Below are 70,335 nucleotides of genomic sequence, written 5' to 3' on the forward strand. Positions count from 1 at the left end.
CCGGTTACTCATGGCTTGTTGTTTTAATAACAGTAGACAGTCTTTGTCGGGACAATGGAGTCCACACAGAAATTTATATAAAAAGTTATACACTCCGTAAGCCAATCAATGTCCTCTCCATGTGGCTCACTGAGTGCACTCCAGTCCGTTAGTTCAAAACAGTCCTGCAGTGAGTGGTATGCCTCCTCTGGCCACCTTTTCACTGTTTTGGTGATGACTGGTTGTCTCTTAACCAGGAGCACATAGCAGGATTTTAGGTTATGGTTCTTTACTTTCTTAAATGGGCTAGGGTTAGGTTTGGGGACAAGGAAATAACCTTACTCCTAAAGAGAAGGCTACTTATGCGCAGGCACAGGCTAGGGTTAACCCTAACCCTAACTTTCTCTTTTTCCCCAACCTAACCCTATGCAGGCAGGAATAATTGCACCACGACAGACAACTGGTGTCTTCACATTAAAACACTTTGTTTCCTTTCTATTTAAACAGGTCCTACTTTAATTAAATCCAGGTTTTCATGTATTTTTTGAAATACATTTTTTTTTTTCACGTGTGAGCATACGTAGAAATTAATATGATTATTAATTAATACTCAACATTATCTGCAGATTCTGGCTTCTCTGTGGTATGTAGAGGCTCTGCAGCCTCTTATCTAACCAGTTGCTTGAGGCAGGTCTACCCGTCTCTTTTTTTTTTTTTTTTTGCTCAACCCCTTTGAAACCACTCCCCAACACTGTGTATAAATATAAATGCTGAGAGGATCTGAAGGACTGAAAGAAGAAGAAGAAAAGCCCAAGAAGGTTTGAAACTTCAGCTTCAAGAATGATGGAAACAGGTAATTTTAACTGCTGATTGCTTGCTCTGGTACATTATACTATAAATGTAATCATCCATTTATATTGCTTTTTGTCTTGAGCACGGAAAATGTCATTTGTCTGGACATTTTTTTTAAGGGTAACTAAAATAGATCAAGTAGCAAGGGAATAACCAAATTTCGTGCTTTTCATTTGGTTTTGAAAAGCAGCATAGCATTCAATGAAATGTGGAAAAACTGCACTTTGAACCAGAGAAGCCAAAACTGCACCTCTAATGAAATCCATGCCTTTTTCTTTACAGTCAAAGACACGATTCTGGAGGTGTTCAGCAGGTAGGTTACTTGTTGCTTTGTGACTTTACTTGTCTTATTTGCAGTCTCTTGACCTAAAAGTGCAATCGTTTTCTTTTCCTTTCAGCAATGAAAACACAAAAGGGGGCCTCAAAATGAATGCAACAGAGGTAACATTACCAGTGACACCGCACCCATCAAAATACAGAGAGGGATTTAAGTGCAGTTTGAAAAGATTTGCATGTGTGCTGGAGCACTTTCAACACTGACAGCTATTAAACAATCATTTATTCAAACACACATCCCATTGAGAGTCAGTCTGAACAGGGACAGACAATTTACAACAGGAATAAGCTATGCTACGCAAGCATTTCCATAGTATGGTGCACTGATCCTTTTAGGGCCGAAGGATTGTGCTGTTAGTGCCCAGCTATCTGTATCTCTACCTCTCTCTATCTCTTTATGAAACTGACTTTTCCTGACAGGTGTTGAAAGTGAGTCTAGTATACAGACACACTGGTAGGTTTCAGTTTACATGAGATTCCAAATGTGGGACATGGGATGCAGTTATTTTATTTTTTTTCTCTTTTATCAGAACCGCTGATAAAAATCAAAAAAGGCAGAGTTGCATATATCATATATAAATAAGGGCAGATGAAATGACAAACACCAAACACAGCGGAAAGTAACGAGGGTGGCATAGACGATTACAAGGCTATACAAGCAACGTAGGTGATGTTTAAAAGGAAAACTTTTGCAGTTTAATTATGATCCTCTACCTTCTTATATGCCCTTTCTGTGTGCACAGACAAGTTTAGGGGGGAAAAAAAGAGAAATGTGCTTTTTGGGAGAATATGGAGCCACATGAGTTAAAAACTGGATTCCCTGTTTTGGTTTATTCAGCATAAGCAACTGGTCTCCTACTGGATCCTGAAGGTCACCGTTGTGAGGGCAAAACTCTCTAAGAGCTATGACTGGGGTAAGAATGGCTTTGACTTTCCAAACTATTTAAAAAAACACACATGTGTTTTATGTACAGACAAAACAGTTCTGACTGATCAGAGAATGGACATGGGCCTTCTGAGGGTGTCCTGTGGTGGATGTGGTTGAACGGGATGTTGTTAGTTTGTGTGCCTGTGTGTGAACAACTGAACACTGCATTGTCACAAGATGGTCAATGTTGTTTACGTCTCCTGTCAATGGTTTTAATGATGTGGCTGATCGGTGTGTGTTCATTGTTTATCTTACTAGAATTTATTGTAAGCGTTGATGAATGTTCATCTAAAACCTTTAAAACAAATTATGGTGTCCCTCAAGGCTCGGTTTTAGGTCCTGCACCTTTCAACCTTCATATGCTGCCATTCGGAAAAGTCATCACAAGGCCAGCAATCAATTTGAAACAAAACAGACCATAAGTGAAGAAAGTGCTGAATAAAAACAACTTACTCATGGTTTGTTACTAGCACGCCCAAAAAGGAGGAACAAAGCGACAGAACAAGATGGACCAAGCTACAACTTGAAGAAGCCTGTTTAGCAGCCATTCAGAGCTGGTGGCAAGCAAAGCTTTTCAATGTTTTTCTGTCTTTGTGTTTCAGTTGGTGCCTCTGACTGCTACGTCATTCTTTCCCTTCCCACGGCGGTGGCGCGTACCTGGCGAACAAAGACTATCAACAACACCAACAACCCAGAGTGGAATGAAACTTTTACTCTCAGGATCCCCAGTCAATTGAAAGTGAGTCCATATCTTGTGGTGTTACTGATGGTTACTATTGGATGAATGAGGCTTGACAGGGTATGGAGAAACACGAGAGAGTAAAAATATAAAAATCCAGAAGCTAAAAAGCAAGTTATGGATGGTAGCAACATTTTCAATAGCCAATGTTCACATTCTTTAATGATCATAGGTTCATTGCACCTAATACTGCCAGCTTTCCTTAAACGTTGTGTCTCTTTCTTTTTTAATTCAGAATATTCTGGAGATCAGCCTGTACGATGACGACTACGATTACGATGACCTGATTAAAACATTTCACGTTGATGTCAGAAACCTCTCTTTTGGGAAGAAGGAGGCCATCGTCTTTACCTTAGACCCCGAGGTAAAAGCAACAGAAAACGACAATATGACAACTGGTGATCAGTCCACTCCTTGACATCCAGCGTACCACAGATGTACACTGTAGACACAGATGTATTTAAAGACCCACTGAACAAAACACATCCCTAAATGTCCTTAAAACTTGAAAGTTTTAAGGGGAGATTTAACGAGATGGGGAAGACAGGTCCAAGGTATAATATATGAGATGTATGCACATTATAAAACATATGACCAAAGAAATATAGTCCCAGTACAAGTGGCAAGTGTTGGTGTGTACAGTTGGGCTGTTGAAGCGGTTACAGAAGATGAATGAATGAATGAATGTATGTAACAAGGCAACAAAGTTAACTTTGTGTCTCTTCCTCACTTTCTTGCAGACAAAGGATACACTTGAATTGGAGTTTGAGCTACTCCAGAGGTATGTATTTGGCATTTTGTAAAATTTATTTATCTTCTATCCTGTCAAACATATAGAGTGATGTGCTCTGATATCAATGGCTGCATCTGATTTTGACCCTTTTTTCTTCTTTATTTATTTATTTTTTTTTGCAGTGAAGAGACGCCTCATGAATATGACACAAATGGCATCCTCATGGTAAGGTTTTAGAAATTACATCTAAATGCACAGCTATCAATACTCATTTAGGAACATTTAGGACATGAACAGTCACATTAGAAAATCCCCAATCTATATATTTTCCGATAATGTTGATGGTTCCACTTAGAAACGTAGGATGTGGTGGGGAACTGTATTATGACTTCATGACTTTCCATTAGTGATCAGCTGAGGGGGCATAAATCATCACGCGTCTGATCACATATTACATTTTTTTTTTGGAAGTGTGATTATTTGTTAACATTTGAACATTAGTACAATGCAAAAATTGAAATTGCAGCTGGTATTTCCATAACAGCCTGAACGGAGGCCGACTCCTTTAATCCATGGAGAAAAAAATAAAAATAAATACATGAATGTCTGCTAATTCATGCATAAAAGTTGTTATTTCATACACTTGGCCACTATAAATACTTTGGAGAGATGATTATAATAGAGAGATGCTTTATTTTAAATAGGTTGGACATAATGAGTGTCTTTCTTTTTCTCTTGGTGTCCCACAGGGTGGCCCATTCTCTGCCTTGGATATCAAAGTGGACAAGCCACCAAGCAGCAACTGTATGTTGCCACTGCTAAATGGAGGCAAATCATACGAATGGAAGTTTTCTCTTGGTCAGCCGATGTAACATGACATTATTTCTCCAGGGCTTAGAGGGAACATGCTGAAACTATGCGGCGCCTATCCAGAAAACCAGAGAATCGACTCAGAGGACCAGAAACTGTGCTTCTATATCAACAGAGACTTGGAGACTGAACTTGAACTGGCAGTGAGTTTTAACCGTTTGTGCTTTTGTTCTTATTTCAGTCAAAAATAAAGATAAACTGCAGGGATGCCAGGCAGTATATAAGAAGAAAGAGGGAAGAAACTGTTACGACCGGCCTCGGGGAAACCAGAACACAACACGAAGTATAACCCCCCCCCCCCCCACTCCCAAGAAGAACCAGTGCTCAAAGAGCCCATAATAATCTTTGTCCCAAGCATACAGGACGCCGAGAACAAGAAGAGAACAGAACAGTGACCCCTGCAGGCATAGAAGGAGCACAGCACCAAACAGGCAGACCACACAAACCATATGACTCCCAGTCGTAACAAAACAACCGAAGGAACAAATGAAATAAGTTGAGAGAAATTAGAATAATGAAGTCTTTGACATGTTTAACGTCAGAAATGTTGTCAGTGTTGCTATAACTCATCAAATAATTTGCATTTCATGACCTCGTATCTCTTGTGTTTGTCAGAGCTCTGACAATGGAAATCCTGTTGCTTCCATCAAGCTCCTGCCAAAACGAGCCAAGTATACAGACAAGGTGTCCCTCGTTGTTGATAAGGTAAGACCCAAACAGTTGCTTGTTGTCATTTGCAACTAGTTTGCATGTAGGATAATTAATGACATTACAGTGATCAGAAGTAGAGTAGAGCATTAACAGTGGAAGAAAACCTGGATTGAGACTTTATTAGCTCATGCGCCAAAAGGGAAATGTCTTATTTAAGTACGTTTGTGCCATGTTTGAGTCAGGTATGAAATTCTATTGGTTGGAAAACAATAGAATGCTTGTTTGTTTTTGTTCACAGGACACAGTGGATTTTGGCCTGGAAACACATGAAAGGTGAGACACTTCTTACACAGTAATATTTGAGGAACTATGACTTGCTGTGTGTATATTATCACCATCATTATTTTTATTTGTATTTACTTCATTGTTTCACGAATCTACAGCACAACAGATTTTCAATCTGTTCGCATTGGCTTCGACATCCCGGCACAAGAGAAAGAGTACCTGAAGAAGAGGAAGGCCGTTGTGGCAGCGGCTTTTGAGAAGCTTTTCGGCCTCAGCTCTCCACTAGAACCCAACAAGGTAGAGCCCTAACCATTCAGTACATTCCCAGTTGAAGGAAGGTTGCAAAAACAATGTGCGTCCCTTGCTGTGCTCTGTGTCCAGGTGCCAACAGTAGCAGTGGTGGCTTCAGGTGGTGGCTCTAGAGCAATGACGGGTACGTTTGGAGGCCTGAGGGGCCTGAAGGAACTCGGCGTCCTGGATGCTGTCACGTACATCACTGGAGTGTCTGGATCCACCTGGTCAGACAAATATCTGGGTCCTTACACCTGTAGATTTGTCACTTTTCAAACATGAAAAGGAGCCATGATTTGAGTATGAGTATTATCTTCCACTGTCAACAGGGCTATGTCTAGTTTGTATCAGGAAGCTAACTGGTCACAGCAGGACATCAACTCCGTCATCTCAGCAGTAAGGACACAGATCACCAAGAGCATCAAGAGCTTAATATCTCGTGAAAAACGCAGTTATTACCGCACAGAATCGGCAGAGAAAGGCAAGGACGGCTACTCTGTGTCCTACATTGATAAGTTCGGCCTGTTCTTCGAGCAACTTGTGTTTGGAAAGGTGAGTAGCTGAACACCTGTCTGTTACAACTTCATCAGTTACGCAAGTATTTTAGTCGTTTTGAAGTGTAAAATTAGGGAGCAAGACAATAATCATAATCATGCGTTTGGAATTACAGAAATTGACCAGTACCCTGTCAGACCAGCAGAAGACAGTGAATGAAGGTCAAAACCCTCTCCCTATATACACTGCTGTCAACATAAAGGACTTAAGGAACTGTGAAACAGAAGCAGGTAAATATCCTGGAGACATTCGGTTTGTTTTCATGTAGTCCATGAATGAACGATATTTGATGATTATCAGTGAAGTATTTTATATTAGTATATTAGTTTAGAAAGGTATTTCATGAAGGGCACTTTCAAAGTTTGTTAATGAAATCTTTAAGTTTGACTGAATCTGTCAGTCTCACCACTTACCTGGATATGGTTCAGCAATGATAAAAACCCTAGGAACCAGAATGTTCATAAACCCCACCATTACTGGACCCTGACTGAAAATTGTGATTGAATAATTGACCTTTTTCCTCTTTTAATTGATCCTGTTGACAGAGTGGTGTGAGTTCACCCCCTACGAGGTGGGTTTCCAAAAATATGGGGCTTTTGTCCGAACTGAGGACTTTGGTAGTCAGTTCTTCCTTGGTCGTAAGATCAAGAAACTGCCAGAACTCCGCCTCCCTTTCCTGATGGGTGAGAATGTGACCACTACCCCGGTCAATTTTCAGATAAATCTCAGTCCAGTAGGACAAAACCAAACTGAGGTAACTATATCTTTTTATTTCAACGTTCTCAGGAATATGGAGTAGCGCCTGTTCAGCATGCATGACCCAGGTGTGGGAGTTTCTTTTAGGACCTAGGAGCTCCAGCTCTGAACAAGATGACAAGACCACAGGTGCAGCTCCTTTATTTTGACACTGCGCTGGGACACTACTCCCACAATGTCAAGTCCAGTGTATACATCGCTCACATGCTCTATTCTTCTCATAGAAGCTGACCCGACATCTCCTCACACAAAGTCCATCAACCCAGGGAGCATGTTCAGTGGGTGGACTGAGTACCTAAAGAGTCGTCCAATCGTTTCTGAGGTGTACAACTTCATGCAAGGTTTCTTCCTGTGCTGGAACTACAATGAGAACTGCTACTTCAGGGCTGGCAAAGGTAGGCCCCAATAAAGCGTGAGAACAATGCAAAGATTTTCTTTTGATAAGAAAGAAAAGTAAAGGAATAACTAGATTACAGGTGTCCAAAGTAGTTGAAAAAGGGAATGTTGAGTTTGGTATTATTGCATGATAGGCCTCAGTCGTTCTCAACATTACTTCCTGTTAAATTGTTGTTTTGCATTAATGCTTCCTTTGGACCTTTTTGAATTTGATTTGGGAAGATGTCAAGCAACTTCCAAGCATTACAAAGCAGACAGTACTTGAGTACATATGATATCCTCACCCCCAGCCCAATGTTCCCTCTCCCTTTTCTGCACAGACTCTCACCCGGATTCCTTCCCAAACCAGCTGACCCCCAGAGACACCACTCTGCACCTGGTCGATTCTGGCCACTCTATCAACATCGGCTGTCCACCGGTGCTGCGTCCAGAGAGAGACGTGGACGTCATCATATGTCTCAACTACGCGTGGGATGGGCCACAGGTCTTTAAAGTAAGCATTTCTAAAGTTTTAAACTGAGTCCTAAATCTTTCTTTCACGGCAGAGATTACCTTCAGGCACTTTAAATATATTGGTATGATGCCACAATCTGATAAAATACTTTTAAATACTGTGACCTTAAACTCTCAGTTCAAATAAGGCCGTGACTTTAACTGGAAAAACCAGATGGAGTGAACCTCAGGAAGATCAAATGCGAATGAATCCCTCTTCAGTCAACAAATGCAGTTCAGCAGATTAACAATATCACCATTTGAGATGACACAATTATCAGATTTAAAGCTTAAGATGTCTAATTTAATCCTCTGGCATCTAGTGTCTGGTGTCCTCTTTGCTCTTGAAGCGTGTATTGTCATTGTGTCAAGATCCAAAAAGCTTGCAGAGTTTATAGAAGTCTATGAGTTTGGAAAGAAGTTTAAAGTGGTTTCGATTTCAAGTCGCTGCTAACTTGTGCAGGACTAGGGCGTTTGCATTTTTGTTGCATAGATGAGTGAAAAGCCTACTTTTCCTGGCTGAGGTTTTTAGGCAGTTTCCACTGGACGTACTTTTTCTTCATGGCTGTATATGATTTTGATCCAACAGGTCATAGAGGACACAGCTGCATACTGCAAAGACCGCAACATCCCCTTCCCCAATGCCGACGATAAAAGTCTGGAAAAGGAGCCACTAAAAGAGGTTTACATTTTGGAGGATAAGGAGAATCCCAAGGCCCCCATAGTGGTTTATTTCCCACTTGTCAACGTGACATACAGAGACTACAAAAGTCCTGGTAAGTTTCTGCACATTAGGTGCTGGGATTTTCAGTCAGATGTATTCTCTGTTAAATATGTGTTTTTCTTTATATATCTGCACATCATTTCTTGTTAAAACCAACTGATGTTCAGCCAAATCCCGACACAACGCAGGAACATTTTTTTTGTCCAGATCAAATGAACCAAGCCGCAGTTTTGAACTAACCGCTAGTAACCCCAGGCCTAACCCTTCTTTTTAGTTTCAGTTCAAGTTCTACAACCTTCATCTCTTTCAGGGTGATCCTGACTGATTCTCAGATCTGATGGGACAATGTCTTCCTTCTGACAATGTTGTAAAGAACTTATTGGTCTTGGCCACCATTGTGCCCCACGTAAGATACCCCTGGAAACATATTGATGACCCTTCTTCAAGTCTAAAAAATACTGGATGGGCTAGGTTGACAGTTTCACCACCAGAACAGAATACGCATCGGTCTCTGAGAATTGCATTCAAATTGTCCCCTCTACTAGCCTGACGCAGCCATACTCAATTCTCGTCAGAATGTGAGTCTGGTACCGCTCCATAGGGCTGTGATTATGGGGTGTGTTTCAACCGAACCAGGAAAAAAAATGCCTCTGCACTCAATTGGATAGACCTATAACCAATCAGAGCAACGGAGTGTGCGACGCATGTTGTGTCCCATCTTCTTAGCGACCATCGGAGCCAGCTTGTTTGACTGTCCGTTAAATAAAGTTTGAAAAAAAACAACAACAAAAAAAAAAAACATCGGAGCCAGCTGATAAATTAAACTTTTGCCGAATCCCGTAGGAAGGACGGCAAAAACATCTTTCCGATTAACAAATGCCTTGATCGCATTTATCTGTTCCTCTTTTAAAATGAATGCGATGTCGATATCTTCTAGAACAGAGTCGATGGCAGAATCTACACATCTCAGTTCTCCAGCGGCAGCCATCTTTGTTGTAAACAAATTCAACCCAAGCGCTCTTTGGTGACGTGGTTACGTTACTGTTGATCATCTGTCCATCATCGTATAAAGCCCGCCCTGAGAATCTGATTGGTACGAACAGCTTCTGTTCGAGCATAATTGCGCCTTCACGGAGCGACACCAGACCGAACTTCCAGACCAAAAAATGTTGTGGGCGGGACTAAGTTCGGCTGGCACCCAGGCTACCCCTCTACATCCATGACATAAAGTTTCTCCTGCATTATTGTTGTAAAACTTATACCCTAGGATGTCGGTCCTTGGGCGATGTCCCCAACTTCCACAACCATAACAACCCAACAACACCCAAAGTCTTAAAAAATATCATGCAAATCTTAGTCACCCCTGACCTCAAAGTCATCTTCCATCAGCCTCCATACTCAAAGCAAACCTTCTTGTCCTTGCCAAAATGTGGGTTTCCCCATGACCCTCCACTTTCACATCGATACATGTGTGTTTTTGATGTTTTTTTAACAGTAAACTGCACAGTTGATGAAAGTTTGTCATTAACTTGTGACTTTCCAGGTGTGAAACGAGTGACCAAGGAGGAAATAGAAGCTGGGAAGGTGGACGTGCGCAGCAAAAAATCTCCATACAGGACCACCAACATGAACTACACAGCAGAGGAGTATGACGCTCTGGTGGACCTCACCGCTTACAACGTCTTGAACAACAAGGAGAGTCTCAGAAAGGTCCTCCAGAAGGCCCTGCAGAGAAAGGAGTCTAAGATAACAGATTCCTGCTAATGTGGATAACCAACACATTGCATCTGAACATAGTGTGAATATGAGTCTTTTGTCGCAAATACATGTAATTTAAAGCAATGCAAAGAAATAATCTGTCCTCAGATGCAGTCCTAAAACAATCACATTTTGAATCAGTTTTACTCGACAACATAAATAAATCTAGTGCAAAGCTTGTTAGTTAGCGTTAAAGTTTGTTAGCTTCCATGTCAACAATGCAAAAAAGCTTGCCTTATAGTGAGCGTAATTCCTAACGTCTGTCCTCCATCTTAAAATTCAAACTTTGTTCAATGCAGCTGGGAGGAGCGAGCTGTTATTTAGGTATAACACAACACAGAGTAGTGAAAAGTTATGCATTTAATCTCTTTAATGTTATATGTTTAATGTAACTGCAAATCATTGCTTAATTACTGATGCAAACATATTATACTAACGTGCTTTATTTTGTGCCTTCCCAATGAAATGCTTCATTAATTTGCTAATGGTATTAATAAAGTACTGCGAAATGAAGGTCCTTTGTGTCCAGGTGGGTGATTTCTGAGTGGAGAGCAGTGGAGATTGTCTGACCATTTATCTTGATATGCAGACTGGAAATGGTCCAGGGAGGAAGAAAGGAAGGTGGTCATAATGTTATGCCTGATCGATGTATGTTTCAATCCATGGAAGTGATCCAGACTGCACTCCACGAGGATCCTGGAATGAACTCACCTGAAAGTCAATTTGAACAAGAAGTGTTGACAGAACATCTCTTCAAGTTCTTCAAGTCAAACATGCCAACAGTCATATTCATAATTCTATACCTGACTTACATATTCGCTCTTCATTTTGACCTTTAGCAGACTCAAGCTTCTTTAAATATTTGACCCACTATGAAAATATTGACTCGCGGGTGATACCATCTCTTGGCTCAATGGATCCTTTCATGTGTCATGAATTGTCGACATGCATTTGGCTCCGACACTTCTTCCTACTTCAGTAACAATAACAGCTGTATTCCATGTCCAGATCACTGTTACTGTGCAGCAGTTGCACTGCATAAACCACCAGAGTGCATTAATTGGACGTTCTTTCTTCAGTCTGTCCAAATTAGTTCAAACGTATTGAAATATTGTTTGCAGGATCAGATTCTCTCCATTTAATTTTCTACTTTCTCCTTTTCTGTGGGATGAATAGATGCTCTACAGTTCCTAGAGAGGGGGCAGGTTTAGCTGTCTTTTTTCCACACCCCCTGTCTGAAACCACTCCCACAGCAAATAACCTCTTGATACATCCTTCCTTTAGATTTAGATCAAGACAGAAATCACACTAGACAGAAAGCCGGGGTACGACACAGAAAGAAGATTTTGCGGGAATTAGAAGAGAAGAAAAAGCCTAAAGGAAGTGTTGGACTGGACTCATTTAAGCTGGAAGAATGCTGAAAGCAGGTGATTAGAACTGCTAATGTGATAAATGTGAAATATTTATTACAGGAAGTTGCACAAAGTGCTATGAGTGCAGACTCAAAATGTGATCTTAGCTGCTAATAATCTAAATGGAAACTAATAGCATTGCAGTTTATGTTGCGCCGTGTGTGAAGAACAAACTAATGGTTGTAGAAGTGAACACTATAAGCCTTGAAAAACGTACACAAATTATACCAAATTGCTGCGTCACTGCTCTAAATATGTACTTTCTATTTCAGATTAAAGCATGCATTTGGGCCACTGATATATTGGTATATCATTGGAATATTGGGTTATTCATGGGCCATATTTGCAGATGATCCACAGACAAACCTTGAAGAAGCAGTTATGCAAAGCACCTTCTCAAAGCCCGGGGAGAGATTGCCAGACGTGCATTTGCAAAAAACAAACATCTGCAAAACCAAACCTCTTGCATCCTAAACAAGGAAAAGCATTAATGATAAAGCATAAATGTCAGCTTTGTGTTTCCTGTCCAGTTTAGACGTTGAAAGCTGCATGGTATTGGATGAAAAACCAGAAAAACAAATACTCCTCTAATCAATTTCATGTCCTCTTCTTTCCAGTCCAACAGAAATTTCAGTTGCTATTCAAAAAGTAAGTTACGATCTTGCGTTTCGAAGGTTTTCACGTTAATTTGCACCCTTTGAAATAATTTATGATACTTTCTTTTCAGGGAGGATGGCAAAAAAGTTCCTCCCAAGGAAGTCGCATTTGGGGTAAAATATTAAAATTTCACAGTTTGACATTTGAGGCGTACAGGTCCTGGAGTGAGATTAGATTTCTTATCATTTATGACCTGACCTAAAATTAATCTATTTAAATGAATACCTGTTGAGATTGTTCCCCAAGCAAAAGATATACAGTACAGATTCACTCTGGACATCCATCCATCACCTATCAACAAGCCCTTAACTTTAGAGCTAACAATTAAACTCATGCCTTTGGACAGTGGGAGGAAGATAAAGCGCCTGGAGAAAACCCTGCGAGAACATGCAAACTCCAGGATCTATCTAAGATGTATATAAAAAAACCATAGTGCTGCATTTTCATGTCCAGTTTGGCTGCACAGTAGCCATATAGTGCTAACCACTGTACCACCATGCCACAGTGACAGTGAAATTTGAGAAAATGTGTCTGAAAAGGAAAATGTAAGGTAATATGCAGCCACATGAACGCAAACCAACCGATATTTCATCTTTTGGTTCATTCAGCAAAAAGAAACTGTCTCCTACTGGACGCTGAATGTCACTGTACTGAGGGCCAAGCTCTCCAAGTCTGAGGATTTATGTAAGTACAGCTTAGTCATTGCAAAACATTCACTCAACATTCCGTTTCTTTTTTTTGTTTGTTTTTGGAGGGAGGGGCGGGGCTGTCAAGTCACACAGAGAGAAGCTTTAAATAACAAATTAGTTTTTTTAAGCTCAGTATCTTCTCGGGAGTTTATACTTGCATTCATTTGAATTTGCATACTTATCACACCTTCAGTAAACAGGAAAGTTTGAGGAAGCCAGAGAACTGAGAGAAATCCGAGGCAGGTACGGGGAGGACATGCAAACTCCAGGATAAAGCACAGAAGAAGAAAAACCACCTGATCCACTCAGTATTTACGGACTGATTGGGCTCTTTGTTAAAGCTTTTTCACTGGTGTTCCACAAGGTACAATTTTAGGTCCTACACTTTTTGATCTTCACATGCCAGAAACATCAGTAACAACAGTAGCGTTCTGCTGTCGTGACTAATGGAAATGGTTAGATTGAATGCAGGCTCTGTAGTAGCAAACAAGTTCAGAGCTGCTGGCCTCAACAAGCATTTCAGTGTTTTTAACTTAGTTTTACCTGTATCTGTATCTTTCTCCAGTTTCTGAATCTGACTGCTATGTCATGCTCTCTCTTCCTACGGCGACTGCGAGGACGTGGCGCACAAAAACTATTTCCAACAGTAACAACCCAGAGTGGAATGAAACCCTTACCATCAGGGTCCCCAGTCAGTTGAAAGTGAGCGTTATTCATATATAGTATGAGTAGTAGTATATTGTAGAGCAGAGCATAGTAGAGCTGGCTGTCAAGGATAAAACCTAAAACCAGGAAACTAGTTGACAATTCTTTTCCCCCCAGAATATTCTGGAGATCAAGCTGTTGGATGAGGATGACATGAGTGCTGATGACCTGATTTCCACAATTTACTTTGATGTCAAAAGCCTCCCTGTGGGGAAGAAGGAGACGAAAGTCTTTACTTTAAACTGTGAGGTAAACAAAACCGTAAAGCTAAAGCTGAGCATCGGCTCCACGCAAGCAAAAGATGTACAGTACTTCCAGTGGCTGCTGACCATGTTCAACCTGTTAAAGATAGTATTAGAGAACAAAGGCATATCTGTAGCGTGCCGTTCACTGTCTTGTTCACTTTCTCATAGACAAAGGATGAGCTCCTGATAGAATTTGAGCTACTCCAGAGGTACGAGTCAATGCACTAAAGCACTGCCTCAACCATGATAATAACATGCTCTAATACTTTTCTTTTCTTTTTTTTTTTTTTTGCAGTGAGGACACCCCTCATGATTATGTCACTAATGGCATCCTGATGGTGAGGTTTTCAGCTACAGCATTCTGCATGCACAGCTGTAAATACTGAATGATCAGGTCATAAACAGCCATGAAAGCTACTCCATAATTTATACAACTGATCTGCCATTAATCAGAATATAATAAGTCATACTGTGAGAAATCCATTCTTATGTACAGTGCTTTGACGAATCAATATAATTTAATTTGATTTAAATGGGTTGTCCCCATTCTCTTGTTGTCCCCAGGCTGGCCCATTCTCTGCGTTGAATATCAAAGTCGATAAGCTACAGAGCAGTGACTGTATGTTGTCAGTTCTGTCTGGTTGGCAGCTTCTTCTTTCCAGCATGTTGAAGCTGAAGCAAAGTAGCTATGTAATGTGACATTTTCCGTTTTTTCCACCAGTGCTTAAAGGGAAGGTGCTGAAAGTAAAAGGCGCCTGTCCAGAAAACCTAACAATACAACCAAAGGACCAGAAACTGTGTTTCTTTATCAACAGAGACTTGGAGACTGAACTTGAAGTGACAGTGAGTTTGAATTGTTTTACTATGTGGAGAGCAGTCTAAACACCAAAAGAAACCAGAAAACAAAGGAATAAATTTGACAATTTACTCTTTGCCTAGTTTACATTCAGGAAAAGTGTTATCAGCAGCTACTGTAATTTCTGAACACTTATTTTAACCAATGCAAATCACTCATCAAACTCTAATGACATGTTATTTATCTCTTGTGTCTGTGAGCCTTCTGGCAATGCAAACCCGGTTGCTTCCATCAAGCTGCCTCCACTACAGGCCCAGCATACAGGAAAAGTCTCTCTTGTCATTGATGAGGTAAGAATGTAATGCCGTTTGGCCTTTGGGTTAGCTGCAGAATGTTTTGCATATGTCCCTGCCCAGTTAGTCATCACGTGGGGAAGTCATTTTTACTCTGAGCACATCTAATAGTTGTGAACAGGGCGTAGAGAGACACACACAAACACACACGACTTGAAGGACGACTTTCCAGCATTTATTTACCCCTTGGCAAGCGGCCAAAGACAAATGGGAGCATAAATTGATTTCAGTTGCAGACGATACTACAACCAGTCTCCCAACAGATGTGGTTCAGAAATGTTAAAATCATGCAGTGAATGGTTTGCGTGTTGCAGTCTACATACACTGCACAGTGACTGTGTAGCCTATACATGTAGATTGAAAATTTATTGACTCATGTGCAGGGTGAGGAATTTTCACCTCTGGCAATGGTTAACCCATGGACAGTTTGCATTTTAAGGACAGGTTTCTCACTCATCTTTTACAGGACGCAGTGGATTTAGACCTGGAAACAGATGAAAGGTGAGGCTCTTTCTATATCACAGGCTTTGACATGTGCATTCACGTTTTAATTTTACTTTGCAAACTGACAGTATGGAGGAAGATTATACCATTCGCATTGACTATGACATCCCGGCACAAGAGAAAGAGTTCCTGAAGAAGAGGACGCCCGTAGTGGCAGCGGCTTTTGAGAAGTTTTTTGGCCTCAGCTCTCGACTGAAATCCGACAAGGTAGAGTGTTCCAATTATACAAGTGTTTTCATCTCATCTTAAAATCATGCAACCGTTCATGCAGTGAAAATTCACAAAAGGACTTGAACTGATTTCTGTTGCTATGGAACCCCAGGAAGAGGTGACACTTGAAGTAAAAGTCGTCAAGTGTGGAAAAATGTGTGAAGGGTTGCCAGTTGCAAAGGGTCTCAACAGTAGACATTTGTTGCCACCTTTTTTAAATCAATGACGTATAAATCCGATCACCTTCTCGGTCGAACCTGTCTTTCTCCACCCTTTGCTTGTTAGGGTTTCATCTTGGAGCTGCTCAAAGTAGAAGAGGACATCAGATTATGTGATTTTCCACAGCTAAAAACTTGCAGTCTTAGATTCCTCTGTCAATCAGCCCCTTCAGAATTAGTTATAGTACCATGTTAGATGCATACAACATAACATGTAAAAAGTATGTGTATCTTTTGCTGTACTCTATGTCCAGGTGCCAACGGTAGCAGTGGTGGCTTCAGGTGGAGGCTCTAGAGCAATGACAGGCCTGTTTGGAGGCCTGAGGGGCCTGAAGGAACTCGGCGTCCTGGATGCTGTCACGTACATCACTGGAGTGTCTGGATCCACCTGGTCAGACAAATATCTGGGTCCTTAAACTTTTCAAACATGAAAAGGACCAATGATTTCCAAGTGAAATAACAGTATCATCTCCCATTGTCAACAGGGCTATGTCTACTTTGTATCAGGAAGCTAACTGGTCACAGCAGGACATCAACACCTTCATTTCAGCAGTGAGGGGACAGATCACCAAGAACACGATGAGCCTCTTCTCTCCTGAGAAACTCCATTATTACAACACAGAATCGGCAAAGAAAGGCAAGGAGGGCTACTCCATGTCCTTCATTGATATTTTCGGCCTGTTCTGCGAGCAACTTGTCTTTGGAAAGGTCTGTTTCGTCTTATCAGTTTTTTAGAGATTAAATATTTGACAACATGAAACAAGATAATAATCACAATATGCGTTTGGAATTACAGAAATTAACCAGTACCCTGACAGACCAGCAGATGACAGTGAATGAAGGTCAAAACCCTCTCCCTATATACACTGCTGTCAACATGAAGGACTGGATAAAGAGCTGTGAAAGTGAAGCAGGTAAATATTGATTGCTCGATGCTGGAAGGACCTGCAACACTGTTGTTTCATGTGATTCGTTCGGTGTTAATTTAGAAAAGTATATCATGAAGGACTCTGTAAGAGACTGACTTGTTGATGAACATAACTGCTGCTTGGATTGGTTTCAATTAACCAACCTGTTACTTCATCTATAACAGTGGATCATGAATGGCCATGAGAGTCTCTCTCTTTGCAGAATGTGGATCAATAATGTAAATGATAACCATACACTCAACAGTTTTTAAGTCAAAAGGTAGCAAGAAAGAAAGTAAGTATATGCAGACACGAGGAGACAGGAACAGGAAAACTAACAAACAAGAAAACATAGAAAGTAGAATAAATCTAAAGAAAATACTTGAGGTAAGGAAACAGAGCTTGGAAACGAAGACAAACCGCAAAGGCAGGAGTATATATAGACACACTGACTAATGAGGCGCAGGTGAGACTGAGGGTGGAGTACACAAGGTGAGACCAATTAAATCATCAGTGGAGGGAAAACAGAGGAAGTAAAGACACCAGGGAAGAAACATTGAAAACAGAAATAGGAAATGCAAGGAAAACCCAAATGGTATCAATACTATGATGACCAGCTTACATTCATACTTAATATGTTGGTGAAAACACCGATGTAGATCTAAAGTGGCCATGGACAACCCCACCCCTAATGAACCATGACATGTTTCACCTTTTTCCTCATTTCAACTGACCCTGTCGACAGAGTGGTGTGAGTTTACCCCCTACGAGGTAGGCCTCCAAAAATATGGAGCTTTTGTCCGGACTGAGGACTTTGGTAGTCAGTTCTTCCTCGGTCATAAGATCAAGAAACTCCCAGAACTCCGCCTCCCTTACCTGATTGGTGAGAACGTGACACTTCCCCAGTAAAATTTCAGATAAATCTCAGCCCAGAAGGACAAAACCGATCTGAGATATATGTCTATGTCAATGTTCTCAGGAATATGGAGCAGCGCCTGCTCAGTAACCATGACCCAGCTGTGGAAGTTCGTTACAGGGCGTGAAGCCCCTTGGTCCTCCACACTTGGGTCAGATGTCGAGAACAAAGGTACAATCGCTCCATGTTTCACTCTAGATGCAGACTGGAATTTCAACAATCTTTTTTGCCAGGGTCTCGTGTTAACCTCTGCTATGCCACACATAACACATTATTTTCTGTAATCAATTTAGGTATGTGTCACTCACATACTGCATACCTTTGTAGAAGCTGACTGTGATCCTTCAACTCTGGACACAAAGGTCATAAAAGCGAACGAAAGTAGTGGACTGACCGACTTCCTCAAGGATCGTCCAGTCCTTGCTGAGATGTACAATTTCATGCACGGTTTCTCCTTGTGCTGGAACTATGGTGAAAACAGCTACTTTAAGGCAAGCAAAGGTGGGCACCGAAAGCTGTGATCACATTGACACATTTTGTTTTTTAAACCTGCTGCTCAATCATTTCCTGATGCTCTAACTTTTAGATTAAATTTGAGTTAGATGCTCTAACTTTCTAACTTCCTCCTCTTTTTTCTTTTGTACAGACTACCACCCGGATGCCTACCCAAACCAAATGACGCCCAGTGACTCAACTCTACGCATGGTCGATTCTGGCCACGCCATCAACATCGGCTGTCCACCGGTCCTGCGGCCGGAGCGAGGCGTGGATGTCATCATATGTCTGAGTTACTCATGGGATCGAGAGCATGTTCTTAAAGTAATCAGGAAGTATCCTTTGACACGGTTATCCAAATGTGTCTGTGCATTTCTTTTTTCCTCATGAATCCGTATGATTCTGCACAGAAAAGATCAAACTTCCAAGAGAAGTCTTTAACATTACTCTGTTTGAAATTATCAGGTCATAAAGAAGACAGCTGCATACTGCAAAGAACACAACATCCCCTTCCCCAATGCAGACTTTGACAGTCTGGAAAAGGAGCCTCAGGAGGTCTATGTCTTTGAGGATGAGGAAAATCCCAAGGCGCCTATAGTGATTCACTTTCCACTTGTCAACTTGACTTACAGGGACTTCAAAAGTCCTGGTAAGCTTCTGCACATTAGGTGCTGGGATTTTACCCTAAAGAATACACATTAAAGAGGCTGCCGTATCTGTACTTAGCTTTCTCTGTGCTAAACAAAAGCTTAAACATAGGCAAATGGAATTCTTTGGGTTTCACCACTCTTCCAAGTGTCTTCGTCAGTCCTTGTTATTTGGAAGATCTGTGCGTAATGCCCATGCAAAAGACATTATATTCTGTCCCTTAATATCAGAAACAGAAGTGGGGATGCAGCCCAACACTGGCATGGACCAATACCCATTAAAAATGCACATCACTTCAAAAAAGTCAAGGCAGAAAAGCCTGATTGGACCAACTTCTGTAATTCCTTCAGTTTTTTTCCCAGGGTAAAGAACTGATCAGTTTTACCACCAGGACAGAACAGATTGCTATGTCCTACTTTTTGCAATCACAAGGAAATTGGTAACCGACCAAGCTTGCTAGTTCCTGGGCACTGCCCTCAACATCCAAATGTCACTGTAGTGGTGCGTTAACCAAGACATCTCAACAATATCCAAAGTCTTGGGCAATTCAGGCATATTGCACTTACTACCTTGCAAGTCCTCTTCTTGTTTTCCCTCCGCTATGGTGTATTGCTAACACCCATCTCCCTGTCTTGTTGTTTTCATTAATTGAGTTTTCTAATGCACAAATAATCAACCGTTGTCATTTTCAGGCGTGAAACGAGAGACCAAAGAGGAAATAGAAGCTGGGAAGGTGGACGTGAGCAGCAGCAAATCTCCATACACCACGAAAAACACAACCTACTCCAAAGAGGGTTTTGACGCTCTGGTGGACCTCGCCACTTATAACGTCTTGAACAACAAGGAGAGCATTCACAGGGTCCTCCAGAAGGCCCTGCAGAGGAAGGAGTCGAAGATAAAGCAATAGGAATGACATTTGCCCAACTCACTAAGTGGCCTAAGTTAATATCTGGTCTCTCTTGAACATATCAAGTTACCCCTAAGTAACTTGAAAAAGCCACTTGTAAAGGCTGAAAACCCTTATAGGATGGCACCCAGGCCCTGTGCAGACAATTGCAAACAGAAATGTAACAACAAAGAAATTTGTACATTTGGTAAATAGCAATAAACTGAATCAGGGCTCCTACATAAATCATGAATAAATGTTGATTTAATGGTTCATTTTCAACAATGTTATTTCTTTAGTTTACTGTAAATTGTATCTGTTTAACTATTATATTATCTTTATGAAGCACAAAGTTATATTGACACACTACCTTTCTTATTTGTTTTGCTGTGTGGATTCCTAGTTAAATTTCATGTATTGCCCATAATCTACACGGTACATCATGACTAATAATGCTCATTGGTTGTAGTTTGTTCAGTAATAACATATAGCATGGTGTGGTAAATTATTCTCAAGTATTTTAATGTAATAAATTAAATGAATGATAAGTATTATGGCTCATTTTCATTTGATTCCCTCAATCAGTTGTGTTACTGTCTCTCAAAGGTGTACATAGAAGCACTTTCCAAATATGTCTCTACAGGTTTCAGTCAAATTGAAGACAGGGTCGGCTTTGACTCCTATTCGAGAGCCCAGAATAGAAATCAGCCGGAGGTGGTGAATCCCACTTCAGACTCCTTATTACCAATCAATTGTGGTTTGAATGCCACAGCCTACTGAGTATTGCTATCGACCATACGAGTCCCTTTAGAGACACAGTCTTGCATCTTCTCACCAGTGGTCATGGTATATATATATATATATGATAGTAGTACAATCTGGGGACTGTAACACTAACGTCAAAAGCAGCTTTAGCCATTGCTTGGACAGGCTATGTAGCAACACAGCAGTTGAGTCCAATTGGACCGGCACATGCAAAGCTACGCAGTGAATACAACCGACACTTAAACTTTGACATTTCCAAGTAGATCTTAAGGATCCAGATATAAGGCTGTTTGCTTCATTAAAATGTGCACAGTAGTCAAAGTTTTATGCACTAGACTTATAACTAGCTGCGGTAAAGTCAAAAGAAGACAGATAGAAATACAGCACAGAATTTGTAAGGGATGCTAAACCGTCCAGTCCTGATAACAGTGCTCAGATTCTCAATCAAAGGGAGGGGTAGTCTGCATCCATTGCAAAGAGTTAGTGAATGAAACAGAGTACACCACAGATGACGCAAGATCTGTATGCCATAGTATCAGAGTACTTTAGACGTAACCTAGAAGGCAGACAAATGTAAAGTTGGCCTTCTTGAACAGATCTGACGTCCCCATAAAATCATTTGGACGGTTATATACAAAAGAATAACAGTGACCTAATAATACATGTTATCTGAGAATGGCTCTGGCTCCAATTGGTTGCAAGACTACCGTTGTATGCAGAGGTATTATTTTGGGTGCATTGGTGTTACGGAAATTCTTTTATCAAGAATGACAGAGTCACTGGAGTCCCGTTTAAAAGTTTTACTTGCAGCAAGGAGTTGAAACATGCACTGCAGCAAGTACAGAATCAACTGGCAATAATAAGATTACATTCACTTTTGTATAATAGTTGCTCCCGACCGAGTGATGGTTACAGAGAGACAGCCTTGCTAAATTTGTCATAGTAAAAGGAGTCATAATAAAAGTAGACTTGGCACATCGGTGCCCCACCCATGGGAAGAAGATGAAAGCAAACATTTTTGTGCAACAGTTTAATCTTGGCATTTTTCCAACATTCGGCCACCATTTGACTGATTCCCATGCATACAATGTGTCGATCCGCATGGCTGCTACCGTTTTCAAGAAGCATGTAACTGATTAATTGTCAGGGTTCAAATAGCAACATCTATGGGTGCAACCCATCAGAAACTGTCTTGACTTGTTTCTGTAAACCATTCCTTCCTTTACTACTCTTTCAAATCATCTGTCTAAAATTTGGACACTGTTGTCCTCAAAAGAGAGTCATTTGTCCTTCAGGTGTAGGTGGACCGCTCAGTCGTTTCCTGATGAGCTAGGTGTCCTGTGTCAGGACATGTGTTTGTGGATGAGTTGTTTCCCTAATGTGCAAGTCTGTATATTACTCACTGCACTGACCGACATAAACTACAGTTGCTTTCCATGGAATTACACAAGTGATTTATTTTCCTTGGAACTAATCACAGCCTCTTGATATATGGTTCATTGCTATTTTACAAAACCATATAAAACCATATAATTGATAAGATCACTAAAGGGGAACTACTGTTTTTTACAACCTGGACCTTATTTCCAGCATAAAATACCATTGTTTACTCACCAGTATCACTTTTGTTTCATTTACACTTGTTCATTAGATAATTAGATCAGCGTATGTCCATACAGCGGGAGTGCTCAGGGCAACGAGACGCAGCCTCTAAATAACGCATTACCTGCCGCGAAACTCGTTCATTTTGCCAATATTTTGTTATGATACGCTAATGTCCGGAATTACGGACTCAAATTTGAAATTTCAAAGAAGAAATCTTTCTTTTGAAATTGTGGTGAATGTACCTTTGCACTCATGCTGTACTGTTCTTTCAGAGGCTGCATAATGTTTGTAAAAAAAAAACTAAAATGGTATCCCAGAGGCAGGGGCATTGATCTGGACCTATTGCTGCCTCTTAGCTCAACTACAGTCCAATCACATGTCATATTTACCAGGTCAGGTGGGATGGAAAGACTGGTCTGCCATTGACACTGTCCATGCCAAATAATTTGGTGTGTTTATTGGGCGACATACCAAGTGTACGTGGCCCTGCTTATAGTTTTTTCTGGGTGATTACATGCTATTAAGGTTACAAGGCTATAAGACACAATAATAAAATATAATTAAAATATAACCACGTAAATGACAATTAATTGGCAGCAGTGAACAACTTAGGAGGATACACATTTGTAACTTTTTTTAAATTACTTTCTACTATTGCACGGAGTTGGATTCTCCTGCTTTGTTTGACTCCAGAGTGTGTCGATCAAAAAAAGCCCAAGCGTTTCGTAGAAAGAAATCATCTGTCCATTCATTCATCTTCTATAACGGCTTGTCCTGTTAAGGGTCACGGGGTGGCTGGAGCCTATGCCAGCTGTCATCGGGCGAGAGGCGGGGGTACACTCTGGACAGGTCTCCAGTCTATCTCAGGGCTAACACAGAGAGACAGACAACCATTCACACTCACACCTATGGCCAATCTAGAATCACCAATGAACCCACGCCACTCTGCTGCCAGAAAGCTTCTTTTATCAGATGTAATAATACGCACTATTTGACACAACTGTGTCAGAGTCAATACCTGTTGCCACAGGATCATAAAGCTTCTGTTGCACCACGTTATTTCCGAGGAATAGCTACCTGTTTGTTTTTCTCACTCCCTTCTTTACAACAACCAACATCACAATTGACATAATAGATACTTCCTTGTAACGGGGATAGGTTGTCCTCTATAAAAGCAAACACAGCTCAAGCTGAGTACTGTCTAGGACACATTTGTGAAGAGGACTTAAAGAAGAGGAAAACCCCAAGGAGGTTGGTTTACATTTGATTTACTTAAGCTTGCAAAAAATTTGAGATTTAAGTAATAAAGTGTAATAATGTCTCTTGTATCCTGAATATACATTTGGGTTCTTTAATCCAGACATTATATCGAAATTAAAGGCTGCGGCAGATGAAATGTGAAAAACTGCATTTAAAAACAGAAGTCAACACTGCCTGTGTTGTCAGTTGAATACTAATCCACAAATGAACAGTAATTCCACTAATTAGTATTGAGGCAATCTGTAAATCCATCTAATTTACTGCTCACTGCTGAAAAGAACAACATCAACCTTGCGTCCTCTTCTTCACAGCCCTGCAGAAATTTTGGGACTTCTTCAATTGGTAAGTTAAATGTTGCTTTGTGACTTTGATCTCATCTTTTATTTTATAAATTTTTTTTTTTCCTGTCATGCTAAAATGCAATGTTTTTATTTAAACAAAATTAATTTAGAAAGCATTTCTTTTCAGGAAGGAAGGATAGCAGGAGGGATCGTCTCAAAAGAGTCATGTTGGGGGTAAAATTTCCAATATCATGTTAGAGTTTTAATGGTGGATGACTCTGTGCAGTTCTTTAAAATATTAATTCTATTTTAAACCAATTCAACCAGTGATGACATGCAGCACTGTTAATGTCAGAACATCCACATTTTAAATAAAGATTCTCTGTGACAGCAAGCTGCAGAGGTAAAGAAGCAGATTTCTTATTTTTCTTAAACTCGATTTCGTACGTTGGTTCATTCAGCAGAAGGAAACTGTCTCCTACTTGACCCTGAACGTCACCATACTGAGGGCCACAACCAAGTCTCGACATAACAGTGAGTATTGTCTTTAAAAGATATTTAAGAAATTCCCTGTGCATTTCAGTTTTTTCAGACTGCAAACCTTTTTTCCTTTTTTCCTGTTATTTCGGTTCAGTCTCTGAATCTGACTGCTATGTCACTCTCTCGCTGCCTACGACATCTAAGAGGACCTGGCGCACGAAAACTATTTGGAACAATGACAAACCTGAGTGGAACGAAACATTTACCTTTAGGGTCCCCAGCCAATTGAAAGTGAGTCCATTTATATAATGACTGTCCTTATTTTCAAAGTAATCCCACTGGACCAGAACCACAAGCGATTCTGAACATTTGTTTATTTATTTATTTATTTTTTATCTTAATTCCTTCGTACAGGCATGTGTTTTTTGCAACTCTGCAACTCTCTCGTTTACACAGAATATTCTGGAGATGAACCTGTTTGATCAGGATTCTATTGCGGATGACCTGATTTCCACGGTTTACTTTGACGTCACAGAGCTCCCTGTAGGGAAGAAGGAGACCAAGGTGTTTCCTTTAAACCCTGAGGTAAGACACTGTAAAACAGATGCCAAGTTAGATGTATGTGGAGACAATCGCCTGCTTAAAGGGATGAGAGATGACTTGGTTTGTGATCCATGAGAAATCCAAGCATGTCATCACCTAACCTCAGGCTTACTGACAGCTCTGGAGGCAGAGAGATGCCTTCTCAGACTGGCATGCTAGTTTATGATTTCCACGAAGAAATGTGTCGGATAACCTGATGTTGATTTCTTTGGTTGAACCTCATTTTAGGCTAATCTCAATTCGATAAAGGTCTGTCCAAAGGTTGAAGATTAGCCATAGCAACACTGTGTAGACACTGGAGATGCTTGCAAACTTTAGGAAGAACCCAGCCCCAACAGTCCCATTATCCTTCACCTTCCTGGAAATCATCATCATTACCCAGGACATCAATTACGAGCTGTACATCAGCTCTCTGAACAAAAAAAAGTACTGGAGATGAACTTCCTTCAGAAGCTGAAAAAGCTAAACCTGCCAAAGACAAAAGACGACATCTCCACCTTTCAAATCATCTTCAGTAACCATCTGTTACTGACAATGCCAAAGACCAAGATTGCAGTTGGTCATTTATTCGGCTGATAAGGGGATTGGCTGCAATTCCTAATCCCTCTGGAACATTTATACTTCCCTTACCCTGAGCTGGGCAGGAAAGACTTAAAAAGAACAGTTCTGTTATTGTAGATGTTGCAGCATATTTTAACCTCACATCTTACTGATTGTCTTGTTCACTTTCTTCTAGACCACGGGTGAACTTGTGGTTGAGTTTGAGCTGCTCCCAAGGTATGAGTCACTGTGTGTATTCTATTACTAGTGTCTAGCATAAAATATTTCGTGTGTCGACCAATACCCAGGCTCAATAAGGATCATATGTTTTCCCCCTTTTGCAGTAAGGAGACCCCATATGACTATGGCACCAACGGCATCCTGATGGTAGGGTTTTCGTCATTTTTTCTCCCTTGATCACGTATTAAATTTTTCTTTCTCAGCATAATGTTTTTAACTCATATTTATATATTAGATACACTATATTACCAAAAGTATTCGCTCACCCATTCAAATGATCAGAATCAGGTGTTCTAATCACTTGGCCTGGCCCCAGGTGTATAAATTCAAGCACTCAGGCATGCAGACTGTGAAACAAGACATTTGTGAAAGAATGGGCCGCTCTCAGGAGCTCAGTGAATTCCAGCGTGGAACTGTCATAGGATGCCACTTGTGCAACAAATCCAGTCGTGAAATTTCCTCGCTCCTAAATATTCCACAGTCAACTGTCAGCTCTATTATAACAAAATGGAAGCGTTTGGGAAAAACAGCAACTCAGCCACGAAGTGGTAGGCCACGTAAAGTGACGGAGAGGGGTCAGCGGATGCTGAAGCGCATAGTGCAAAGAGGTCGCCGACTTTCTGCACAGTCAATTGCTACAGAGCTACAAACTTCATGTGACCTTCAGATTAGCCCAAGTACAGTACGCAGAGAGCTTCATGGAATGGGTTTCCATGGCCGAGCAGCTGCAGCCAAGCCACACATCACCAAGTGCAATGCAAGGCGTCGGATGCAATGGTGTAAAGCACGCCGCCACTGGCCTCTAGAGCAGTGGAGACGCGTTCTCTGGAGTGATGAATCACGCTTTTCCATCTGGCAATCTGATGGACGAGTCTGGGTTTGGAGGTTGCCAGGAGAACGGTACATTTCAGATTGCATTGTGCCAACTGTGAAATTTGGTGGAGGAGGAATTATGGTATGGGGTTGTTTTTCAGGAGCTGGGCTTGGCCCCTTAGTTCCAGTGAAAGGAACATTGAATGCTTCAGGATACCAAAACATTTTGGACAATTCCATGCTCCCAACCTTGTGGGAACAGTTTGGAGCGGGCCCCTTCCTCTTCCAACATGACTGTGCACCAGTGCACAAAGCAAGGTCCATAAAGACGTGGATGACAGAGTCTGGTGTGGATGAACTTGACTGGCCTGAACAGAGTCCTGACCTGAACCCGATAGAACACCTTTGGGATGAATTAGAGCGGAGACTGAGAGCCAGGCCTTCTCGACCAACATCAGTGTGTGACCTCACCAATGCGCTTTTGGAAGAATGGTCAAAAATTCCTATAAACACTCTCCTCAACCTTGTGGACAGTCTTCCCAGAAGAGTTGAAGCTGTAATAGCTGCAAAAGGTGGACCGACATCATATTGAATTCTATGAGTTAGGAATGGGATGGCACTTCAGTTCATAGAATGAGTAAAGGCAGGTGAGCGAATACTTTTGGTAATATAGTGTATATCTGTGGTTTGTCCATCATAATGCTCCAAGCAATTTTCGTTGTTGCACATCAAAGACAAGTTTAACGTACAATGTGATTTGGTTTAAATGGGTTGACCATTATGAATGTCTTTCTCTCTCTTGGTGTCCCCCAGGCTGGCCCATTCTCTGCCTTGCACATCAAAGTTGACAAGCCACCAAGCTTTGACTGTATGTTGTCAGTTAGACAAAATTATGAAGATTTATTTATTTTAGACATGACATAGCTCCGCATTTATTATTGTCTTTTCCCACCAGTGCTTAAAGGAAAGATGCTGAAAATAAAGGGTGCCCACCCGGAAAACCAGACAATAGATTCAGAAGACCAGAAACTGATTTTCTATATCAACAGAGACTTGGAGACTGAACTTGAACTGGCAGTGAGTTTTAAATATTCTATACAACCAATAAAACTGATGGAGGAAAAGCAGAAACCAATTAAGTAATTCACAGCAGCTACTGTATCTTCTAAACACTTATTTCAACCAATGCAAACCCCTCATCAAAATCAAATACCACGCATAACACGGCATCTTATTTCTCTCTTTTTTCTGTCAGTCTTCTGCCGACGCAGACCCTTTTGCGCTCATCAAGCTGCCTCCACTACAGGCCCAACATACAGGAAAAGTTTCTCTTGTCGTTGATGAGGTAGGAACTCAGTTTTGTGCAGTATACATTTTCTAAGCCATGTTCGCCTTTTTTTCCATTGCACTGCCAAAAGCCTGGTCCAGACTTGCAGCATGGCTGAGTGGTGGCACCAGATCAGCTCTATTTCTACCTTTATGGCTGAAGAATTAACAACCGGTCATATTGAAGACCAACCCTGGTTTAGAGGAAATGTGACAAAGACACCCAACAAGGGTGTAACATGGACATATGTGCAGCATTTGCCCATGGAAAGTAAAAAAAAAAAAAAAAAGAAAATAAATACATATACATGACAATTACTACATATCCCGATCAGCCACAACATTATAACCATAGTGGTCATAATAAAGAAGTTGACCATCTTGTCTCAATTGAGTGTTCTGCTTGGCAATGTTTGGGCGTTACTTCGACATGTACCACCCACCTAGACCAGACCAGGCACCCCCACCCCATAGCACTGACATTCCTTGATGGCAGCAGCCATCCCCAGCAGGATACAGCCTGACACAGGCACACACACAAAAATGGTTTAGGAACAACTCAAAAAAACACAAAGAACAGCACAACGTGTTGACCTGGCCTCCAAATTCACTCGATCCCAAACTGATCAAGTATGACAAATGTTTATTTGTTGGATGAGTAGGGCATTGACATTGGCAGATGTTTTCAAAGATGCGTTTTTTCATTGCAGGAGACTGTGGATTTTGGTCTGGAAATACATGAAGGGTAAGGGGATTCATACAAGAGTTCCCTTTGATGAACTATTAGCACGTATGTGTGTGTGTGCATTCACCATGATACCTTTTTATTTAACTTTGCAAACCGACAGCACAGAGAAAGATATTTTTACTCGCATTGGCTACGACATCCCAGCACAATAGAAAGAGTACCTGCAGAAGAGGGAGGCTGTTGTGGCGCAGGCTGTGGAGAAGCTTTTAGGCCTCAACACTCGACTCAAACCCAACAAGGTAGGACGAGGAGTGTGGCTCTTTAAATCAGATAAGATGCAGAGGGATTCAGGGAGTGAGAGTTATGTCTCAGGATGCTTTGGCTCTCTGTCCTCCTGGTCCCTTCATAGAAAGATGGAAGAGGAAGAGAGGAAAGGAGAGGGATGGGGAGGGTGTGGTTGAGAACTGAGATGAACAGAGAAGGAGAGGGTTAAGACACACCTTTGTAGGTAAGAGCAGCAAATACGGATATAATAACTTCATAATATGTCATTTGTAAACACTTGCTGCAGTAGATTGCAGGATTTACCTGGATTAGATGAGAAAAGACAAACTTTGGTGTCATGTGAGAGGGAAATCAGTGTCTGTTCTGTGTTTGTTCTGTTGTTATAGCACTTCCCATGGGCACCCTAACAGGACTTTTTGATTCCCTGTAATAAAATGCACCATCTTCATCTTCTGTACCTGCTTATTCCCGATAAGGGTCGCTAAGGGGTCTGCTGGAGCCTATCCCAGCTGTCATCGGGCGAATAAAATACACCAAATTCACAAAAAATAATTAATCAAGCCTTTTTTGAAAATAGTAGTACCGTTCAACACACTCACAGTATGTAAATCCTTTGCTGTGTTCTGTGTCCAGGTGCCAACTGTAGCAGTGGTGGCTTCAGGTGGAGGCTCTAGAGCAATGACAGGCCTGTTTGGCAGTCTGAAGGGTCTGAAGGAACTCGGCGTCCTGGATGCTGTCACGTACATCACTGGAGTGTCTGGATCCACCTGGTCAGACAAATATCTGGGTCCTTACACTTTTCAAACATGAACAGGACCAATGATTTCACAGTGAAATAACAGTATTATCTCCCATGGTCAACAGGGCTATGTCTAGCTTGTATCAGGAAGCTAACTGGTCACAGCAGGACATCAACACCTTCATCTCAGCAGTAAGGGAACATCTTGACAGGCGGGATCAGAGCCTTTTCCATTTGAAAGAATTATACTATTACTATAAAGAGCTGAAACAGAAAGCTAATGACGGCTACTCTGTGTCGGTCGATGATTTGTTCGGTCTGATCTGTGAGCAACTCGTCTTTCAGAAGGTGAGCAGATAAGTACTCAACTATTTCAAAACTTTTCAAAGAATCAAAAATAAAGCACAAAGCCAATAATCATAATAATGTGTTTGGAAACTGCAGAAACTGACCAGTACCCTGTCAGACCAGCAGATGACTGTGAATGAAGGTCAAAACCCTCTCCCTATATACACTGCTGTCAACATAAAGGACCATACGGGCTGTGAAACAGAAGCAGGTAAATATCCTTGGAGACATTAATCCAACTCAGATGAATGTACATATGAAAACTACTTGATTATTTTTATTTACACAGGATTGCAGCACGTTGTGTCTAAAAATGACGGACTCAGTGACAGTTGAACCTTTTAATACAATCTTTTATGCTCGTCTTTTCTTTCATTTTGGACAATCACAACACATCTATGTTTTTTCCTAAGTAGCCTACAGACAACTCCTCAAACTACCTCCTCCAGTTTTAAATAAGGTGTGAGAACTTCATCGAAAGCAAAACCTGGGGTGTTTTTAAACCTGCTGCCTTGAGAGAGGACTCTGACTTGGACTTGGAAGAATGTGCATGTCAGCAGATTAATCCCACCTAAGACTGCAGGACCTTTCTGAGCGATAAACCTAGAGTCATTGGTGAAGTGCATGCTTCAGTATGTGCTCGCTCGGCTGCATTTGTCTCAGGTGACAAGAAGGCAAGATATGACCTGTGTAGAGAAAAGACAGGACAGTCTAATCATGGAGGGAGATTGCACCAACTCTGATTCCCGGAGCATGTGGCATGGTTTTCAGCACGTCACAGCATACTGACAGAAGACACAACAACCAGTAAAATCTCCCTCCCAGATAAACTGAATGAGTCCTGAGGTCGCTTTGAGACCTTCAACACCGACCAGAGGATGGACCCTCTCCGTGTCTTTGGGGTAGATGTGCACAGTTCTGAGGAGAACATAACCAAGGAAGCAACCTCGCTCACAGATAACATCCGAGGGCACAGACATCTTTAATATGTCCCTTGCCCAGTGCTCGGTGTCAACCTGTTTTTAAGTCTACAATTATTGTGCACCTCCCAAGAACCTGCCTGAATGAGCACCCGTCCCAAATTGTTATGAAGTGCTTTGAGAGGATAGTTATGTTGCACATAACATAAAATAAAGAAAAAGACCTTCCTAGATGCTGTTGACACATTACAGTTACAGTACAACTGATGATACTGTCAGCGCTGCTCTCACACACTTGGAGGGTAAGGACACGTACGTCAGAATGCTATTTGTTCATTCATTCATTCATACTTAGACTTAAAAAGCTTCTGACCCTTGGACTGACTCCATCTGTAACTGGATGTTGACAGACAGACCTCAGTCAGAGTGGGAAACCAGATATCGGATAGCAGGACTGTGAGCATCGGGACCCCTCAGGAGTGTGTGCTCAGTCTGCTCGGTCACCCATAACTGTGTAGCCTCCCAGACCAACACCAGTATCATAAAGATTGCAGAAGAAACCTTGTACATCAGTAAGACGGAGGTGGAGAGGGTGAAAACCATTTCTCAGACTATACAGTACATCAGCAAGGACACTCAGCAGCTGCTAAAGAAATCCCAATGATGACAACAATGAAATACAGCTGAGAGTGTCATCTGCACCTCGCTCACAGTGTGGTTTGGGGAACTGCACTACTTAGGACAGGAATGCTGCTAAAAAACTGCACAATTCATTCATTTTTTCTTAATTTAACTGCTCTTGTTGACAGAGTGGTGTGAGTTCACCCCCTACGAGGTGGGGCTCCTAAAATATGGAGCTTTCATCCAAAGCAAGGACTTAGGAAGCCAGTTCCTCCTCGGCCATAAGACCATGGAGCTCTCACAGCTCCGCCTCCCTTACCTGATTGGTGAGAACACTTACCCAGTAAAAAAAATGTGTCAACATCCCAGTGGGATAAAACTCCAGTATGACAATATCTTTTATTTTATTTTATTTTTATGTCATCCTCATCAGGAATATGGAGCAGTTTCTTCTCTGCAAGCATAACTGAGATTTATAACATTGTTGTACAAAATGCATCCACTTCGAGAGCCTCCATGGAAGAAGATGAGAGAATCCCAGGTAATAAATTTAAACATTTAAGCACTCACCATGCTTGTAGTTACTGCAATCATTCTCCTTCTGACCTGCAATGGTTTGTATACTGCTATCATTAGTTGCATTTCTTTCTGCAGGGTTGCAGTGCAGCCAGTATTTAAATAATACAAAAACAACTACAGTAAGAAGATGTGACTATTCCCCTCTTAAATCCTGTGCGTGTATTCTGTCTTCTTTTGTAGGAGATGATTCAGAACCTACACTTCGAACCAGAAATTTCTCGATAGCATCAATTTTCAGTTCACTGACCGAACTCTTCAAGGATCGTCCATTCATGTCTGAGATGCACAATTTCACGCATGGTTTCTTCCTGCGCTCGAACTACGATGAATGCAGCTACTTCCAGGCACATAAAGGTAAAAAAAAAGCCATGATGAGGAAGCCATATGGCCTCCTCATCATTAACACATCCTTACATTCGACATTTCCTTCTGTTCTTTGCACAGAAAACCACCCGGATGCCTTCCCGAACAAGCTGACTCCCAGTGACACCACTCTGCACATGGTCGATTCTGCCCATGCCATCAACATCGGCTGTCCGCCGATCCTGCGGCCTGAGAGAGACGTGGACGTCATCATAAGCCTGAATTACTCGTGGGAACCGCAGCACATGCTCAATGTAAACAGAAAGATGGTCTGAAGATTTTGTTAATAGCAAAGATCTCCTCCAGGCATTTTTTTGTTTTTGTTTTTGTTGACGTATGGGGTAGAAACTCTAGGTATCCACACCTACTCCTACTTCAGACTTTCCACATCACATCTGTGAGATGCCTTTTGCACCAGGTCTTGTCTCCAGTATCCCAAACCATTAAACCAAGATTCTAGATTAACTCAAAGAGACTTTACCCATTTTAAACCATAATAATCGATGCATTTAGTTTAGTGTCAAAGTCTGAAAACCTAGTGATGTGAAAAATTAAGTTCATTCCATGGAAACTAACCTCCTTGGTATTCTGGGCCCAATGATTGGTACTCGAAAGGAAGTGACAAGTGGAAGCTGTCTTATCTAAACCTCTGACCTCTGGTATCCTCTTTGGTACTGAAGCCTGTATCATCATCATGTCAAGATCTATGGCCATAGTCAAAGGCCCAGATAGGAAACGATGTCAGAAGATGTATAAATGTCACTTATGGCAAGAAAACTGTTAAACATCTTGCAGCTGAAGGACTTCTGCATGGGTGCTATTAGAGACCAATAAACGTTACTATGCACAAGTTATTATTTCTGCTGAAGGAGGTCAGTAGCAGTTTCTAGGACCAGAAGCAAATATTATATAACTGGAAAGACCAATTTTCCTGGAGCTCATATACATATCCCCATTATCTATTGGCATGCTTTCAAAGAGGAAGTTTGAGCATCCAAATAGTTCTCCATGGGAGGTTATTACCTTTTCTGTATTTGATTCTGCACTGTAAAAAATAAATAAATAAATAAACATTCAAGATAAGTAAAATTTAACATTATTCCATTTAATTTATCAGGTCATGAAGAAGACAGCTGAATACTGCAAAGAACACAACATCCCCTTCCCCAATGCTGACTTTGACAGTCTGGAGAAGGAGCCGAAGAAGGAGGTCTACATTTTGGAGGATAAGGAGAATCCCAAGGCCCCCATTGTGATTCACTTCCCACTGGTAAACGTGACGTACAGAGAGTACAAAAGTCCTGGTAAGTTTTTGTTAAATGGAGAAAAGTGTGCCAATATTACATATCAGAAATTTGCAAAAGTAAGTTCACCTTCAGGATTATAAATTCTTTCCAAGGCCAAATTAGAGTGCATCTGTTCTGTTCACAACAATGTGTGTGTGTGTTTAATATTTTTTGTAATGCACAATTAATCCAGCTTTATCATCATCATCATCATCATCATGCATCATCATGCGTCTTTGCAGGCATGAAACGTGTGACTAAGGAGGAAATAGAAGCCGGGAAGGTGAACGTGGAGAGCCGTGAATCTCCATACACCTCCTCCCATCTGTGCTACTCCAAAGAGAATTTCGACGCTCTGGTGGACCTCACTGCTTACAACATCCTGAATAACAAGGAGAGCATCTGTGAGGTCCTCCAGAAGGCCCTGCAGAGGAGGGAGTCAAAGATAGAGAAATAGTTGATATCTGCTCGGTGTGAAACACATCAAGTTATCTTCAAAGCCACCTAGAAAATGGTTGATTGTGAAATCTGAGAGCATCTCAGTCCAACAGAAATTAATGTCTTTTTGTGCTTCAACATATTATTGTTTGTGTGGATAACAGATTAATTTCACTGATTAATTGGGTGCAACAACAACAAAGCAAATTCCTTGTACGTACAAACATACTTGGCAATAAAGTCTTTTCTGATTCTAATTCTATTTAATCTCATCCCTTTACATTGCAACACTGAATCTACAGTTTATCTATGTACGAGTCTTTGTTGACCAGATGACTGGGGAAGAAAACTGTCCTCAGTATTCAGCTTTATTCTTAAAAAATTCTAAAATGAAGGAATGTAATGGTCCACATTCAAGGTTATTACCATTTTTTATTTATTTTTTTTAAATCATATTTAACTAATTTGCCCTCATGTGTGGCTGCTTGGACATTGCTGCATTGAGTCTGACATCAACGTCAAGTCTGCCTTCTCGTGTTCACTACCTGAAAACACATCCTGAAATCATTGCCCGTCATTCAGGAAACAAATCAAATCATGCCAGTCGTTACTGAATGTCAAAGTGGTGGGAAAGACTTAAACGGTGCAACAAAAGCCAATTTCTAAAGGTTCGCATGCCAGACCACCTGGTCAGACTAATATCTGGGTCTTTAGACTTTTCAAGCATGAAAAGGACCAATGACTTCAGAGAGAAATAACAGTATCATCTCCCACTGTAAACAGGACTATATCTACTTTGTATCAGGAAGCTAACGAGTCACAGCAAATAAATACCTTCATCTCAGCAGTAAGGGAACAGATCACCAAGAGCCTCATCTCTCCTGAGAAACTCCATTATTACAACACAGAATCGGCACAGAAAGGCAAGACGGGCTACTCCGTGTCCTTCATCAATACGTTCGGCCTGTTCTGCAAGACAATAATTATAATATGCGTTTGGAATTATAGAAATTAACCAGTACCCTGTCAGACCAGCAGATGACAGTCAATGAAGGACAAAACTCTTTCCCTATATACACTGCAGTCAACATGAAGGACTGGATAAAGAGCTGTGAAAGTGAAGCTGGTAAATACTGATTGCTCGATGATGCAAGGAACTGCAACACCATTGTTTCATGTGATTCGTTCAGTGTTAACTTTAGAAAGATGTTATAAGTTGGTCCAATCAGTCTTTTCATGTGTTTTTTAACATCTCGAACAACAAGGAGAGCATCCACAAGGTCCTCCAGAAGGCCCTGCAGAGGAAGGAGTCCAAGATAAAGCAATAGGAATGACATTTGCCCAACTCACTAAGTGGCCTAAGTTAAATTTGTACATTTGGTAAATAGCAATAAACTGAATCAGGGCTTCTACATAAATCATGAATAAATGTTGATTTAATGGTTCATTTTCAACAATGTTATTTCTTTAGTTTACTGTAAATTGTATATGTTTAACTATTATCTTTATGAAGCATAAAGTTATATTGACACACTTACAACTACCTTTCTGATTTGTTTTGCTGTGTGGATTCCTAGTTAAATTTCACGTATTGCCCATAATCTATACGGTACATCATGACTAATAATGCTCATTGGTTGTAGTTTGTTCATTAATAACATACAGCATGGTGTGGTAAAGTCTTTTAAAGTATTTTAATGTAATAAATTAAATGAATGATAAGTATTCTGGCTCACTTTCATTTGATTCCCTCAATCAGTTGTGTTACTGTCTCTCAAAGGTGTACATAGAAGCACTTTCCAAATATGTCTCTACAGGTTTCAGTCAAATTGAAAACAGGGTCGGCTTTGACTACAGTTCGAGAGCCCAGAACAGAAATCAGCCGGAGGTGGTGAATCCCACTTCAGGCCCCTGATTACCAATCAATCGTGGTTTGAATGCCACAGCCTACTGAGTATTGCTATTGACCATATGAGTCCCTTTAGAGACACAGTCTTGCATCTTCTCACCAGTGGTCATGGTATATATATATATAATAGTAGTACAATCTGGGGACTGTAACAGTAATGTTCAAAAGCAGCTTTAGCAATTGCTTGGACAGGCTGCAGCAACACAGCGGTTGAGTCCGATTGGGCTGGCACATGCAAGGCTACACAGTGAATGCAACCAACACTAAAACTTTGACAGTTCCATTTGGATCTTAAGGATCTAGACATAATGCTCAGTCATTGAAGTTTTATACACTAGACTAGCCGCAGCAAATCAAAAGAGGACAGACAGAAATTCAACACAGAAGTTGTAAGGGATTGACATTTTGGGTTATTATAGGCAACGAAGCAAACCTTGTAAATAGTATTGTTTATTGGGCTACAAACCAAGTGTGCATGGTACTTCTTAGTTTTTTTCTGGGTGATTACATGCCATTATGGTTACAAGGCTATAAGACACAATAATAAAATATAACCATGTAAATAATAAGACAATTAACTGGCAGCAGTGAACAACTTAGAGGGATGCACATTTGTAACTTTTTAAAATGACTTTCTACTATTGCAAGGAGTTGGATTTTCCTGCTTTGTTTGACTCCAGAGTGTGTCAATTAAAAAAAGCCCAAGTGGCTTCATAGTACATTCGTAGATGTAATACTACGCACCGTTTAACGCAACTGACTGACTCAGAGTCAAAACCTGTCACTACAGGTTCATAAAGCTTCTGTTGCACCAGGTTCATTTTGAGGCATGGCTACCCGTTTTTTTCCCCACTCCCTTTACCACAACAACCTGACTCACAATTTACATAATAGATACTTCCTTGTAACAGGGACAGGTTGCCCTCTATAAAAGCAAACACAGCTCAAGCTGAGTACTGTTGAGTACACATTTTGTGAAGAGGACTTAAAGAAGAGGAAACCCCAAGGAGGTTGGTTTACATTTGATTTATATAAGCTTGCTAAAAAATAAGAGATTTTAAGTAATGTAATAACTGTGTTTAATTATTATATAAATATTCATATTTTAAAATGTTACAAATTCAGACTTAATGCCTGATTAATCTAATCTAGTCTAAAAGACTGTAACTCAGTTAGTCTTCATCTATGACAACTTCTCTTTTATCTTGAATATACATTTGGGTTTTTTAATCCAGATATTATATCGAAATTAAAGGCTTTGGAAGATGAAATGTGAAAAACTGCATTTAAAAACAGAAGTCAACACTGCCTGTGTTGTGAGTTGAATACTAATCCACAAGTCTAACAGTAATTCCAGTAATTAGTATTGAGGCAATCTGTAAATCCATCTCAATTACTGCTCACTGCTGAACAGAACGCCATCAACCTTGTGTCCTCTTCTTCAAAGATTTCTTCAGTTAGTAAGTTAAATGTTGCTTTGTGACTTTGATCTCCTCTTTTTTTTTTCCTTTCAAGCTAAAATGCAATGTTTTTATTTAAAAGAAATTAATTTAAAAAGCATTTTCTTTTCAGAAAGGAAGGATAGCAGAAGGGACCATCTCAAAGGAGTCATGCTGGGGGTAAAATTTCCAATGTCATGTTAGAGTTTTAATGGTTGATGACTGTGTGCAGTCCTTTAAAATATTGTGTGCTGTTAATTCCATTTTAAACCACTTTGAACATGCAGCACTACTAATGAACATTCACATTTTAAAACAGATTCTCTGTGACATCAAGCTGCAGAGGTAAAGAAGCAGATTTCTTATTTTTTTATTTTTTTAAACTCGATTTCGTACGTTGGTTCATTCAGCAGAAGGAAACCGTCTACTACTTGACCCTGAACGTCACCATACTGAGGGCCACAACCAAGTCTCAAGATTACTGTGAGTATTGTCTTTAAAATATATTTAAGAAATCCTCTGTGCATTTCAGTTTTTTCAAACTGCAAACCTTTTTTATTTTTTTCCTCTTCCTTTGGTTTAGTCTCTAAATCTGACTGCTATGTCACTCTCTCGCTGCCTACGGCGTCAAAGAGGACCTGGCGCACAAAAACTATTTCAAATGAAAACAACCCTGAGTGGAATGAAACCTTTACCTTTAGGGTGCCCAGCCAATTGAAAGTGAGTCCATTTATATAATGACTGTCCTTATTTTCAGAGTAATCCCACTGGACCAGAACCGCAGGCTACTCTGAACATTTGTTTAACTTTTTTTCCCCTGTGGTAATCTGATGTCATCTTATCATAAATTCCTTCGTACAGGTATGTGTTTTTTTTACACTGTGCAACTCTCTCGCTTATGCAGAATATTCTGGAGATGAACCTGTTTGATCAGGATTCTTTTAGTGCTGATGACCTGATTTCCACGGTTTACTTTGATGCCACAAAGCTCTCTGTAGGGAAGAAGGAGACCAAGGTGTTTCCTTTAAAACCTGAGGTAAGACACTGTAAAACACCAAAGATCCAAAATAATACTGGTTCCACCATAAAATTAATTGTGTGAGTAAAGTCACTGACTCTCTGCTCTTTACATAAATGTGCATTAAGACACACTGACTCTTCCACCTTTGCTACAAAAGTACATACAATGGCCAAGTCAAAGAGAAAGAGATGCAGTTTAAGTCAGCCATGACAGAACAAATGATCCTGATGGTCCCAAGATTGACAGCCACAAGTGGCAGCAAAAGAGCTGAAGGAGGCCAAGTTTGATGTATGTAAAGAAACAAGAGAGGACTTAGTCTGTGATCCATAAGCAATCCAAGCATGTCATCGCCTAACCTCAGGCTTACTGACAGCTCTGGAGGCAGTGAGATGCCTTCTCAGACTGGCATGCTAGCTTATGATTTCCAGGAAGAAATGTCCTAGATAACCTGATGTTGATTTCTTTGGTTGGACCTTGTTTTAGGCTAATCTTGATTTGACAAAGGTCTGAGTTGTCTGAAGATTAGCCATAGCAACACTGTGTAGACACTGGAGATGCTTGCAAACTTTAGGAAGAACCCAGCCCCAACAGTCCCATTATCCTTCACCTTCCTGGAAATCATCATCATTACCCAGGACATCAATTACGAGCTGTACATCAGCTCTCTGAACAAAAAAAAGTACTGGAGATGAACTTCCTTCAGAAGCTGAAAAAGCTAAACCTGCCAAAGACAAAAGACGACATCTCCACCTTTCAAATCATCTTCAGTAACCATCTGTTACTGACAATGCCAAAGACCAAGATTGCAGTTGGTCATTTATTCGGCTGATAAGGGGATTGGCTGCAATCCCTAATCCCTCTGGAACATTTATACTTCCCTTACCCTGAGCTGGGCAGGAAAGACTTAAAAAGAACAGTTCTGTTATTGTAGATGTTGCAGCATATTTTAACCTCACATCTTACTGATTGTCTTGTTCACTTTCTTCTAGACCGTGGGTGAACTTGTGGTTGAGTTTGAGCTGCTCCCAATGTACGAGTCACTGAGTGTATTGTATTACTAGTATCTAGCATAAAATATTTCATGTTTCGAGCAATACCTGGCCTCAATAAGGATCATATGTTTTCCCCCTTTTGCAGTAAGGAGATCCCACATGACTATGGCACCAACGGCATCCTGATGGTAGGGTTTTCGTTATTTTTTCTCCCTTGATCACATATTAAATTGTTGTAAATAGTTGCTGAACATCAAAGACAAGTTGAATGTATAATTTAATTTGGTTTAAATGGGTTGACATATCCAAAAAAGTGTCAAAAAAGGCAGTTGGACTTGTAGAGTTTTTTGAGAAGATGTTCCTCAAAAGAGCTTCCTCTGAAAGAGGTTCCTCATTCACACCTTGACACTGGAGCCTCTGACCGACGAGAGTCGTTCAAGCACCATTCATAGGGAAGAGGACGGGGGCAAAAACAGTCCCCCCTCAACAACAGGTAAGTACCCAATCGTTAATGGAAATTAGCTGCACTGGTTTCTGACTGTTAACATAACAAGCAAGTTTCAGGAGGAGTTCCTATTTAAACCTCAGACTTCCCACCAGTCCCCAAGAACTGAAGAAGCTACTTGGATTAGTGGTGAAACATCTTCTCAAAAAACTCTACAAGTCCAGTTGCCTTTTTTGAACCTTTTTTGGATAAGTTGGTCGACCATAATGAATGTCTTTCTCTCTCTTGGTGTCCCCCAGGCTGGCCCATTCTCTGCCTTGCACATCAAAGTTGACAAGCCACCAAGCTTTGACTGTATGTTGTCAGTTAGACAAAATTATGATGATTTATTTATTTTGGATATGACATAATGTAGCTCCACGTGTATTTTATTTTTTCCCCACCAGTGCAAGGACATGTGCTGAAAATAAAGGGCGCCCACCCGGAAAACCAGACAATAGATTCAGAGGACCAGAAACTGTGTTTCCATATCAACAGAGACTTGGAGACTGAACTTGAACTGGCAGTGAGTTTTAAATATTCTATACAACCAATAAAACTGAAGGAGGAAAAGCAGAAACCAATTAAGTAATTCACAGCAGCTACTGTATCTTCTAAACACTTATTTCAACCAATGCAAACCCCTCATCAAAATCAAGTACCACGTATAACACAGTGTGTTATTTCTCTCCTTTGTCTGTCAGTCTTCTGCTGATGCAGACCCTGTTGCTTCCATCAGGCTGCCTCCACTACAGGCCCAACATACAGGAAATGTTTCTCTTGTCGTTGATGAGGTAGGAACTCAGTTTGGGGGAAATGTAACAAAGACACCCAACAAGGATGTAACAGGGACGTATTTGCAGCATTTGCAGCATTTGCAGCTATTAAATGAAAAAAATGTCCATGGAAAATAAAGGAAAAAATAAACATGACAATTATTACATACACTGATCAGCCACAACATTATGACAGGAGAATTTAATAACATAAACCATCTTGTCTCAATTCAATGTTCTGTTTGGAAACCTTTGGACCTTTCATTCATGTGGATGTAACTTAGACATGTAGTACCCACCTAGATCAGACTAGGTGCCCCCACCCCATAGCAAAGACACGGCAGCAGCCATCCCCAGCAGGATGCAGCCTGACACAGGCACACAGACACAAAAATGGTTTAGGAACAACTCGAAAAAAAATTGGTGCAAGGTGTTGACCTGGCCTCCAATTTCACTAGATCCCAAACTAACCCAATTATGATAAATGTTTATTTGTTGAATGAGTAGGGCATTAACATGGGCAGATGTTTTCAAAGATGCATTTTCTCATTGCAGGAGACTGTGGATTTTAGTCTGGAAATACATGAAGGGTAAGGTGATACATACAATAGTTGCCTTTGATGAACTATGAGCATGTGTGTGTGTGTGTGTGTGTGAATTCACCATGATACCTTTTTATTTTACTTTGCAAACCGACAGCACGGAGAAAGATAGTTTCGCTCGTATCTCCTACGACATCCCGGCACAAGAGAAAGTGTACCTGCAGAAGAGGAAGGCTGTAGTGGTGAAGGCTGTGGAGAAGCTTTTAGGCCTCAACACTCGACTGGAACCCAACAAGGTAGGATGAGGAGTGTGGCTCTTCAAAACCATGAATTAAAAGGCATAACATTAACAAAGATCACACCTTAATTGCTGCAAGGGAGTTTATAAGTAGACAGGATGGAGGGACTTCAAATGCAAAGGGACCCAGTGAGTGAGAGCTATGTCTCAGGAAGCTTTAGCTCTCTGTCCTCCTGGTCCTTGTAAAGAAGGATGGAAGAGGAGGAGAAGAAAGGAGAGGGATGGGGAGGGTGGGGTTGGAGAGGGCTAAGACAAGCAGTAGAAGGAAGTGGGGCATGGTCTTGCTCCTGGACTTAAGATATAATAACATCATAATATGTCATTTGTATATCATTTCTACAGTAGATTTCAATTCAACAACAAAAAGGTTTTACCTGGATTAGATGTGAAAAGACAAAGCTTGGTGTCAAGTAAGAGGAAAATCAGTGGCTTTCAGATTTGTGAACACCCTAACAGGACTTTCTGATTCGCTGTAATGAGCTGAAATAATAAAAATACTGCATCCCAGTATGTGCGTCCTTTGCTGTGCTCTGTGTCCAGGTGCCAACTGTAGCAGTGGTGGCTTCAGGTGGAGGCTCTAGAGCAATGACAGGCCTGTTTGGCAGTCTGAAGGGTCTGAAGGAACTCGGTGTCCTGGATGCTGTCACGTACATCACTGGAGTGTCTGGATCCACCTGGTCAGACAAATATCTGGGTCCTTACACTTTTCAAACATGAAAAGGACAAATGATTTCACAGCGAAATAACAGTATCATCTACCACTGTCAACAGGGCTATGTCTAGCTTGTATCAGGAAGCTAACTGGTCACAGCAGGACATCAACACCTTCATCTCAGCAGTAAGGGAACATCTTGACAGGCGGGAGCTGAGCCTTTTCTATTTGAAAGAACTATACTATTACTTTAAAGAGCTGAAACAGAAAGCTGATGATGGCTACTCTGTGTCGGCTGTTGATTTGTTCGGTCTGGTTTGTGAGCAACTCGTCTTTCGGAAGGTGAGAAGATAAGTACTCAAGTATTACAAAACTTTTCAAAGAATCAAAAATAAAGCACAAAGCCAATAATCATAATACTGTGTTTGGAAACTGCAGAAACTGACCAGCACCCTGTCAGACCAGCAGATGACTGTGAATGAAGGTCAAAACCCTTTCCCTATATACACTGCTGTCAACATAAAGGACCATACGGGCTGTGAAACAGAAGCAGGTAAATATCCTTGGAGACATTAATCTAACTCAGATGAATGTACATGTGAAAACTATAGTGCGTTGTGCCTCATGTTTAAAACTGCTGCCTTGAGAGAGGACTCTGACGTGGACTTAGCCATTTACTCCTGCTGCGTATTCTTCTATGTCAGCACATTAGTCCCACCTAACACTGCAGGATCTTTCCGAAGGATGAACCTAGGTTCATTGGTGAGATACGCTCCATGCTATGTGCTCGCTCAGCTGCATTTGTCTCAGGTGATGCTGAATTCTAAAGAAGGAAAGATACGACCTGCGTAGAGAAAAGACAGGACAGACTGATCATGGAGGGAGATTGTGGCATGGTCTTCAGCACGTCACAGCGTGCCGACAGAAGACACAACAACCAGTAAAAACTCCCTCCCAGATGAACTCAGTGAGTTCTGTGCTCGCTTTGAGACCTTCAGCACCGACCAGAGAACGTACTGGACCCTCTCCATGTCTTTGGGGTAGATGTGTATGGTTCTCAGGATAACATAACTAAGCAACCACGCTCACAGATAACATCCTAGGGCATATACTGTTTTCACTTTAATATGTCCATTGCCCAGCCCTCAGTGCCAACCCGTTTTTAAGTCCACTATTATTGTGCACCTCCCAAAGAACCTGCCTGAATGAGAACCGTCCCATTGCACTCATCCCAAATTGTTATGAAGTGTTTTGAGAGGATAGTTATGTTGCACATAACCTTAAATAAAAAGACCTTCCCAGACACTGTTGACACATTACAGTTACAGTACAACTGATGATACTGTCAGCGCTGCTCTCATGCACTTGGAGGGTAAGGACACGTACGTCAGAATGCTCTTAGTTCATTCATTCATACTTGGACTTAAAAACCTCCTGACCCTTGGACTGACTCCTTCTGTAACTGGATGTTGACAGACATACCTCAGTCAGTCAGTCATTTAGCCTCCCAGACCAACAGCAGTATCATAAAGATTGCAGAAGACAACTTGTACATTAGTAAGACGGAGGTGGAGAGGGTGACAACCATTTCTCGGAGTATACAGTACATCAGCAAGGACCTCAGAACACTCAGCAGCTGCTAAAGAAATCCCAATGATGACAACAATGAAATACAGCTGAGAGCGTCATCTGCACCTCGCTCACAGTGTGGTCTGGGGAACTGCACTACTTAGGACAGAAAGGCTGCTAATAAAAAACTGCACAATTGTTTCTTAATTTTTTCTTAATTTAACTGATCTTGTTAACAGAGTGGTGTGAGTTCACCCCCTACGAGGTGGGTCTCCAAAAATATGGGGCTTTCATCCAAAGCAAGGGCTTAGGAAGCCAGTTCCTCCTTGGCCATAGGACCACGGACCACTCACAGCTTCGCCTCCCCTACCTGATTGGTGAGAACACTTACCCAGTAAAAAAAAAAATAAAAAAAGTGTCAACATCAAACAACAAAAATCTTGTGTTTGTGGTGACACTATTTTTTTTTATATTCATGTCAACCTCATCAGGAATATGGAGCAGTGTCTTCTCTAAAAGCATAGCTGAGTTTTTGCATGATGTTGCACGAAATCCGACGAGTTTGAGAGCCGCTATGGAAGAAGATGAGAGCATCACAGGTATTAGATTTAAACATTTAAACACCCACCATACTTGTAGTTAGTGCAGTCATCCTCCTTCTGACCTGCACTGGTTTGTATACTGCCATCATTAGTTGCATTTCTTTTTGCAGAGCTCAGGTCTGCACGAAGGCGAGGAGATGAACCTACACCTGAAACCAGGAATTCGTCGATAGCATCAATTTGCAGTTCACTGATTGAACTCCTCAAGTATCGTCCATTCCTCTCTGAGATGCATAATTTCACACATGGTTTCTTCCTGCGCTCGAATTACGAAGAATGCAGCTACTTCCAGGCACATAAAGGTAAAAACAAAAAGGGCTCACAAAACAGATAGAGCTTAAGCCATATGGCCTCCTCATCATTGACCCATCCTAAAATCCTTCTGTTCTTTGCACAGAAAACCACCCGGATGCCTTCCCAAACAAGCTGACTCCCAGTGACACCACTCTGCACATGGTTGATTCTGGTCTTTCCATCAGCATTGGCTGTCCACCGATCCTGCGGCCGGAGAGAGACGTGGACGTCATCATAAGCCTGAATTACTCGTGGGAACCGCAGCACATGCTCAATGTAAACAGAAAAATGATCTGAAGGTTTCGTTAATAGCAAAGATCTCCTAAAATTATTATATTTTAGACCACAATAATTGAAGCATTGAGTTTAGTGTCAAAGTCTGAAAACACAAGTTCATTCCATGGAAACTAACCTTCTCGGCATACTAGGCCCAATGATTGGTACTTGATAGGAAGTGACAAATGGAAGCTGTCTTATCTAAACCTCTGACCTCTTAGGGTTAGGGTTACCTGTGTTTGCAGCCACGGTAACATTGCACGAACTTGACCAGCATGAAAGGTCTGATAGGAAAAAGAACATAAGACCATTTGGGACCATGCTCAGGACAGAAGAATCAAAGATAGGGTTGTTTGGTTACTGTAATATTAGACAGAACTCTTTTCAAAAATGGTGATGCAAAAGTCAAGGTATGGGGTTGCTTTCAGTCCTCGAGGACTTGGTAAACCATTCAACACTGAATTCTGCATCCTATCAAAATGTGCTTAAACATAATGAGACACTTAATCTCAAAGTTGAGCTGAAATTGGACCTTTTAACAGTAAAATGATCTAGTAAATCCACCAAGGAATGACCCAAAAGGAAGAAATGGAGGATTACGGAATGTCATAGTCAAAAGGCCCGGATAGGGAACGGTGTCAGAGGATGTATACAAGTCACTTATGGCAAGAAAATCGTGCAGCTGAAGGACTTCTGCATGGGTGCTATTAGAGACCAATAAACTATGCACAAGTTATTATTTCTGCTGAAGGAGGTTAGTACCAGTTTGTAGGACCAGAAAAAAATGATATGACGGAAAAGAACAATATTCCTGGAGCTTTCTCATATGCATATCTCCATTATCTATTGGCATGCTTTCAAAGAGGAAGTTTGAGCATCCAAATAGTTGGGAGGTTATTACCTTTTCTGTATTGGATTCTGCACTGTGAAAAAAGTAAACATTCGAGAAAAGTCAAATTTAAGTGGAAGAGACTTTAACATTATTGTGTTTATCAGGTCATGAAGAAGACAGCAGAATACTGCAAAGAACACAACATCCCCTTCCCCAATGCTGACTATGACAGTCTGGAGAAGGAGCCAAAGAAGGAGGTCTACATTTTGGAGGATAAGGAGAATCCCAAGGCCCCCATTGTGATTCACTTCCCACTGTCCAACGTGACGTACAGAGACTACAAAAGTCCTGGTAAGGTTTTGTTCAATGCAGAAAAGTTATAATACATATCAGAAAGTTGCAAAAGAAAGTCCACCTCCAGGATTTTTTTTTTTTTTTTTTTTAAATATGATTTATTTATTGAGTTTTCAACAAAAAGAGCATACACAGACCCTTGTATACAACTGCGTGAGAGAGAAACAACAAACCACTGAATGAGGTGAGGTAAGCACTAATAGCAGAATGTGGTGTTACTGAAAACAAGAGGATAAAGTTTGTCAATACCCACACAGAGTTACAAACCTGGAAACACATAATACCAATAGAGGGGGGGGGGGGGGACTGAAAACAAAACAAGACAAAAAGAAAAAAATAATAATAATAAAAAAAACAGAACACGAGACACTTAAAAGACACTAACAAATGAGACATACTGTGTGCTGCTAATGCAGGGAGAGAGCGTAAGCTCGTCAGGAGCCACGGGGAGGTGCAGTCCAGGGGGCTGTTTAACCAGTGGGGGGAGTATCCAGCTGGAGGGACAGGACATGCCCCTGAAAGGGTTGCCAAATCTTTAAAAATTTTTCATTGGATCCACGAAGGGAGTGTTTGATTTTCTCTAATTTCATAAAGGATAAGGCATCCCTTATCCAATGGGTGTGGGAGGGGGGAGACGGGCTCTTCCAGTGCATGAGAATAACACGCCTCGCTAACAAAGTAAGAAAAGCCACCAATTCAGTGAAGTAAGATGGCAGTGGGTTGGTAGCGGGCAGGACACCGAACAGGCCTACTAAGGGTGATTGGAAGACTTTGGTAGATGTGATGGCCGAGAGTGAGTCAAATACAGAATTCCAAAACCAAGAGAGAGCGGGGCAGGTCCAAAACATGTGACTGAGGGTAGCTGGTCCTAGGTGACACTTATCGCAGTTTGGATCAGTGCCCGGATAAATGCGAGCTAGTTTACTTTTAGACCAGTGGACTCTATGAATTACTTTGCACTGCAAAACCCCATGCCGGGCACAAATAGATGATGCATGGACCCATTTCAGAGCGCGCTGCCAGACCTCAGGCTCTATCTCTATATTAAGGTCTTCGGACCAAATAGTGCGCAGTTTATCAGAGGACGAATATTGGTGTGAAAGGAGAGTGTAGTATAGCCCTGAGATGGTACCTTTGAGGTAGGGGTTAAAATTCAAAATAGTGTCAATCAGAGTAGCAGGAGGAATAGCAGGGAAGCCAGGGAAGCGATTGCGAGCAAAGTCTCTGACTTGTAAATACCTGAAAAAGTGGGATCTCTGCAAATTGTATACACCCACTAGTTGGTCAAAGGATGCAAATATTCCCTCAATGTAAAGATGTTTGACAGAAACAATACCATGATCCTCCCAGGCTGCAAAAGCCCGATCATTAATAGAGGGAGTAAACAGAGGGTTAGCATGAACAGGAGATAAAAGAGAAATTGACTGTAACCCCAAATGGCGTTTCAATTGAGTCCAGATCTTGAGAACCTCCAGGATTACAAGTTCTTTCCAAGCCCAAATTAGAGTGCATCTGTTCAGAAGACAAGGATCTCACCCATTCACAAAAACGTGTGTGTGTTTAATATATTTTTTAATGCACAATTAATCCAGCTTTATCATCGTCTTTGCAGGCGTGAAACGTGTGACTGAGGAGGAAATAGAAGCCGGGAAGGTGGACGTGGAGAGCGAGAAATCTCCATACACCACCTCCAACCTGTGCTACTCCAAAGAGAATTTCGACGCTCTGGTGGACCTCACCACTTACAACATCCTGAATAACAGGGAGAGCATCTGTGAGGTCTTCCAGAAGGCCCTGCAGAGGAGGGAGTCCAAAGAAAATGACACAGTCCGTAACTTCTCGCTGTGAAACACATCATGTTACCTTCAAAGCCAGTTAGAAAATGGTTGATTGTGAAATCTGAGAGCATCTCAGTCCAACAGAAATTGATGTCTTTTTGTGCTTCAACAGATTATTGTTTGTGTGGATAACCGATTAATTTCATTGATTAAATGTGTGCAACAACACCAAAGCAAATTCCTTGTATGTACAAACATACTTGTCAATAAAGTCTTTTCTGATTCTATTTAATCTCATCTCTTTATATTGCATTGTATGTATGAGTCTTTGTCGACCAGATGACTGGGGAAGAAAACTGTCCTCAATATTCAGCTTTATTCTTAGAGGATTCTAAAATGAAGGAATGTAATGGTTCTCGATCAAAATTGTATTTGATTTTTTTAATAAATCGAAAACTACGCACAGGGTATCTGTGGATTTGGGCAGGAAGGAAAACTCACACAACGTAAAGGATCAGTTTCAAAATAAAAATAAAAGTGACGAGACACTGAGCTTTTTCAAAATAAAAGAATGTGCAACAAGTTACTGCTGACGAATAAAAGGTCAGTAAAGACAAAGGTCTTCAAAGCCAGTTAGATTTTAGTTTTCTGTTTACCTGTTCATCATGCACAGTATAAAAGGAATCATTTTATCATATTTAACATAATATGCTCTTATGTGTGGCTGCTAGGACATTAAATTTGATATGGAGGGAGTTTTTGATTGCACCTGAGGCTTGCTGAAAGCTTGGAGTCTGATATCAATGCCAAGTCTGCGCTCTAGTGTTCACTACCTGAAAACACATGCTGGAATCATTGCCCTTCATTCAGGAAACAAATTAAATCATGACAGTTTTTATTGAAGGTCTAAATGATGGGAAAGACTTAAACGCTGCAACAAAAGCTAATTTCTAAAGGTTCACATGCCAGACCACCTGGTCAGACTAATATCTGGGTCTTTAGACTTTTCAAACATGAAAAGGACCAATGACTTCAGAGTGAAATAACCGTATCATCGTCCACTGTCAACAGGGCTATGTCTACTTTGTATCAGGAAGCTAACGAGTCACAGCAGGGCATCAACACCTGACAGTGAATGAAGAACAAAACTCTTTCCCTATATACACCGCTGTCAACATGAAGGACTGGATAAAGAGCCGTTGAAGTGAAGCTGGTAAATATTGATTATTTGATGCTCCAAGGAACTGCAACACTGTTGTTTCATGTGATTCCATGAAACTTTGAGAGACTGACTTGTTAATCAACGTAACTGCTACTTGGATTGGTTTCAATGAACCAACCTGTTACTTCATCTGTAACTGTGGATCATGAATGGCCATGAGAGTCCCTCTCTTAGCTGAGTGTGGATCAACAATGTAAATAATAATCAGTTTTTTAAGTCAAAAGGTCGCGGGAAAGAAAGTCAGAGTCATATGCAGACACAAGAGGAGGCAGAAACAGGAAACGAGCCAACAAGAAAACATAGAAAGTAGAATAAATCTAAAGAACATAACAACCAGACAAACTGCCAGAGGACAAAGGGGAATGGCAGGAGTATATATAGACACACTGACTAATAATGAGACACATGTGAGACTGAGGGTGGAGTACACAAGGTGAGACCAGTTAAATAATCAGTGGAGGGAAAACACAGGAAGTAAAGACACCAGGGAAGAAACAGAAAACCCAATTGGTATTGATACCATGATGACCAGTTTGAATTCACAGTTAATATGTTGGTGAAAACACAGCTGTAGATCCAAAGTGGCCATAGACAACCCCACCCCTAATGAACTATGAAATGTGTTTCACCTTTTTCCTCATTTCAACTGATCCTGTCGACAGAGTGGTGTGAGAGTGCCCCCTACGAGGTGGGCCTCCAAAAATATGGAGCTTTTGTCCGGACTGAGGACTTCAGTCAGTTCTTCCTCGGTCATAAGATTAAGAAACTCCCAGAACTCCGCCTCCCTCACCTGATTGGTGAGAATGTCACCACTTCCCCAGTAACATTTCAGATAAATCCCAGCCCAGGAGGACAAAGCCAATCTGAGATATATGTCTATGTCAATGTTCTCAGGAATATGGAGCAGTGCCTGCTCAGTAACCATGACTCAGCTGTGGAAGTTCGTTACAGGGCATTCGTTACAGTCCTCCACACTTGGGTCAGATGTCGAGAACAAAGATACAATTGCTCTATGTTTCACCCTGCACTGCAGACTGGGATTTCAACAGTCCTTGTTGCCAGGGTCTGCTATGCCACACATAACACATTATTTTCTGTAATCAATTTAGGTATGTGTCACTCACATACTGCATACCTTTGTAGAAGCTGACTGTGATCCTTCAACTCTGGACACAAAGGTCATAAAAGCGAACGAAAGAAGTGGACTTACCGACTTCCTCAAGGATCGTCCAGTCCTTGCTGAGTTGTACAATTTCATGCACGGTTTCTCCTTGTGCTGGAACTACGGTGAAAAGCGCTACTTTGAGGCAAGCAAAGGTGGGCACTGAAAGCTGTGATCACATTGACACATTTTTTTTTTTTTTTTACCCTGCTGCTCAATCGTTTCCTGATGCTCTAACTTTTAGATTAAATTTTAGATAGATGCTCTAACTTTCTAACTTCCTCCTCTTTTCTCTTTTGTACAGACACCCACCCGGATGCCTACCCAAACCAAATGACGCCCAGTGACTCAACTCTACGCATGGTCGATTCTGGCCACGCCATCAACATCAGCTGTCCTGCGGCCGGAGTGAGGCGTGGATGTCATCATATGTTTGAGTTACTCATGGGATCGAGAGCATGTTCTTAAAGTAATCAGGAAGTATCCTTTGACACGGTTATCCAAATATGTCTGTGTATTTCCTTTTTCCTTATGAATCCGTATGATTCTGCACAGAAAAGATCAAAGAAAGCTTACGACTCAATGCCACACACGGATACTGGAATGTCTGGAACTGTATAAGATCAACAGGAACCTAAGGGCCTTCATCCAGAACTCGATGGGAATGTGAAAGACAACCTTAGAGACAACCACCTGCTGAGGAGACTGAGGTCCTTCGGTGTCTGCAGGACTCTCTTAAAGACCTTTTATGACTCTGTGGTAGCCTCAGCTATCTTCTACGCTGTGGTCTGCTGGAGAGGGGACAGCACGGACAGGGACAGGAGCAGGCTCAACAGACTGATCAGGAGAGCCAGCTCTGTCCTGGACTGTGCAATATTATATTATTTATATCACTTCACTCACTTGCAATATTATTTTATATTACTTAAACTACAATTGTTTTTCACCATGCTACATTGCACTGTTACTGTTTCTTACAATATTTTTTTATTTATACCATGATTACTATACTTTGCAATACTCTCCTATAACTTCCCCACATCAGGCTGCTTTTTATAACCAGTACTGTTTGTATATTTGTGTCTTATTCCTTTGTTGATTGTTGAATTTTTCCTTGTTATTGTGTTTCTGCCTTTCTATTTTTCAAATTCCGTGGTGTATATTACACTTTCTGCTGCTGTAACGGGTGAATTTCCCCGGTGTGGGATAAATAAAGTATAATCTAATCTAATCTAGAGGCCAACTCAAAGCCAATTGCCCAAGTCAACATCAAATGCGGCATATACCAAGGAGATGCACTGTCACCACTGCTGTTCTGCATAGGCTTGAACCCCCTCAGTCAGATCATCACAAAGAGTGGTTACGGGTACCAATTCTGAAGTGGAGCAACAATTAGCCACCTGCTCTACATGGATGACATCAAGCTGTACGCCAGGAATGAGCGTGAAATCGACTCACTGGTCCACACCACCAGGATCTACAGCAATGACATAGGGATGTCATTCGGATTGGACAAGTGTGGCCGGATGGTCTCAAAGAGAGGCAAGATGATCAGAACTGAAGGGGTCGACCTTCCAGAGGGCAACATAGGTGATATCCAAGACAGCTACAAGTACCTTGGTATCCCACAGGCTAACGGAAACCATGAGGAAGTCAACCACAACCAAATACCTCCAGAGAGTGAGGCAGGTCCTGAAAAGTCAGCTGAATGGCAGGAACAAGATCCAAGCCATGAACATGTACGCAATACCGGTCATCAGATACCCCTCTGTGATCATAAGCTGGCCAAAGGAGGAGATAGAAGCCACAGACATCAAGACAAGAAAGTTCCTCACCATGCACAGAGGGTTTCACCCCAAATCCAGCACCCTGAGACTGTACACTAAGCAGAAAGTGGGAGGCCGAGGACGAGTGAGCATCAAGGCCACTATCCAGGATGAAACATCAAATGTAATAAGATTACATTCACTTTTATATAATAGGTGCTCCCGACCCAGTGATGGTTACAGATAGACAGCCTTGCTAAATTAGTCATAATAAAAGGAGTCATAATAAAAGTAGACTTGGCACATCGGTGCCCCACCCGTGGGAAGAAGATGAAAGCAAACATTTTTGTGCGACAGCTTAACCTTGGTATTTTTCCAACATTCGGCCACCATTTCACTGATTCCCATGCATGCAACGTGTCGATCCACATGGCTGCTACCGTTTTCAAGAAGCACGTAATTGATTAATTGTCAGGGTTCAAATAGCAACATCTGTGGGTGTAGCCCATCAGAAACTGTCTTGACTTGTTTCTGTTAACCATTCCTTCCTTTACTCCTCTTTTAAATCATCTGTCTAAAATTTGGACGCTGTTGTCCTCAAAAGAGAGTCCTTTGTCCTTCAGGCGTAGGTGGACCGCTCAATCGTTTCCTGATGAGCTGGGTGTCCTGTGTCAGGACATGCGTTTGTGGATGGGTTGTAGACGTCCGTACATTCCTCACTGCACTGACCGACATAAACTACAGTTGCTTTCCATGGAATTCCACAAGTGATTTATTTTCCTTCTAACTAACACACCCTCTTCATATATGGTCAACTGCTATTTTACTCGGTAATTGCAAGACTACAAGATTCAATAATAAGATAAGATAAAACCATATAATTGATAAGATCATTAACTCGTTGGTTAAAAAGTTTGGTACGGTTGTATGAACTCTCCGAGTGTGTTAGTTTGAATCCTTGTAAATGCTCTTATGAAAACTGGGATGCATATGAAATTTGAAATTTCAAAGAAGAAATCTTTCTTTTGAAATTGTGGTGAATGTACCTTTGCACTCATGTTGTACTGTTCTTTCAGAGGCTGCAGAACGTTTGTAAAAAAAGATCCCGGAGGCAGGGGCATTGATCTAGACCTATTGCTGCCTTTTCGCTCAACTGCAGTCCAATCACATGTCATATTTACCAAGTCAGGTGGGATGGTTGGGCTACATACCAAGTGTACGTGGCCCTGGGTGATTACATGCTATTAAGATTACAAGGCCATAAGTCACAATAACAAAATATAGTTAAAATATAACCATGTAAATGATAAGACAATTAACTAGCAGCAATGAACAACTTAACCCTCCTGTTGTCTTCGCGTTTACTACGCACCTTTTGTCCTCCCGGGTCAATTTGACCCGGGCTGTTTTGACTGCTTATAAAACATGATGTGTACATTTTTTTAATTTTTTTTTTTTGTTTCACCTTTTAATTGAACTTGTTTCCAACACATGAACATAAATTTTATATTTAGTTTTGTAGTTTATGGTACGATACACCTAATTTACAAAAAAGTACAACTCGTTTTTGAGTGAAAAAAAAAGCAGAAATTCTGAATTATTTTCACTATGCTAGTGATCAGAGGCATAGGTGTTGATCCATTATCACAGGCTGGTATATGTCAATGTTCAGGCAGGATATTGTTTTGAAACCTTTTTGATTTTTTTAATGACAGCAAATAGTCACACCGGTTGTCCTCCCGAGTCAATTTGACCCGGGCTGTTTCAATTGGTTACAATGTAAATGTGTAAAATGATTACACCATTCTGTGTTACATATTTTTGGCCTACTTCATGACAAGTCATTACCACACATTTTAAACTTCTTTTAGACCTGTTTTATGAAAATAAACCTAATATAGAAGATATTATTAGTTCTCTTTCGTCTCGAGACTATCTCTCCACTCCGTTACATATTCCATATGTACGGGGAATGACCTCCCCTGCATGTCAGGGTACGTGGATACTTCTTTAAGACACACCGGCTCGCCCGGTCACGCCCCCAGGTTTACCCTATAAAGCACCTGTGCTGGCGTGAAATCAGTGATTGTTTGATCTCCACCTCAGTCAGGGTGCAGAGTTATAATCTAAGAAAGAGAAAGAGGGTTACAGCAGGTATCCACTTACCTTATTGGAGGTGTCTGTCTACGGGCAGCCACCCTGGATGCTGATCCTTTCCTTTGTTTCATTTATTGTTATGCGCTATCACCGGTGGCTTGCCCCGGTGACGGTGCTTCTCCAAAGAGGAGTGAAAGCTACGGCTACGACGGCTATTCCCTTACCGGCGTATTGCTTGCGGCCCGCGAGCTGACGCGTCCGGTGGGAAATCAGCTGAGCGCAGGCGTCCAGTCTGCAGCCAGCTGCCCCAGCCAGTCGAGCCGACATTTTTCCCAGAGCCGACACCGGCGTATTGCTCGCGTCTCGCGAGCTAACGCGCTCGGCAGCGGCTACGACGGCTGTTCCCTTACCGGCGTATTGCTTGCGGCTCGCGAGCTGACGCGTCCGGTGAGTTTAGGCTGAACGCAGATGTCCACTCTGCAGCCAGCCGCCTCAGCCGCCCGACCCGGCGTTTCCCCCCTCACCGGCGTATTGCTCGCGTCTCGCGGGCTAACGCGTTCGGCGGGGGCCCTTGTGGGTGCGGGCTGAGAAGTCCGCCGAAACAGCGCTCCGCCGGCCGGAGAAAAGGCCGGCTTAAACAAAGTCCATGCAGCAAACAATTAATGAACTAGCGAACTAGCTTTGCTAGAGCGCTAACATGAGGGCTATCTCCACGTGTTCCGTGTAAACAAGGAAGTGGGCTTTCTCGTCACTGCCGAAGGCCCCGCCCCCGCCACACACACACCCAAAAAAAAGAAAAAAAAGAGGAGAAAGAAATCTTCTATCTATCTATCTATCTATCTATCTATATATTTAAAATGGATAAATAAATAACAAAAGCAGTATGGAAAGTCGGCAGGGACACTGCTGTCTTGGTTGTGGGGTGCCCATGCCCCTAGAGGATGGGCACGTTAAGTGTGTGTTGTGTCTGGGGCACCAGCTTGCCACCTTATCTAGGGAGGCCCCGGAGAGCTGCATGGACTGTTTTATAATGCCTGCGCAGACCACGAAAGCGCATTGTCGCTTCTTCAGTGCTAAGCGTGCAGGCCCACCCCTCTCTGATGGAGTTAGGGGTAAAACTGGGAGATTTGCTGAGGCCACAGGGGGTCAAGGGGCACATCCAGCCTGGCCAACCACGCTGGCCCCTTCTGCTCCCGGCCTTCGACGGCCCGGCCTCACGCTGACCTCATCCCTCCCCCCGTCCCTCTACTTGAGGAGGAGGAGGAGGACGACGACGACGACGACGATGACGTCGATGTAGTGACAGTCTTCTCTGATGACAATGATGTCCCATGTGAGCAGCAACTACCAGGTGACACCCGGAAAGGGGAGGTGGCCCACCATTTCGCTGGGGTTATTAGCAGGGCAACCAGGGCCCTGGATGTTGCTCTGCTGGAGAAACCCTCGGCACCCGCCTCTCGGTTTGAGGAGGATGCGGATATGCGCCCCATACCGGCCCAGATCCCCCTCCTGCCCGAAAGACCTGGTTTGCAAACAGTTTGCCACACCAGCTGCCAGAACTAGGCCGTCTACTTCGTGCAGAAGGTTCTCTGACATGCAGGATAAGGAGCATGTCGCCTGTGGGTCGCTTCCGCCACTGGACCCGGCTCTTACTCCGCTGGTCTCTCTGTTCTCGGCAGAGCCACCTGCCCTAGCAAGATTTGCAGGGTTATGGACGGCCTGCTTGCCAAGCTGCACAAAGCCATGGCTACTCAGACCGGCCTGGCTAACACTGGAGCGATCATGTCCCTGTACGTTCGCCAGCTGTCTCGTCAGCTACAGGATGGTTCAGGGGGATCCGGTGTTGTGGGCAAGCTTCAGGCAGCTTCCTCATGCCTCTCCTCAGTTATGAAGGAGCAGGCGGAGACCGCAGGCAAAGCTCTGGCATCCCTTTGGGTGGTCAGACGCCACTTGTGGCTGTCTCAGTCCCAGCTCCAGCAGGGGGATCGGGTGTGTCTGCTAAGGCTGCCCATAGACCCCTCAGTAGTGTTTGGCCCGGATGCTGCTAGGCTGCTGCAGCAGGCATAGGAAAATCGCCGCTGCGCACAGGAAGTCTCGGGAAGCCTCTTGAAGCGCTCCAGGGGTTCGAGACAGGCAAAAATAGTGCCCGCACCTCGTCCAACACCTGAGGTCACGGCATGGGGACCGAGGGACCTCAGACCACAGCTGGAGGCTCTCTGTAGGCGGAACACCCGCCGTCAAGCAAGGGGCGGGGGACCGTCATCTAAGGCTCGGGAGTCTTCCTGGCAGCCTCCCCCCTCCTGACTAGTCCCGAAGCCCAGTCAGCATGCCTCCCCTGTCGGCCAGTTTCAGGGCAGCGTGGCAGGGCTACCGTCTGCAGTTTCTTCGCCGACCCCGTGTGACAAGACTGGCCACTTTCACCACGGTGAGCGACTCTCGGCAAGCAGAAGTACTGCGGGCCGAGGTGTCCTCCCTTCTGGGGTAGAAGGCCATAAGGCAGGTGGACCAGGGAGATCACCAGGCTGGGTTTTTCTCCCGCTATTTTTTGGTACCCAAAAAGGACGAGGGGCTTCGTCCTATTCTGGACTCAACAAGTTCCTTCGCCCCCTGAGATGCAGGATGCTGACAGTCCCCAGGGTGAGGCAGGCCATCACTATGGGAGATTGGTTTGCCACCATCGACCTCAAGGATGCATACTTCTAGATTCCCATCTGGAAGGGGCACTGGCGTTTCCTGAGGCTCGGCTTCGAGGGCAGGATCTTCAAATTTCAGGTCTTGCCTTTTGGCATTTCCCTGGCCCCCGTACATTTACTCGATGCATGGACGCGGTCCTTGCACCACTAAAGCACCGAGGACTGAGGCTCCTCAATTACCTGCAGTCTCAGAGGAGCAATGCCACAGTCACATGGCCCTGCTCCTGGAGCACGTTCAGGGCTTGGGGCTACGCCTCAATTACAAGAAGAGCAGACTCCAGCCTGCCCAAGTGACATTGTTTCTGGGCACAGTCCTGGACTCCAGGACTGTATCCATCGTGCTGTCACAGAAGAGGCGACAAGCCTTCAGGGCCTGCCTCAGACTCTTCCAGCTGCATTCTCGGGTCAGCTGGGGGCTCTGCCTTCGCCTCATGGACTTGATGGCGGCAATGGTGCAAGTAGTCCCTCTGGCCCTACTGCACATGAGACCTGTCCAACGGTCCTTGCTGAACCTGGGCTTATGTCCACAGAGCTCCCACCACCCCGAGGTGGTGGTCTCCCGGAGACTTCAGACAGCCCTTCACTGGTGGAGAGTTTCGGACAACATACAGAAAGGGAGTACTCTGGGACCGATGGTCTATCGCCAAGTGATCTCCACCGATGCATACTTGGCAGGCTGGGCGCCGTCCATGAGGGCTGGGGGGTCAGCGGAGAGCCGTCTTTCTTGCACTTCACCAGTTCCTGCCGAGACTGAGAGACCACCATGTTATTGTCAGGACCGACAGCACGGTGGCAGCCGCCTACATCAACAAACAGGGGGGCCTGGACTCCTCCATCTTGTGCAAGCTGGCAACCAGGCTGCTGAAATGGGCCCACCCCCTCTTCTGCTCGCTCAGAGCAGTACACGTGTCGGCGTCATTGAACACGGCCGCGGACATCATTTCGAGAGGGGGCCCGTGTCCAGGAGAGTGGAGGCTCCACCACCTGCGGGTGGAGCCTCCATTCTCCTGGATCTGGGGTCGCCTCGGCAGGGCGGAGGTCGACCTGTTCGCCTCCAGGGACTCAACACATTGTCAGCTCTTCTTCTCCCTGTGGAACGACAATCCTCCTCTGGGGTGGGACGCTCTGGCTCACCCATGGCCCCAGAGGCTGCTCTACACCTTTCCGCCCTTCTCCCTTCTCCAGCCTCTTCTCCGAAGGCTGCAGATGGAAGGGGGGAGGCTGATTCTTGTGGCTCCGTTTTGGCCCCACATGCCATGATTCTCTGCGATTCCTCAACTCTTTGACGGCATGCCGTGGGAACTCCCACAGCGCAGGGACCTGCTGTCTCAGGCAAATGGAACCCTGTTCCACCCCTTCCCAGCGGGGTTCAGACTGGTGGCCTGGCCCCTGAGAGGGACAGGCTCCTGGATTTAGGTTTGCCAGCGCCAGTGGTGAGGACTATACAGGAAGTAAGGGCACCATCTACTAGGATGGCCTACTCATATCGCTGGGGGGTGTTTTCCACTTGGTGTGGGGCCCACCAGGTGGACCCCTATTCAGCCATGGCCAAGGACATCCTGCTGTTCTTGCAGGGCCAGCTGGATGCAGGAAAGTCTGCCGTTACCCTCCGAGGTATGGTGGCGGCGATCAAGGCAGTGCGTGGCGGTGAACACGCCCTGAGTGAGGCCAGCTGCTCCTTGATTTCAAGGTTCCTTAAAGGCGCACGGCGGCTGACGGTTTGCAGGTCTAGACCTGCAGTCCCTCCATGGGATCTGGACGAGGTTCTCGATGCGCTTAGGGGCCCTCCCTTCGAGCCCCTTGGGGGTTCTGAGGTGACGTGGCTTTCCCTTAAAACTGTATTTTTGCTGGCCATAACCTCCGCCAGGAGGGTGAGTGAGCTTCAGGCACTGTCGGTCCACAGTGACTGCTGCAGGTTCTCACCAGATGGGTCAAGCGTGGTCCTCCACCCCAACCCAGCTTTCCTGCCTGAGTTTCACTTATCTCAGTCGGTAGAACTACGAGCGCTCCCTTCTGGCGGAGGTGGGACAACTGGGCAACGCCAGTCTGTGCTGTGTCCGGTTAGGGCCCTGAAAGAGTATATACGGCGCACTAAGGCTGTCAGGAAGACTGACCAGCTCTTCATCTGTTTCGACACCAGTCGTTTGGGGAGACCCCTGTCAAAACAGAGGCTGTCCCACTGGGTCGTGGACATGGTTCAGCAGGCATACGCACTTTCTGGTATGCCTGTCCCACCCCGGGTTCGGGCACACTCAACTCGGGGTGTGGCCACCTCATGGGCCTTGTGGTGAGGAGCTTCTCTGGCCACCATATGTGCCGCGGCCGCATGGTCATCTCAGTCCACCTTTTCAAGGTTTTACCGCCTAAACATTGCAGCCACCCCTTCCTTTGGGGACAGGGTGCTGGGTGAGACTTGTTAGGGGGCTGTGCCTCCTTTCCCCATCACCTGTTGACCCTCGACCGAGTCGGTTGGTCTGAGTGGTCACCCCCTTTCACAGTAACTGGCCTTTACGTCTTGTGGGGCCTTTTCCTGTGTTCTTGGGTCGATCCTGCGTCTTGCAGACCGACCTGAGCAGCCCTCTGCCTCTCAGGCTTGGCCTTGCGCCTTGCGGGCCTTGACCTGGGTGGTATGTAAATAGTGTACACTTGTAAATAGTTCGTTTGTTGCACGTTGGGCTGCACCGTCTCCTCACGGGGTGTCTTAAAGAGTTCCCCGTACATATGGAATATGTAACGGAGTGGAGAGATAGTCTCGAGACGAAAGAGAACGTTAGGTTACGTTGTAACCTTGGTTCTCTGAGTGAAGAGACTATCTCTCCAGCTCTTAGGGCCGCTCGGAGACCAGTGTCGATCAAACTATCACTGATTTCACGCCAGCACAGGTGCTTTATAGGGTAAACCTGGGGGCGTGACCGGGCGAGCCGGTGTGTCTTAAAGAAGTATCCACGTACCCTGACATGCAGGGGAGGTCATTCCCCGTACATATGGAATATGTAACGGAGTGGAGAGATAGTCTCTTCACTCAGAGAACCAAGGTTACAACGTAACCTAACGTTATTTGGCATAACTGATAAATATATGTAAAGCATTAGGCAGGATACCCCAAGGTCAAAATTTACTGATGCACTTGTTTTCATAAATAAGAGAGTAAAGAAATATAATTTGCAAAGTGCATCATTTATTTTAAAAACTCTTTCTTTGATCTTCTTTATAAAATAATAAACACAGAGATACAGTGCATGGCTGTGTGGATGGGCGGGTGTGTGTGGGTGGTTGTATATATTTGTGTGTGTGTTAATTGTGCTGAAAACCACAATAGTGTGACCCATTGCACCACTAAATATGACTGGGTCAAATTGACCCGGGAAGACAACCGGTGTTATAAATTTTGATAAAACACACATAATTTAACAAATACAGTCATAATTAATTTGAGCTGTAAAGAGCATAGCAGGGGACTATCCATGTAAGTTTCAAGTAATTATATGGAAGAAAACCAAAGTTATGACAGTTTACATTTTGAAATCGGGTCAAATTGACCCGAGGACAACAGGAGGGTGAGAAGGATACACATCTGTAACTTTTTTAAATAACTTTCTGCTGTTGCAACGAGTTGGATTCTCCTACGTCACTGCATGCTGACAAAGTTTTTATTGCACCAGGTTATTTCCAAGGAATTGTTTTTCACTCCCTTCATTACGACAACCTTCATAACAACTGACATACTACTTCCTTTTAATGAGAATAGGTTGCCCTCTATAAAAGCAATCACAGCTCAGTCTGAGTACTGTCCAGGACTCATTTGTGAAGAGGACTTAAAGAAGAGGAAAACCCCAAGGAGGTTGGTGTACATTGATTTATTTAAGCTTGCTAAAAAAAAAAAATCTGATTGAGGCAATCTGTAAATCCATCTCAATTACTGCTCACTGTTGAACAGAACAACATCAACCTTATGTCCTCTTCTTTACAGCCCTGCAGAAATTTTTGGATTTTTTCAGTTAGTTAGTTAAATGTTGTTTTGTGACTTTGATTTCCTCTTTTAATTTTTTCACCATGTTTTTATTTAAAAGAAATTAATTTAAAAAGCATTTGCTTTTCAGGAAGGAAGGATAGCAAGAGGAATCATCTCAAAGGAGTCATGTTGGGGGTAAAATTTCCAATGTATTAGAGTTTTAACGGTTGATGACTATGTGTAGTCCTTTACAATATTTTGTACTGTTAATTTTATTTTAAACCAATTCAACCAGTTTGGACATGCAGCGCTACTAATGTCAGAACATCCACATTTTAAATAAAGATTCTCTGTGACAGCAAGCTGCAGAGGTAAAGAAGCAGATTTCTTATTTTTCTTAAACTCAGTTTCGTACGTTGGTTCATTCAGCAGAAGGAAACCGTCTACTACTTGACCCTGAACATCACCATACTGAGGGCCACAACCAAGTCTCGACATTACTGTGAGTATTGTCTTTAAAAGATATTTAAGAAATTCTCTGTGCATTTCAGTTTTTTCAAACTGCAAACCTTTTTTCTTTTTTTCCTCTTCCTTTGGTTTAGTCTTTAAATCTGACTGCTATGTCACTCTCTCACTGCCTACGGCGTCAAATAGGACCTGGCGCACAAAAACAATTTCAAACAAAAACAACCCTGAGTGGAACGAAACCTTTACCTTTAGGGTTCCCAGCCAGTTGAAAGTGAGTCCATTTATATAATGACTGTCCTTATTTTCAAAGTAATCCCACTGGACCAGAACCACAGGCTATTCTGAACATTTGTTTATTTATTTATTTATTTATTTATTTGTGGTAATCTGAGTTTATCGTAAATTCCTTCGTACAGGCATGTGTTTTTTGCAACTCTGCAACTCTCTTGTTTACACAGAATATTCTGGAGATGAACCTGTTTGATGAGGACTCCATTGCGGATGACCTGATTTCCACGGTTTACTTTGACACCACAAAGCTCTCTGTGGGGAAGAAGGAGACCAAGGTGTTTCCTTTAAACCCTGAGGTAAGACACTGTATGTGGAGGGAATCACTTGCTTAAAGGGATGAGAGATGACTTGGTTTGTGATCCATAAGCAATCCAAGCATGTCATCGCCTAACCTCAGGCTTACTGACAGCTCTGGCATGCTAGCTTACGATTTCCACGAAGAAATGTGCTAGATAACCTGATGTTGATGTCTTTGGTTGAACCTCTTTTTAGGCTAATCTCGATTCGATAAAGGTCTGTCCACAGGTGGAAGATTAGCCATAGCAACACTGTGTAGACACTGGAGATGCTTGCAGACTTTAGGAAGAACCCAGCCCCAGCAGTCCCATCATCCTTCAGCTTCCTGGGAATCATCATCATTGCCCAGGACATCAATTGGGAGCTGTACATCAGCTCTCAGAACAAAAAAAACGCACTGAAATGTACTTCCTACAGAAGCTGTAGAAGCTAAACCTGCCATAGACAAACGACTACATCTCCACCTTTCAACCCATCTTCAACATCACCATCTTCTAAACCATCCGTTACTGACAATGCCAAAGAACAAGACTGCAGTACGTCATTTATTCGGCTAATAAGGCGATTGGCTGCAATCCCCAAACCCTTAACAAAAGACTTAACAAGAACAGTTCTGTTATTGTAGTTGTAGCAGCATATTTTAACCTCACATCTTACTGATTGTCTTGTTCACTTTCTTCTAGACCACGGATGAACTTGTGGTTGAGTTCATGCTGCTCCCAAGGTACGAGTCACTCAGTGTATTCTATTACTAGTATCTGGCATAAAATATTTCATGTGTCGACCAATACCCAGGCTCAATAAGGATCATATGTTTTCCCCCTTTTGCAGTAAGGAGACCCCACATGACTATGGCACCAACGGCATCCTGATGGTAGAGTTTCGTTATTTTTTCTCCCTTGATCATGTATTAAATTTTTTTCTTTCTCACCACGGTTGGACTTTGTTGGACATCAAAGACAAGTTTAATGTACAATTTGATTTGGTTTAAAAGGGTTGACCATAATGAATGTCTTTTTCCCTCTTGGTGTCCCCCAGGCTGGCCCATTCTCAGCCTTGCATATCAAAGTTGACAAGTCACCAAGCTTCCACTGTATGTTGTCAGTGAGACCAAAATTATGAAGATTTATTCATTTTAGACATGACATAGCTCTGCATTTATTATTGTCTTTTCCCACTAGTGCTTAAAGGAAAGGTGCTGAAAATAAAGGGTGCCCACCCGGAAAACCAGACAATAGATTCAGAGGACCAGAAACTGATTTTCTATGTCAACAGAGACTTGGAGACTGATCTTGAACTGGCAGTGAGTTTTAAATATTCTATACAACCAATAAAACTGATGGAGGAAAAGCAGAAAGATGTAACCACTTAAGTAATTCACAGCAGCTACTGTATCTTCTAAACACTTATTTCAACCAATGCAAACCCCTCATCAAAATCAAATACCACGTGTGACACGGTGTGTTATTTCTCTATTTTTTCTGTCAGCCTTATGCTGATGCAGACCCTGTTGCTTCCATCAGGCTGCCTCCACTACAGGCCCAACATACAGGAAATGTTTCTCTTGTCGTTGATGAGGTAGGAACTCAGTTTGTGTGCCTGTACACACACACATATATACATATGACAATTACTACACATCCCGATCAGCCACAACATTATGACCACTGACAGAAGAAGTTGACTATCTTGTCTCAATTCATTCTTCTGCTTGGTAATGTTTGGGTGTTACTTAGACATGTACCACCCACCTCGTCCTGACCAGGCACCCCCACCCCATAGCACTGACATTCCTTGATGGCAGCAGCCATCCCCCGCAGGATGCAGCCTGACACAGGTGCACACACATAAACGGTTTACAAACAACTCAAAAAAAACACAAAGAACAGCACAAGGTGTTGACCTGGCCTCCAAATTCACTAGATCCCAAACTGATCAAGTATGATAAATGTTTATTTGATGGATGAGTAAGGCATTAACATTGGCAGAATTTTTCAAAGATGGATTTTCTCATTGCAGGAGACTGTGGATTTTAGTCTGGAAATACATGAAGGGTAAGGTGATTCATACAAGAATTGCCTTTGAGGAACTATGAGTATATGTGTGTGTGTGCATTCACCATGATACCTTTTTATTTTACTTTGCAAACCGACAGCACGGAGAAAGATTTTTTCACTCGCATTGGCTACGACATCCCAGCACAAGAGAAAGAGTACCTGCAGAAGAGGAAGGCTGTAGTGGCGCAGGCTGTGGAGAAGCTTTTAGGCCTCAACACTCGACTCAAACCCAACAAGGTAGGACAAGGAGTGTGGCTCTTTAAAACCATGAATTAAAAGGCATAAAATTAACAAAGATCATGCCTTAATTGCTTCAAGGAAGTTTTTTATCTAGACAGGTGTGATGGAGGGAAATAGACTTCAGATGCAGAGGGACCCAGGGAGTGAGAGCTATGTCTCAGGAATCTTCAGCTCTCTGTCCTCCTGGTCCCTTTATAGAAAGAAGGAAGAAGAAGAGAAAAGGAGAGGGATGGGGAGGGTGGGGTTGAGAACTGAGATGAACAGAGAAGGAGAGGGTTAAGGCACACCTTTGTAGTTAAGAGCAGCAAATATGGATATACTAACTTCATAGTATGTCATTTGTAAACAATTGCTACAGTAGATTGCAGGTTTTACCTGGATTAGATAAGAAAAGACCAACCTTGGTGTCAAGTAAGAGGGAAATCAGTGTCTGTTCTGTGTTTGTTCTGTTAAATTGTTATAGCATTTCCTATGGGCACCCTAACAGGACTTTCTGATTTCCTGTAATAAAATGCACCAAATTTATAAACAAATAATTGATCAACCTTTTTTGACAATAGCAGTACCGTTCAACACACTCCCAGTATGTGCATCCTTTGCTGTGCTCTGTTTTCAGGTGCCAACTGTAGCAGTGGTGGCTTCAGGTGGAGGCTCTCGAGCAATGACAGGCCTATTTGGCAGTCTGAAGGGTCTGAAGGAAGTTGGTGTCCTGGATGCTGTCACATACATCACTGGAGTGTCTGGATCCACCTGGTCAGACAAATATCTGGGTTCCTACACTTCTCAAATATGAAAAGGACCAATGATTTCACAGTGAAATAACAGTATTATCTCCCACTGTCAACAGGGCTATGTCTAGCTTGTATCAGGAAGCTAACTGGTCACAGCAGGACATCAACACCTTCATCTCAGCAGTAAGGGAACATCTTGACAGGTCGGAGCAGAGCCTTTTCAGTTGGAATGAATTACACTATTACTATAACGAGCTGACAAAGAAAGCTAATGATGGCTACTCTGTGTCGTCCGTTGATTTGTTCGGCCTGGTCTGTGAGCAACTTGTCTTTGGGGAGGTGAGCAGATAAGTGCTCAACTATTTTCTCAACATGATAAATAAAATTCAACATTCATCCATTCATTCATTCATTCATCTTCTGTAACCCCTTGTCCTGTGAAGGGTCGCAGGGAGGCTGGAGTCTATCCCAGCTGTGAGAGGGTGAGAGGCAGGGTACATCCTGAACAGGTCGCCAGTCTGTCACTGGGCTAACACAGTGAGACAGACGACCACTCACACTTACATGCACACCTACACTGTTTCAAACCTTTTGAAAGAAATCAAAAATGAAGCATGAAGCCAATAATCATAATAATGTGTTTGGAATTGCAGAAACTGACCAGTACCCTGTCAGACCAGCAGATGACAGTGAATGAAGGTCAAAACCCTTTCCCTATATACACTGCTGTCAACATAAAGGACCATACGGGCTGTGAAACAGAAGCAGGTAAATATCCTGGAGACATTAATCTAACTCAGATGAATTTAATGTGAAAACTACTTGATTATTTACACAGGATTACAACGTGTTTTGCTTCAAAATGAAGGACTCAATGACAGTTGATTTTTTTAATACAATCTTTAATGCTCATTTTTTCTTTTATTTTGGACAATCACAACACATTTATGTGTTTTCCTAAGTAGCCTACAGACAACTCCTCAAACAAGCTCCTCCAGTTTTAATTAAGGTGTTAGAACTCGAAAGCAAAACCTGGGGTGTGTTTAAAACTGCTACCTTGAGAGAGGACCCTGACTTGGACTTAGAAGAATGTGCAGAAGGTGTAACTGGCTATGTCAGCAGATTAATCCCACTTAAGACTGCAGGACCTTTCTGAAGGATAAACCTAGAGTCATTGGTGAAGTGCGCTACAGTATGTGCTCGCTCGGCTGCATTTGTCTCAGGTGACAAGAAGGCAAGATATGACCTGTGTAGCGAAAAGATGGGACAGGCTGATCATGGAGGGAGATTGCACCAACTCTGATTCCCGGAGCATGAGGCATGGTCTTCAGCACGTCACAGCGTACCGTCAAAAGACACAACAACCAGTTAAAACTCCTTCCCAGATAAACTGTACGAGTCCTGTGGTCGCTTTGAGACCTTCAACATCGACCAGAGGATGTACTGGACACTCTCCGTGTCTTTGGGGTAGGTGTGCACAATCCTGAGGAGAACATAACCAAGGAAGCAACCTCGCTCACAGATAACATTATTGTGCACCTCCCAAAGAACCTGCCTGAATGAGGACCGTCCCATTGCACTCATCCCAAACCGTTATGAAATGCTTTGAGAGGATAGTTATGTTGCACATAACATACATGACCTTCCCAGATACTGTGGACACAATACAGTTACAGTGCAACTGATGATACTGTCAGCGCTGCTCTCACACACTTCAGGGTAAGGAAATGTACGTCAGAATGCTATTCATTCATTCATTCATTCATTCATTCATACTTAGACTTAAAAAGCTTCTGACCCTCAGACTGACTCGCTCTGTAACTGGATGTTGACAGACAGACCTCAGTCAGTCAGTCAGTCAGAGTAGGAAACCAGATATCAGACAGCAGGACTGTGAGCATCGGGACCCCTCTTGGATGTGTGCATATCACTGTGCACTCTCTTCACCCATGACTGTGTAGCCTCCGACACCAGTATCATAAAGATTGCAGAAGACACCTTGTACACTGGTGAGACTGGTGGGTGAAAACCATTTCTCGGAGTATACAGTACATCAGCAAGGACCTCAGAACACTCAGCAGCTGCTAAAGAAATCCCAATGATGACAACAATGAAATACAGCTGAGAGCGTCATCTGCACCTCGCTCACAGTGTGGTCTGGGGAACTGCACTACTTAGGACAGGAATGCTGCTAATAAAAAACTGCACGATTTATTTATTTTTTCTTAATTTAACTGATCTTGTTGACAGAGTGGTGCGAGTTCACCCCCTACGAGGTGGGACTCCTAAAATATGGGGCTTTCATCCCAAGCGAGGGCTTAGGAAGTCAGTTCCTCCTTGGCCATAGGACCACGGACCACTCACAGCTCCGCCTTCCCTACCTGATTGGTGAGAACACTTACCCAGTAAAAAAATTGTCAACATCTCAGTGGGATAAAAATCCTTTATTTTATTTTATTTTATTTCCATGTCAACCTCATCAGGAATATGGAGCAGTTTCTGCTCTGCAAGCATATCCGAGATTTATAACATTGCTGTACAAAATCTGTCCCCTTTGAGCGCCTCCATGGAAGAAGATGAGAGAATCCCAGGTAATAAATTTAAACATTTAAGCACTCACCATGCTTGTAGTTAGTGCAATCATTCTCCTTCTGACCTGCAATGGTTTGTATACTGCCATCATTAGTTACATTTCTTTCTGCAGGGTTGCAGTGCAGCCAGTATTTAAATAATACGAAAACAACTGCAGTAAGAAGATGTGACTATTCCCCTCTTAAATCCTGTGCATGTATTCTGTCTTTTCTTGTAGGAGATGATTCAGAACTTACACTTAAAACCAGAAATTTCTCAATTGCATCAATTGTTAGTTCACTGACCGAACACCTCAAGGATCGTCCACTCACCTCTGAGATGCACAATTTCATGAATGGTTTCTTCCTGCGCTCGAACTACAATGAATGCAGCTACTTCCAGGCACATAAAGGTAAAAAAAAAAAAAAAAAGGGACTCACAAACAGATAGAGCTTAAGCCATACGGCTTCCTCATCATTAACCTATCCTCACATTCGACATTTCCTTCTGTTCTCTGCACAGAAAACCACCCGGATGCCTTCCCGAACAAGCTGACCCCCAGTGACACCACTCTGCACATGGTCGATTCTGGCCACGCCATCAACATCGGCTGTCCACCGATCCTGCGAACTGAGAGAGACGTAGACGTCATCATAAGCCTGAATTACTCGTGGGAACCACAGCACATGCTCAATGTAAACAGAAAGATGATCTGAAGGTTTCATTAATAGCAAAGATCTCCTCCAGGAGATCTTTTTTTATTTTTGTTTGATGTACATGGGTAGAAACTCTAGGTATCAACACCCACTCCTACTTCAGACTTTACACATCACGCTCATGGGATGCCTTTTGCAGCAGGTCTTTTTTTCCAGTATCCCAAATCCTTAAACCAGGATTCCAGATTAAGAGACTTTTCACATTTTAAACCATAATAATAGTGTCAAAGTCTGAAAACATGAAACAAGTTCATTCCGTGGAAACTAACCTTCTTGGTATTCCCGGCCCAATGGAAGGGACAAATGGAAGCTGCCTTATTTAAACCTCTGACCTCTGGTATCCTCTTTGGATAGATTTATGGCCTTTAGGGTTAGGGTTAGGATTACCTGTGTTTGCAGCCACGATGACATTGCACAAGCTTGACCAGCAAAGGTCTGATAGGAAAAGGGTTAGGTGTAGGATTAGGGTTAGAGGATTTCAGAATGTCATAGTTAAAGGCCCGGATAGGAAACAGTGTCAGAGGATGTATAAACGTCACTTATGGCAAGAAAATCGTGCAGCTGAAGGACTTCTGCATGGGTGCTATTAGAGACCAATAAACTATGCACAAGTTATTATTTCTGCTGAAGGAGGTTAGTACCAGTTTGTAGGACCAGAAAAAAATGATATGACGGAAAAGAACAATTTTCCTGGAGCTTTCTCATATGCATATCACCATTATCTATTGGCATGCTTTCAAAGAGGAAGTTTGAGCATCCAAATAGTTCTCCATGGGAGGTTATTACCTTTTCTGTATTGGATTCTGCACTGTGAAAAAAGTAAACATTCGAGAAAAGTCAAATTTAAGTGGAAGAGGCTTTAACATTATTGTGTTTATCAGGTCATGAAGAAGACGGCAGAATACTGCAAAGAACACAACATCCCCTTCCCCAATGCTGACTATGACAGTATGGAGAAGGAGCCAAAGAAGGAGGTCTACATTTTGGAGGATAAGGAGAATCCCAAGGCCCCCATTGTGATTCACTTCCCGCTGTCCAACGTGACGTACAGAGACTACAAAAGTCCTGGTAAGTTTTTGTTTAATGTAGAAAAGTTATAATACATATCAGAAAGTTGCAAAAGTAAGTCCACCTCCAGGATTACAAGTTCTTTCCAAGCCCAAATTAGAGTGCATCTGTTCAGAAGACAAGGATCTCACCCATTCACAAAAACGTGTGTTTAATATTTTTTGTAATGTACAGTTAATTCAGCTTTATCATCATCATCATCATGCGTCTTTGCAGGCGTGAAACGTGTGACTGAGGACGAAATAAAAGCCGGGAAGGTGGACGTGGAGAGCCGCAAATCTCCATATACCACCACCCATCTGTGCTACTCCAAAGAGAATTTCGACGCTCTGGTGGACCTCACTGCTTACAACATCCTGAATAACAGGGAGAGCATCTGTGAGGTCCTCCAGAAGGCCCTGCAGAGGAAGGAGGTAAAGATAGAGAAATAGTCTATATCTGCTCGGTGTGAAACACATCAAGTTACCTTCAAAGCCACCTAGAAAATGGTTGATTGTGAAATCTGAGAGCATCTCAGTCCGACAGAAATTGATGTCTTTTTGTGCTTTAACAGATTATTGTTTGTGTGGATAACAGATTAATTTCATTGATTAATTGTGTGCAACAACACCAAAGAAAATTCCTTGTATGTACAAACATACTTAGTAATGTAATAAAGTCTTTGCAACACTGAATCTTCAGTTTATCTATGCATGAGTCTTTGTTGACCAGATGATTGGGGAAGAAAACTATCCTCAGTATTCAGCTTTATTCTTACAGAATTCTAAAATGAAGGAATTATTATTATTTTAATAAATCGAAAACTACACACAGGGAATCTGGGGATTTGGGTAAGAAGTAAAACTCACACAAAGGAAAGGATCAGTTTCAAAATAAAAATAAAAGTGACGAGACACTGAGCTTTTTCAAAATAAAAGAACACACAATGAGTTACTGCTGACGAATAAAAGGTCTGTAAAAAGAGAGGTCTTGGCAGCCAATTAAATTTCTTTTTCTGTCTACCCGTTTATCATGCACAA

The 70,335-nt window shown here is 42.4% G+C and overlaps 6 protein-coding genes across 10 annotated transcripts; all 6 read left to right on the forward strand.

Moving 5' to 3' along the window:
• The first annotated feature begins 780 nt into the window (after nt 1–780).
• LOC311509075 (cytosolic phospholipase A2 zeta-like) lies at nt 781–10,858 on the forward strand. Its single transcript, XM_084574123.1, has 22 exons — nt 781–832; nt 1,114–1,144; nt 1,230–1,272; nt 2,006–2,081; nt 2,698–2,834; nt 3,070–3,198; nt 3,575–3,615; nt 3,750–3,792; nt 4,317–4,371; nt 4,459–4,580; nt 5,053–5,142; nt 5,387–5,421; nt 5,532–5,670; nt 5,755–5,891; nt 5,994–6,216; nt 6,335–6,449; nt 6,765–6,902; nt 7,006–7,104; nt 7,200–7,370; nt 7,692–7,864; nt 8,453–8,639; nt 10,131–10,858. The coding sequence occupies exons 1-22, from the start codon at nt 820–822 to the stop codon at nt 10,349–10,351; spliced, it is 2,418 nt and encodes an 805-aa protein (XP_084430249.1). The 5' UTR covers nt 781–819; the 3' UTR covers nt 10,352–10,858.
• Nucleotides 10,859–10,981: 123 nt separating this feature from the next.
• LOC311509133 (cytosolic phospholipase A2 zeta-like) lies at nt 10,982–21,782 on the forward strand. 2 transcript variants are annotated; one of them, XM_084574196.1, is made up of 22 exons: nt 10,982–11,772; nt 12,375–12,405; nt 12,485–12,527; nt 13,023–13,098; nt 13,669–13,805; nt 13,926–14,057; nt 14,222–14,262; nt 14,349–14,391; nt 14,618–14,672; nt 14,775–14,896; nt 15,110–15,199; nt 15,669–15,703; nt 15,775–15,913; nt 16,389–16,525; nt 16,620–16,842; nt 16,931–17,048; nt 17,788–17,925; nt 18,022–18,129; nt 18,286–18,459; nt 18,605–18,777; nt 18,919–19,102; nt 19,794–21,782. In XM_084574196.1, exons 1-22 carry the CDS (start codon nt 11,760–11,762, stop codon nt 20,006–20,008), a joined length of 2,427 nt encoding a protein of 808 aa, XP_084430322.1. In that variant the 5' UTR covers nt 10,982–11,759; the 3' UTR covers nt 20,009–21,782. The 2 variants fall into 2 exon arrangements, with proteins under 2 accessions (XP_084430322.1, XP_084430323.1); XM_084574197.1 differs by lacking the exons at nt 10,982–11,772; nt 12,375–12,405; nt 12,485–12,527 and having other exon boundaries at nt 12,711–13,098; nt 13,297–13,805.
• Nucleotides 21,783–24,846: 3,064 nt separating this feature from the next.
• Nucleotides 24,847–32,736, forward strand: LOC311509541 (cytosolic phospholipase A2 zeta-like; the record flags this gene model as incomplete). Its single annotated transcript, XM_084574779.1, has 11 exons — nt 24,847–24,963; nt 25,718–25,758; nt 25,866–25,908; nt 27,388–27,442; nt 27,530–27,651; nt 27,830–27,919; nt 29,435–29,682; nt 29,738–29,960; nt 30,039–30,186; nt 31,690–31,827; nt 32,138–32,736. The coding sequence occupies 11 exons, from the start codon at nt 24,847–24,849 to the stop codon at nt 32,716–32,718; spliced, it is 1,806 nt and encodes a 601-aa protein (XP_084430905.1). The 3' UTR covers nt 32,719–32,736.
• A 3,881-nt stretch (nt 32,737–36,617) lies between these two features.
• Nucleotides 36,618–41,721, forward strand: LOC311509348 (uncharacterized protein). Of its 4 annotated transcripts, XM_084574501.1 has the most exons (7): nt 36,618–37,086; nt 37,649–37,695; nt 37,926–39,716; nt 40,273–40,327; nt 40,420–40,538; nt 41,344–41,378; nt 41,488–41,721. In XM_084574501.1, exons 3-7 carry the CDS (start codon nt 39,618–39,620, stop codon nt 41,633–41,635), a joined length of 456 nt encoding a protein of 151 aa, XP_084430627.1. In that variant the 5' UTR covers nt 36,618–37,086; nt 37,649–37,695; nt 37,926–39,617; the 3' UTR covers nt 41,636–41,721. The 4 variants fall into 4 exon arrangements, with proteins under 4 accessions (XP_084430627.1, XP_084430629.1, XP_084430628.1 ...); XM_084574503.1 differs by lacking the exon at nt 36,618–37,086 and having other exon boundaries at nt 37,663–38,551; nt 39,526–39,716; XM_084574502.1 differs by lacking the exon at nt 36,618–37,086 and having other exon boundaries at nt 37,663–38,235; nt 38,420–39,716.
• Nucleotides 41,722–41,964: 243 nt separating this feature from the next.
• Nucleotides 41,965–52,539, forward strand: LOC311509347 (cytosolic phospholipase A2 epsilon-like). Its single transcript, XM_084574499.1, has 3 exons — nt 41,965–45,021; nt 46,018–46,204; nt 47,820–52,539. Exons 1-3 carry the CDS (start codon nt 44,905–44,907, stop codon nt 48,053–48,055), a joined length of 540 nt encoding a protein of 179 aa, XP_084430625.1. The 5' UTR covers nt 41,965–44,904; the 3' UTR covers nt 48,056–52,539.
• Nucleotides 52,540–68,780: 16,241 nt separating this feature from the next.
• On the forward strand, nt 68,781–69,920 carry LOC311509350 (cytosolic phospholipase A2 epsilon-like). Its single transcript, XM_084574505.1, has 2 exons — nt 68,781–69,316; nt 69,533–69,920. The coding sequence occupies exons 1-2, from the start codon at nt 69,133–69,135 to the stop codon at nt 69,745–69,747; spliced, it is 399 nt and encodes a 132-aa protein (XP_084430631.1). The 5' UTR covers nt 68,781–69,132; the 3' UTR covers nt 69,748–69,920.
• The last annotated feature ends 415 nt before the right edge of the window (nt 69,921–70,335 follow it).

The sequence above is a fragment of the Chelon labrosus genome (genome assembly GCF_963514085.1).
Source record: "Chelon labrosus genome assembly, chromosome: 24".
Lineage (NCBI taxonomy): Eukaryota > Metazoa > Chordata > Actinopteri > Mugiliformes > Mugilidae > Chelon > Chelon labrosus.

Bases quoted from the DNA above. Each gene is read 5' to 3' on its own strand.
- LOC311509075 (XM_084574123.1), top strand. The intron at 3,793-4,316 runs GTAAGGTTTTAG...GGTGTCCCACAG, and splicing joins ACACAAATGGCATCCTCATG to GGTGGCCCATTCTCTGCCTT. The intron at 6,450-6,764 runs GTAAATATCCTG...TCCTGTTGACAG, and splicing joins GAACTGTGAAACAGAAGCAG to AGTGGTGTGAGTTCACCCCC.
- LOC311509133 (XM_084574196.1), top strand. The intron at 13,806-13,925 runs GTGAGCGTTATT...TTTTCCCCCCAG, and splicing joins GGGTCCCCAGTCAGTTGAAA to AATATTCTGGAGATCAAGCT. The intron at 17,049-17,787 runs GTAAATATTGAT...CCCTGTCGACAG, and splicing joins GAGCTGTGAAAGTGAAGCAG to AGTGGTGTGAGTTTACCCCC.
- LOC311509348 (XM_084574501.1), top strand. From the start codon at position 39,618: ATGTTTCGAGCAATACCTGGCCTCAATAAGGATCATATGTTTTCCCCC. The intron at 39,717-40,272 runs GTAGGGTTTTCG...GGTGTCCCCCAG, and splicing joins GCACCAACGGCATCCTGATG to GCTGGCCCATTCTCTGCCTT. The intron at 40,539-41,343 runs GTGAGTTTTAAA...TTCTCATTGCAG, and splicing joins AGACTGAACTTGAACTGGCA to GAGACTGTGGATTTTAGTCT.
- LOC311509347 (XM_084574499.1), top strand. From the start codon at position 44,905: ATGGTTGATTCTGGTCTTTCCATCAGCATTGGCTGTCCACCGATCCTG. The intron at 45,022-46,017 runs GTAAACAGAAAA...TGTGTTTATCAG, and splicing joins AACCGCAGCACATGCTCAAT to GTCATGAAGAAGACAGCAGA. The intron at 46,205-47,819 runs GTAAGGTTTTGT...TCGTCTTTGCAG, and splicing joins CAGAGACTACAAAAGTCCTG to GCGTGAAACGTGTGACTGAG.
- LOC311509350 (XM_084574505.1), top strand. From the start codon at position 69,133: ATGAAGAAGACGGCAGAATACTGCAAAGAACACAACATCCCCTTCCCC. The intron at 69,317-69,532 runs GTAAGTTTTTGT...GCGTCTTTGCAG, and splicing joins CAGAGACTACAAAAGTCCTG to GCGTGAAACGTGTGACTGAG.